Here is a 72,089-nt window from a genome sequence, read left to right as displayed (position 1 = left end):
AACCTAGTAACTCTACTAAATTCGGAACTTGCAACCCCGGGTCTAGTTAGAGATGCACGCATAGCAAGTACAGTTGCCGGGCCCATCAGCAGCATGATTATGTATTTTCATCTATTTATGATAAATAGCTTTCAAAAATTCACAATATAGTTTATGTGAATACAGAGCAGCTTAGCATCAGTTAGCAGTAGTGTAGCTTGGCTTTTATCTCAGTTTAGTCTTATGAATTCATATGATGGTTTTATGCTTAGCTATGATTCCCATGTATTGTATGTGATTATGCCATGCTTTAGAATCCATGTTGTAGCATGTTCAGCACATATTTCAAATAGCATGTTTTAAAAAGCATGAATTGCATCGTATGCATGTTTTGTGAGGTAGATGGTTTCTTACTAAGCGTAAGCTTACAGATACTTCTTTTCCTTATACTGCAGATAAAGGTAAAGGAAAGATGGACTAGCGGAGGCTGGAGGACAATGCTACAAAGATGTGTGTGGGCAGGAACTTGGAATAAAGATGCTTGGGAACTAGCAAATTTAAAGAATTAGAACCTTTTGTTCTTTTTAATGTTTATGCACTTTTAGAATGTTTAAGAATTCTGAATTGTGAAACCATGCTTATGCCATACCTAGGACACTAGCTAGCTTATTGATGAGTAGTAAATCATGCATAATGTTAGTGAAGACTAATTACAATGTTCTCTAGGCATTTTAGGTTTATTATATTGAGTTGTGTATGATCGAGCTCTGAAATCAGAGTTCTGCAGCGAAATCAGAAACTCCAATCGATCGACCGATCGATTGGAGGGACCTCAATCGATCGGTTGATCGATTGAGAGCTGATTTCCACGAACAGTAAGCTCTGGAATCAATCACTGGATCGACTGAGGAATTAGCCTCGCGAATAGAGAGCTTCTGAATCGATCACTGGATCGATTGGCAAGTCTGGATCGATCAGTCGATCGATCCAGAATCTTACCCCGCGCACAGTAGCGCGCTGAATCGATCAATGGATCGATTAGTCAGGATGGATCGATCAGCCGATCGATCCAGAATCTTGTCCGTGCACAGTAGCACGCTGAATCGATCAGCGGATCAATCAGATGACTCCAATCGATCAGCTGATTGATTGGAGTGTCAGATTTCAGCTGGAAGGGTCTCATTTCAGTCTTTCGATCAAATCGAAAGTTCGGGTTCCTTCCCTAGTGTATGCATGTCAATGGAAAGGTCTTTGAATCTAGTCCTACAAACTGTAATAGTCATTAGCAGAGTAAGATTTTAATTAGTACGGTTTTCTGCACCGTTTAGCTTAGCACAGCATAATGTGACGGTCCGGTCTCGCAGCCTAGTTTAGTAGGAGGCGGGACGTTACAGAGTGGTATCAGAGCAAGTTCCATACTTCCCTCACACACATCAGCATTGAACCTGCAGCTTCCAAGTAAGAACATCTCTCACTTTATTTATGTTTCATGTTTTCATGTTTGAGATAACTAAAGTATGTTTATTTATGATAGTATCTAACATGATAACAATAGTTATGCAAATATGATTGTCTTAGTTATGTATGTCCTTTATGTCTCTAGAAATGGCACGAGGACGCCCAGCTAGAAGGGCACCAGTTACTGAGCCCCAGCATGAGGCGGGCAGTTCAGTGCCTCCCCCAGACCTTACGGCAGTAGTGGCTCAGTTACAGAAGCAACTAGCTGAACAGCAACAAGAGATAGCCACCCTCAGGGCTAATCAGCAGAACACTCCCACTGTCACCCCAGAACCCAATTTAGCGACCCCAGTGGTGATAGAGGTTCCACCAGTCCAACCAGCAGCACCAGTAGCCCCAGTAGTAGGGGCAAGGGGAGAAGCCTATCTGATCCAGTGGCAGAGAGTTAAGCCAGAGAACTTCTCAGGCACCAGTAAACCATGGGATGCTCAGGCCTGGTTCAAAACACTGGAGAGTACGATGGAGCTACTAGACTGGCCAGAACACAAGAAGGTGAAATGTGCCTCTTTCTGCTTGGCAGGAGACGCACGTATGTGGTGGGAGAAAGTTAAAGCGAAACGCCCAGTGAACCAGATGACATGGGTTGACTTCGAAAGGGAATTCTTCTACATGCGAGTCACAAACCGCCACTATGACGAGTTTACTGAATTTCGTCAAGGCAACCTTTCAGTTGAGGAGGCCGTGAGGAAATTCAACAGATTGGCTCGTCTATGCCCTGAACTAGTCAGCATTGAAAGGGAACGAGTCCGGTTGATGCTCAAGATGTTAAGGCCGGAAATAGCAATGAATGTGGCCAGCGGTGTCTGTAGGCCGCAAACTACAGAAGAACTAGTGAGCAGTGCTCTGACCACTGAGCATTATCAGAACAGTATCAAGCAGCAGAAGCAAGTTCTCTCAGAGTCGAAAGGCCAAGGAGGCTCAGGTACTCAGAAACACCAGGGCCACAGCTCCCACGGCTCTAACTGGAAAGGGAACTCCAGCAACAAGCGCAAACCAGGGAGTTACCCAAAAGGAGGACCGGCTAGTAAACAACCCAGTTATCCCAAGTGTGCTACTTGTGGGAAATTTCACCCAGGAATTTGTCGTAAGGACACATGAGGATGCTTTGAATGCGGACAAGAAGGGCACATGGCCAAGCAGTATCCAAACAAGACTAGCTTTCCTCCACCACAGCCGATTCAGTACGAAATCAAGCCAGCACAATTGCATTAGATGCAGGCCGCCTTAGATGGTCCATACATCAGCCAGGGCAGACTAAAAGCCCCCTCAGCCACGACAAAAGCACGGATCTACTCCCTGACCAGAGAGGAAGTAGCAAATGCCTCGACAGTTGTTTCAGGTCAGATTAGTATTTTACAGCAAAGTGCAACTGTCTTATTCGATACTGGGGCAACCCATTCTTATATATCCAGGATGTTTTCCAAAAAGTTAGGGATACCCCCAGAGGTACTCAGTAGTAAGTTTTTGATGACGTTACCTTCGGGAGAAATTATGGCGTCCACGCACTGGCTTCGGGCAGTGCCAGTTATTATAGCAGACAGAGAACTCTTTTGTGATCTGATAGTGCTAGATATGACTGATTATGATGTCATCTTTGGAATGGACTTCCTGATCAGATACGGTGCCTCTATAGAGTATCATAAACAGAAAGTCATATTCCAACCTGAAGCAGAGGTACAGTTTGAGTACATCGGAGAACCAAAGAGAAAGGCCAAGAAGTTTCTCTCAGCTCTGAAAGCACAGAAATTAATGGATTCAGGATGTACGGGATTCCTAGCACATGTAGTCAATACCAGTCAGAACAAGGACCAACAGCTAGAAGAGGTCCGAGTTGTATGTGACTACCCAGCAGTCTTCCCTGAAGAGTTACCAGGCCTAGCACCAGACAGGGAGATTGAATTCGAGATAGAACTTATTCCCGGTACAAATCCTATCTCCAAAGCGCCTTACCGCATGGCTCCAGCAGAACTGAAGGAACTTCATGAGCAACTACAGGAGCTGCTTGACAAGGGCTTCATACGTCCTAGTCTCTCACCATGGGGAGCGCCTGTATTGTTCGTGAAGAAGAAGGACGGGAGCATGCGCCTGTGTATAGATTACAGAATAGATGACCTGTTTGATCAGCTAAAGGGAGCAGCAGTGTTCTCTAAGATAGATCTCAGATCGGGATATCACCAAGTTAAAGTCAAAGAGGGTGATATACCAAAGACGGCTTTCAGGACCAGATACGGACACTATGAGTTCGTAGTCATGCCCTTTGGCGTGACAAATGCTCCAGCTACTTTCATGGACCTTATGAATAGGGTATTCAGAGAATACTTAGATAAGTTCATTATCGTATTCATCGATGACATCCTTATCTATTCCAGAACTCAAGAAGAACACGCAGAGTACCTGAAAATAGTACTGCAGACCCTTCAACAGAAGAAGTTGTATGCCAAGTTCACGAAATGTGAATTCTGGCTAAATCAAGTAGCCTTCCTGGGTCACATCATCTCCAAGGATGGTATTATGGTAGACCCCAGCAAAATAGAAGCTGTGAGTAACTGGAAAAGACCCAAGAACACCATCGAGATCAAAAGCTTTTTGGGACTAGCAGGTTATTACAGTAAATTCGTAGAAGACTTCTCCAGGATAGCCTCCCCACTGACTGCTCTTACCAGAAAGAACAGAAAATTTCAGTGGACAGAGGACTGTGAGAACAGCTTCAGCGAGTTAAAAAGGAGATTGACCAGTGCACCTATTCTGACTCTACCAGAAAACACAGATAGCTTTGATATTTACAGTGACGCCTCTAAATTGGGACTAGGAGCAGTACTGATGCAAAATGGCAAGGTGATCGCCTATGCCTCTAGACAACTCAAGGATTATGAGAGAAACTACTCTACTCATGACCTTGAGCTTGCAGCAGTGGTGTTCGCCCATAAAATTTAGAGACACTACTTGTATGGAGCTCAGTGTAGAGTGTATACAGATCATCAGAGTCTGAAGTACTTCTTTACTCAGAAGGATCTGAATATGCGACAGCGTAGATGGCTTGAACTGGTCAAAGATTATGATGTAGACATCCTCTACCATCCAGGAAAAGCTAATAAGGTGGCAGACGCACTTAGCAGGAAGTCCAGCGCCACCTTACTATCACTAGTAGCCATGTCACCGCCTCTACAGAAGGAGATCATAGATTTCAGTCTCGAACTTATAGTGGGATAACTCTCTACTATGACATTAGAATCCACCTTGCTTGGTGACATCCAGATAGCTCAGGGACAGGATCCTGAAATTCAGAAAATCAAGCAAGGACTAGCAGGATCAGAAAGTGGAGAGTTCAGAGTATCAGATAGTGGGGCATTATATTTTGGTGACAGACTATGCGTTCCGGATCAAGAGGAACTAAAGAGAAAGATTTTAGATGAGGCTCACAGGACTCCCTATGCGATGCATCCGGGTCCACCAAGATGTACCAAGACCTAAAGAGACGTTTTTGGTGGCCTGGGATGAAAAGAGACATCGCTAGATATGTTAGCACCTGTTTGACCTGTCAGAGGGTCAAGGCAGAACATCAGAGACCAGGAGGAGTTCTGCAGCCTATTCAGATCCCAGAATGGAAGTAGGAGGATATTTCCATGGATTTTATAGTGGGACTACCCAGGACCACGAATGGCTTTGATGCCATCTGGGTAATAGTCGACAGATTGACTAAATCAGCCCACTTCTTAGCTATCAGGATATCCTACTCCATGGAGCAGCTAGCTCAGTTGTATCTCAAGGAGATTGTCAGACTACATAGAGTCCCACGGACCATCATTTCAGACAGAGACAGTAGGTTCACCTCACACTTTTGGGAGTGTGTACAATCAGCATTGGGCACCAAGTTAAAATTTAGCACAGCCTTCCATCCTCAGACAGATGGTCAGACGGAGCGAGTAAATCAAGTACTCGAAGATATGCTCCAAGCATGTGCCCTAGACTTCAAAGGAAGTTGATGCAAATATCTGAGTTTAGCAGAATTTGCATACAACAACAGTTATCAGGCCACTATCGGTATGGCACCTTACGAGGCTCTCTACGGGAGGAGGTGTAGATCTCCAATCTGCTGGTATGAGAGTGGTGAACAGAAGGAACTAGAACTTCAGACAGATCTAGTAGTAGATACCACAGTAGCTATACAGCAGATCCACCAGAGGATAGAGACAGCTCAGAGCCGCCAGAAAAGCTATGCTGATACACGGCGCAGACCCTTAGAGTTTTCAGTTGGGAATTCAGTGTTCCTCAGAGTAGCTTCCATGAAGGGAGTAATACGTTTTGGAAAGAAGGGAAAATTAATTCCCAGATATGTGGGACCATACCTTATCACTAGGAGAGTTGGCAAGGTAGCATATGAGCTAGAGCTACCCCAGGAGATGTCAGCTATCCATAACGTATTTCATGTCTCTATACTGAAGAAGCATATCCCAGGTGCCACCCAGGTGATTGAGCCCCAGTCGGTACAAGTCTGTGAAGACCTCAGCTATGACAGTCGGCCTACTCAGATAGTAAATCGAGCAGTTAAGAAATTGCAGAACAAGGAAGTACCATTAGTAAAAGTTATTTGGCAAAGTCACACAGCAGAAGAGGCAACATGTGAGACAGAAGCCAGTATGAGACAGAAGTACCCAGAGTTATTCTAAGTTCGAGGATGAACTTTTTATAAGGTATGGGGGATTGTAACGCCCGAAAATTCTCAAAATAATAATTAGAAATATTCTATGATTTTTCTGGAATTTTAGAATATTTTTATGGAATTTTTAGAGTAGCGGAAGTAGTAAAAACAAATAGAAATGTAAAATGGCCAAGGCGGGAATTGAACCCGAGACCTATGGGCCCTACGCCTTATAGAGTACTCTAGTAACCAAGTGAACCCAGCAGGGTCATGCTGAAAGAAGAGGGAAACAATTATATTTATATTTAAGTTGGCCGAAGTAACCACTTAATATAAATAGGAAAAATAATTAAGTGAGGAGTTATTTTTGGATCGTGAATTTTCCTTTCCCTTAAACCCTCACCGCCGAACCCTCTTCTCTCCCTCATCCTCTCGGCGCCCAAGCCAAGGAAGACCTAGGGTTCCATCCCAAGGGTCGTAGGAACGTCTTCCGGCGACAACTCCGGCACGAGGACGCTCCTCTCCGCGAGAAGAACACATAGACGCGAGAAGATCGTCGAGAAGATCGTCTTTCCGAAAAACCTAGCGACTAGAATCGTAATAAATCTAGCGCAGGAGGTAAGAAACCCCTCACCTGTAGTATAAGTAGCTCCTTCGCGGTTTTACGCATTAGTTTAGTTGTATGCAGAATTTTAGTATGTAGGGTGTGAACTAGTGCACACCATATGTTTGATAAAATATGTGGCTCAGTTAAATGCCACCATGAGCATTTTAATAGCTCAGTAAATGCAATAGAAGCATTCTTACAGCATGTTCAATTTTATTACAACTTTTATGGGACTACGGTCCAATGGGTGGGCTCCCACAGTCGCCTCTAGGTTCAGACAACCTAGCTCTAGGTTCAGATAACCTAGAAATAGCAAGATAAGAAAAATTCAGCTATAGCCAGTATTTTATTTTTAGCAGTGGCACTGTACTGGACAAGATGTCCTTTGGGTTGGGCTCCCATAGTCGTCCCTAGGTTTAGATAACCTAGTAACTCTACTAAATTCGGAACTTGCAACCCCGGGTCTAGTTAGATATGCACGCATAACAAGTACAGTTGCCAGGCCCATCAGCAGCATGATTATGTATTTTCATCTATTTATGATAAATAGCTTTCAAAACTTCACAATATAGTTTATGTGAATACAGAGCAGCTTAGCATCAGTTAGCAGTAGTGTAGCTTGGCTTTTATCTCAGTTTAGTCTTATGAATTCACATGATGGTTTTATGCTTAGCTATGATTCCCATGTATCGTATGTGATTATGCCATGCTTTAGAATCCATGTTGTAGCATGTTCAGCACATATTTCAAATAGCATGTTTTAAAAGCATGAATTGCATCGTATGCATGTTTTGTGAGGTAGATGGTTTCTTACTAAGCGTAAACTTACAGATACTTCTTTTCCTTATACTGCAGATAAAGGTAAAGGAAAGATGGACTAGCGGAGGCTGGAGGACAATGCTACAAAGATGTGTGTGGGCAGGAACTTGGAATAAAGATGCTTGGGAACTAGCAAATTTAAAGAATTAGAACCTTTTGTTCTTTTCAATGTTTATGCACTTTTAAAATGTTTAAGAATTCTGAATTGTGAAACCATGCTTATGTCATACCTAGGACACTAACTAGCTTATTGATGAGTAGTAAATCATGCATAATGTAAGTGAAGACTAATTACATTGTTCTCTAGGCATTTTAGGTTTATTATATTGAGTTGTGTATGATCGAGCTCTGAAATCAGAGTTCTGCAGCGAAATCAGAAACTCCAATCAATTGACCGATCGATTGGTGGGACCTCAATCGATCGGTTGATCGATTGAGAGCTGATTTCCATGAACAGTAAGCTCTGGAATCGATCACTGGATCGACCGGGGAATTAGCCTCGCGAATAGAGAGCTTCTGAATCGATCACTGGATCGATTGGCAAGTCTGGATCGATCAGTCGATCGATCCAGAATATTACCCCGTGCACAGTAGCGCGCTGAATCGATCAATGGATCGATTAGTCAGAACGGATCGATCAGCCGATCGATCCAGAATCTTGCCCGTGCACAGTAGCACGCTGAATCATCAGCGGATCGATCAGATGACTCCAATCGATCAGCTGATCGATTGGAGTGCCAGATTTCAGCTGGAAGGGTCTCATTTCAGTCTTTCGATCAAATCGAAAGTTCAGTTTCCTTCCCTAGTGTATGCTTGTTAATGGAAAGGTCTTTGAATCTAGTCCTACAGACTGTAATAGTCATTAGCAGAGTAAGATTTTAATTAGTACGATTTTTCGCACCGTTTAGCTTAGCACAGCATAATGTGACGATCCGGTCTGGTAGCCTAGTTTAGTAGGAGGCGGGACGTTACATGCAACCTCCGGCTGAACCAAGCCTTAAGAAAATTTGGCTGACCAAGTGGTCAAGCAGGCGGTTCTGTTTAGAAAAGGTAGCAAAATTTATTTAAGATAGTTAACAGAATATTGGATTATAAAAGGGATAAGTTGATGTTGGATTTGTCTGTTTAGAAAAGGTAGCGAATTTATTTAAGATAGTTAACAGAATATTGGATTATAAAAGGGATAAGTTGATGTTGGATTTGTCTGTTTAGAAAAGGTAGCGAATTTATTTAAGATAGTTAACAGAAATATTAAGTTATAAAAAGGGAGAACTTAGGGATTATTTTCCAAAACCTAAACCTCTCCTCTCCTTTTCTTTCCCGACGGCACAACGTCTCCTGTTTGGGCGAAGGAAGAAAAAGGGGGAGGATCTAGGGTTCCTCTCCGGCGGCCGGCCAAGGGAGATTTTCGGGAGATCTTCACATGGTTGTGATCCTCTCGTCAAGGGGAAACTGTGAGCACGAAGGAGGGGTCGAAGCTTGCAATTCCCGCAAACCCTAGAAGTTTACTTTCCGGTTGTAAGCCCAAGAACGCAAAGGTAAGTGTTTCTCACCTGGAGTAGCAGTAGTTTCAGACCTTTGTTCTTCTTGAATTCGAAGCATGAGAAGCGCTTATAGTACAGATCTTTAATTAAGCCTATAGTGCAGATTTTAATTAAGCTTATAGTGCAGATTTTTATGTAGGCTTATGGTGCAGATTTTTAATTAAGCTTGTAATGCAGATTTTTAATTAAGTCTATAGTGCATATTTTAATTAAGCTTATAGTGCAGATTTTTATATAGGCTTATAGTGCAGATTTTAATTAGGCTTATAATGCAGATTTTTATGTGAGCGTATAGTGCAGATTTTAATTAAGCTTATAATGCAAATTTTAATTAAGCTTATATTGCAGAATTTAATTAAACCTATAGTGCAGATTTTAATTAAGCTTATAATGCAGATTTTTAATTAAGCTTATAGTGCAGATTTTTATCTAAGCTTATAGTGCAGATTTTAATTAAGCCTATAGTGCAGATTTTTAATTAAGCGTATAGTGCAGATTTTTATGTAAGCTTATAGTGCATATTTTAATTAAGCTTGTAGTGCAGATTTCTTAGAGCTTAAAATGCAGATTTCTTTAAAGCAGATTTCTTTAGAGCTTGTAGTGCAGATTTCTTAAGAGCTTATGGTGCAGATTTTTTTAAAGTTTATAATGCAGATTTTTTGTGGAACTTGTAGTGGAGATTTTTGGTGAAATTTATAGTGCATATTTTTGGTGGAACTTGAAGTGCTGATTTTTGATGAAACTTATAGTGCAGTTTTTAAAGAAAAAGATTATAGTGCAGTTTGGTTAAGTATTATAGTACAGAATTTATGTTTGCATAGTATGCAGAAATAGTGTAGCATAGAATGCAGAATCTTAATTAGTATAGTATGCAGAATTTTGATTAGCATAGTATGCAGATTTTTGTTTATGCATTTCAAAGTTAGAATTTGTTTAAGCATTTCAGTTTTTCAAGAAGCGTTCTTTTATTAGAGGTATTAACAAGTATAAGAAAGATAAAGAAAAGAAAGAAAAAGGCCAAGGCCTTAAGTAGATCTCAAAGTCAAGACTTTAGAGATTTTGGCACACAAGGTGCTCGTTAAAATGCCAAGGCATTTAAAGAAGAAGTATTTAAGATAAATCAACTTATAAATCAGTATTTTACTTTTATCAGTGGCACTGTGCTGGACTCTTAGTTGTCCTTGGGTTGGGCTCCGATAGTCGTCCCTAGGTTTAGATAACCTAGTAAACCCTACTAGATTCAGGACCAGCTATCTCGGGTCTAGTTAGGGATGCGTGCATAGCAAGTACAGTTGTCGGGCCCATCAGCAGTTTGATTATTATTTTTATCTATTATGAAAATAGTTTTCAAAACTTCACAAATCAGTTTTAGATTTATTTTATTCACATGCATATTCGAGTTTTGTTTGTTAGATAGCGCTTACTAAGCAATTTTGCTTATAGTTGCATTTCTTCTTACTGCAGATAAAGGAAAGGAAAAGTTATAGCAAAGGAAGGCGACAAGGAGGTGCGGATGGATGTGTGATGCCTGGACTATAGAAGCCTTGGGATTTAGCATTAGAATTTATTAACAAAGAGTTGAGTAGAATGTATTAGATGAGTCATTTAGTCTTCCGCTGCTAGTTAATTGTATGTTTTGAGTTTTTTTAAAGTTTATGTATTGATCTTTACATGTGAACAACTCTAATTAAGTAAAGTTAGTAGTCCAGTAGCGTTCCGCCCTCGCAGACTAGTAGTGAGGAGGGTGGGGTGTTACAGTTGGTATCAGAGCAGTTCCAATTCTCCAGCATCACACATCAGCACCAGCCTTGCCGTCTTCAAGTAAGAAAGTACTTAAATTCTTTTTAGTATGGTTTTCTTTTTTGCAGTAAACAGAAATCTTTAGAAGTATTTGTTTATATGTGCTTAAGCTAGATAAAAGTTCTTGTGTGAGGAACAGCATGAGGCAGAAATATCCAGAATTGTTCTAAGTTCGAGGACGAACTTTTTATAAGGTATGGAGAATTGTAACAACCCAAATTTCCTCATTTCGAGTCCTAATAGTACTTCAAAATATTTATAAATGCTTTATAAAAATTCTAGAGATTTTTAGAAATTTTTAGAGTATTTTTATGTAATTTTTGTAGTTCGTTTGGTATTTTTACCAAAAGAAACAAGTTGCAAAAAAATATAAAAAATTAGCAGAGATTCGAAACTATAACCTCCGGCTGAACCAAGCCTTAAGCAAATCCGGCTGACCAAGTGGTCAAGCAGGCGGTTCTGTTTAGAAAAGGTAGCAAAATTTATTTAAGATAATTAACACAATATTGGATTATAAAAGGGATAAGTTGATTTTGGATTTGTCTGTTTAGAAAAGGTAGCGAATTTATTTAAGATAGTTAACAGAATATTGGATTATAAAAGGGATAAGTTGATGTTGGATTTGTCTGTTTAGAAAAGGTAGCGAATTTATTTAAGATAGTTAACAGAAATATTAAGTTATAAAAAGGGAGAACTTAGGGATTATTTTCCAAAACCTAAACCTCTTCTCTCCTTTTCTTTCCCGACGGCACAGCGTCTCCTGTTTGGGCGAAGGAAAAAAAAGGGGGAGGATCTAGGGTTCCTCTCCGGCGGCCGGCCAAGGGAGATTTTCAGGAGATCTTCACATGGTTGTGATCCTCTCGTCAAGGGGAAACTGTGAGCACGAAGGAGGGGTCGAAGCTTGCAATTCCCGTAAACCCTAGAAGTTTTCTTTCCGGTTGTAAGCCCAAGAACGCAAAGGTAAGTGTTTCTCACCTGGAGTAGCAGTAGTTTCGGACCTTTGTTCTTCTTGAATTCGAAGCATGAGAAGCGCTTATAGTACAGATTTTTAATTAAGCCTATAGTGCAGATTTTAATTAAGCTTATAGTGCAGATTTTTATGTAGGCTTATGGTGCAAATTTTTAATTAAGCTTGTAGTGCAGATTTTTAATTAAGTCTATAGTGCAGATTTTGTTAGCTAGAGTGCTAGAGCCAATCATTTGATGATTGTATTTTGGACTTGTTGTATCATATTCTATATAAATAAAGGCATTTAGTTTTTGGTTATTATACTTACTTGTATTGGTGCCAAATAAACTAAGTATAATAACGTCTTTGAGTAGAAGGTTCTCACCTATATCAATCGGTTAGTTGAACCGATAGTGAGATGATATAGGGAACACTACCCTTAATCATTCCTAGTCGAGTATTAACATTCAGGGACAATGTTAATGCAATAAGACTAGCATGTAGGTCAACTCGATGACTTGATCTCACAAGTCATGGATATAGAGATATCAAGTTGACACATGGGTATGCATTAGAGAATGTATATTGAATGACCCGCCATGAGAAAGAATCATGGATCATTATATGAGTGTCATATACTTTCTCATGTGGCTATTAGTATGACTACTAGTCCTTAGACCTGAAGTCACCATGGTTCCCTACATAAGGAGTTATGTACTTTGGTTTCGTCAAACGTCACCCGTAACTTGGTGGACTATAAAGGCGATTACTCGGTATGTAACAAATTATGCGGAGGGATGTGAGTGATGTAGATGGGATTTATCCCTCCTATATGACGGGAGAGACATCGATATTCTTGATAGAGTGAGACCACGAAGTGCATGGCCATGCCCAAATGAGTCAATATGAGATATTGAGCTCATTTGATTGAGTGAGTCTACTTGGAGTTCAAGATTTAGATTGGTCAGAGGATGACACGGTCTATGCCTCACATTGATCAATCTATATGTCTAGGATAGAAGGACACTTGTCATATATTGTGAGGAGTCACAATTAGTAGTCACAAGGTGATGTTGGATCTCAACATTCTTGTAACTTGGGTAGTAATGATGTATTGCTAGATACCGCTCATTACTTATGCTTCTAAATGAGTTTAGGGGTATTGCCAACATTACAAGAACCTATTGGGTCACACACAAAAAACAAGTGGATGGAGATTAGGTTCATATGATGAACCAAGAGGATTAGATTCATTTGATGAATCAAATTGGATTAAGAGTAATCCTAATTGGGCTAATTGAGTTGGACTCAAGTTGATTCAAGTGTTCAATGAGTCTAATTTAAATTATGACTCATTGAATCAATTTAATTAAATGAATTAGATTCATTATATTAAATTGACTTGAATTAAATGGTTGGATTAGATCAACCATGAAAGAGATTAAGTCAAGTTTGACTTGACTTGAGAGGAAGAGGAAGAGTCAAGTTTGACTTGACTTTATGCCACATCATTTGTGACTTGGCATTAGGAGAACTAATGATGATGTGCCACATCATCACATGTGCCACCTCATGGAGGTTACAACTATTCTCTTTAATGGCCTCCACATTAATTGTGATTAATGTGAAGGGGGTTACACCACTAGATGAAAAAAGAGAAGTTTTCTTTTGGTGAGTAACTCTCATTCAAGTGATCTTCCTCCTCCTAAGCTCTCTTCTTGCTCCTTCTCTTCTCTTGGTCGTGGGTTTCAAGCAAGGGAGAAGAAAGGAGAGTGAATCTAATCCAAGAAGAAAGGTTAGTGAAAGTCACATAGAGATTTTAGAGGAGTGTGTTCTCTTCTTTTCCTTTCTTCTTCTTCCAATCCCATCCGAGAGCATCAAGAAGTGCTAGCACACTTGTGGTATTCTCTTCTCCATCCTTGTGTGTTAGAGAACACATCTTGTTCGTGTGGATACTTCTAGAGAGTTGTCTACTTTGAGAACTTCGAGATCCGGCACCGTTTGGACGAGCGGATACGCGAAGGGCGCACATCATGGGTAATACTTCTAAACATGTAGATCTAAGTGTAGATCTAGTTAGTAGAAACTCGTATTTGTAATTTCAAAGTTTTTTCTTCGCACGGATCCGTTGGCTAGGGAGTTTCGGGGTTTCCGCGACACGAAAAAGCGGTTTTCGCGACGCGAAAAAGCGGTTTTCGCGACGCGAAAAAGCGGTTTTCGCGGCCCGAAAAACCCAACAGATTTTAATTAAGCTTATAGTGCAGATTTTTATGTAGGCTTATAGTGCAAATTTTAATTAGGCTTATAATGCAGATTTTTATCTGAGCTTATAGTGCAGATTTTAATTAAGCTTATAATGCAGATTTTAATTAAGTCTATAGTGCAGATTTTAATTAAGCTTATAATGCAGATTTTTAATTAAGCTTATTGTGCAGATTTTTATCTAAGCTTATAGTGCAGATTTTAATTAAGCCTATAGTGCAGATTTTTAATTAAGCTTATAGTGCAGATTTTTATGTAAGCTTATAGTGCAGATTTTAATTAAGCTTCTAGTGCAGAATTCTTAGAGCATAAAATGCATATTTCTTTAAAGCAGATTTCTTTAGAGCTTGTAGTGCAGATTTCTTAAGAGCTTATGGTGCCGATTTCTTTAAAGTTTATAATGCAGATTTTTGGTGAAACTTGTAGTGCAGATTTTTGGTGAAATTTAAAGTGCAGATTTTTTGTGGAACTTGTAGTGCAGATTTTTGGTGGAACTTATAGTGCAGTTTTTAAAGAAAAAGATTATGGTGCAGTTTGGTTAAGTATTATAGTGCAGAATTTATGTTTGCATAGTATGCAGAAATAGTGTAGCATAGAATGCAGAATCTTGATTAGTATAGTATGCAGAATTTTGATTAGCATAGTATGCAGATTTTTGTTTATGCATTTCAAAGTTAGAATTTGTTTAAACATTTCAATTTTTAAAGAAGCGTTCTTTTATTAGAGGTATTAATAAGTATAAGAAAGATAAAGAAAAGAAAGAAAAAGGCCAAGGCCTTAAGTAGATCCCAAAGTCAAGACTTTAGGGATTTTGGCACACAATGTGCTCGTTAAAATGCCAAGGCATTTAAAGAAGAAGTAATTAAGATAAATCAACTTATAAATCAGTATTTTACTTTTATCAGTGGCACTGTGCTGGACTCTTAGTTGTCCTTGGGTTATGCTCTCATAGTCGTCCCTGTAACACCCACTAAGCTTTTAAGATAAACATATGAATATGGGATTTTGCCTTAGAAAAATAATAAGAAGTGAGTTGAAGCAAAAAGAAATAAAATGAAATAAAAAGAAGAGGAAGTCAAGGATTGAACCTTAAACCTCTTATATTATATTTCATAGAATTAATTAGTAGAAACAAATTGGGATAGAGAGAAGATGTTGATAGCAAAGGAGGGAAACTCATGATAAAGGTAAGAGTAAAAGCTAGCCAAAAGAAAACAAGAAAGGAGCAAGAGAAAGGCAACTTGCCTTCCTCCCTTTCTCTCCCTCTTCCTCTTTGCTTTTGCCGAAAATTTAAAGAGGAATTAAGGGGATTCATTCCCCCTTATTTCATCATGAATGGTGAGAATAAATTAGAAAATAAAATAAATGAAAGAAAAATAGAAAATGGGTTAAGGGAGAAGGAAAGCAAAAATCAATTTTGCTACCTCTTCCCCCTTAACATAAAAGGGAGCAAGAAAAGAGAAGTTTATTTTTCTCTCATTTTCTCATCCTCCCTCTCCCTCACCGAGAACACCAACACCCTCTCCTCCACCTTCAGCCCCAAAGCCAAGGTTTTCTCCTAGAAAGCCTAAGATACAAGGAGGACTTAGCAAGGGAATCAAGGGAAAGGAACTAGAAGAAGAGGCTACTTCTTCCATCACCATACCTTAGATCCACAAGCGCAAGGATGTAAGCTTCCCCTCACCTGTGGTACAAGGCTTTTTATGTGATTTTTGGATTTTATAAGGATTAGAAAACCTAGGAAAGAATTTAAGAAAAATTCGGCCAAAGAAAGGGTTTTCAAATCTAGGAAGGTTTAAACAAGTCCTTATTTCATGATATTTTTCTATGCTATGTAGGAAGGATTTTCTTCATGTTTTTATACCTAAATGATGCTTGATCAGAGGAGTACCTAACTCTAGAATTTAGTCCAAAAAAATATTTTAAGGAGGTTAGGGAAAATATTGTGTAACCAAACTAGTACAAGATTCCCTCCATGAACTACTAAGGATCTTTTATTGGTTTTCTTGCTTAAAAGTTACTTGGAACCAAAAGAAATCCACTTATATGTTTCGGCCAAGAAAAGGGCTTAGGGTTAGGAAGACCTTTAAATTTAAGTAACCATGTTTGTATGATAGAATATAGAGTTCTCTTAAAGAATTGCATGTTGAACATTGCTAGAAATTCATGAACTCTTATTTTAGATTTTCGGCCATGATAAGATGGATAGTTTAGAAAAGCTTAAACAAAATTCTAATATGCTCAAGACCTCTGTGATATTATGATATGAAAGTTATTTAATGCTCTCATGTTTAATTGGAGTATAGAAAATTAGTTACATGATATATGACATGTAAGATCACAAGGGTCCTAGCTTGTTTATGAACCAACTTTGTATATGATGTCCTTAGTAATTTTTGCCATAAAACTTACTTAGGTTTTCCATGCTTTAGGCCACTTAAAATCTAGTTTAGAGATTGGTAGGTTTTGGCCATGAGGAAAAATAAAAGGAAAAGGGAAAGAAACCTAGGAAGCCTAAGACACAATTCACATGTATGTTTATTATGCTTGTCTTTATACATGCTATGAAACTTGTATGACTTCTTATGCTTTTAGGATATTTGAAGCAAGTTTATATACTGTTGAGTTTCGGCCAAGTAGGGTTTAAAAGACCTAGAGGCCTTAGAAATGAAACCAAAGGTGTTAAAAATGCTTCTTATGGAAATATGATAATGTGTTGATTGTGTCATATGCTTGTAAAATTTTTCCATGACCTAAATGGACCATTGTATGTTTCGTCCATGAAGGGATAGATGCCCTAGAAACCCTAGAACAAAAATTAAATATGCTTATGTCACTCTACATGAAATATGATAAGTAGAAAGACAAAGTTCCTATGCTATATGTTGTTTAATGACCTAATTGAGGCTAGGGTAAGTTTCGGCCATACATATTGTATAATGTCTTGTTATGAATTTATACATGATGTTAGTTCAAGTTCACATGATTGTATATTTGTTTTTAGCCCTAATGAACACTTGTTAAAAGTTTGACCATGACATATGTTAAGGGCTTGAAGGACTTAGGAACTAGCTCAATATGCTTACTATGTTACTTGAAAAAAATGCTATAAATGTGGTTTAGGGTTTCCATGCTTTCATGACATTTGGGACCTTGTTTCAAACCTGATAGGGTTCGGCCACATGAAGTTTAGGGACTTGGAGAACTTAGAAACCAAGTAAATCATACTTATAATGCTTCCTATGAAATTTATGTAATGATAATTTAGGTTCCACATGCTTGGAGGTTGTTTTTACCTAAATTGAGATCTAAGGGGGTTCGGCCATGATAAGAACCCAAGAGATTAGGAAGCTTAGAACCCAAGCTAACTATGTTACCATGTTCTTATGATAGTATAATTACATGATACACCCTTATGCTTAAACATGTATGCTTGTGATTTCTACTTTTCATGATATGATATGTGCTTATAAATATGCATGCTTTGATGATATGTTATGTGCTTAAAATATGCATGCTTTTATGATATGTTATGTAGATAGAAATATGCATGCTTGGATGATATGCTATGTGCTTAAAATATGCATGCTTTTGTGATATGCCAAGTGGATAGAAATATGCATGCTTTGATGAAGTGATTATGTGCTTAAAATATGCATGCTTTTATGATATGCTATATGGAAGGAAATATGCATACTTTGATGATATGCTATGTGCTTAAAATATGTATGCTTTTATGATATGCATGTTAATATGATGTATGCCTAAGTGATGCATACTTTTATGACATGATGTATGCCTAAGTGATGCATACTTTTATATGATGTATGCCTAAGTGATGCATACTTTTATATGATGTATGCCTAAGTGATGCATACTTTTATGACATGATGTATGCCTAAGTGATGCATACTTTTATATGATGTATGCCTAAGTGATGCATGCTTGTATGATGTATGATATGTATAAGTATGACATGTATTTTACTTTGAATGGCTTGTACCAAAAGGGTGGGCTCCTTATGCGCCCCTAGGTCGAATTACGGGCCTAGTAAAGGGTGGGCTCCTTACGTGCCCCTAGGTCGAGCTACGGGCCTAGTTTCCTAGTAGGTTCAAGACTAGCTACCTTGGATCTACTTAGGATGCGCGCATTATGTATGTATGTGGTACTAAGCCGGGCCCCTTTATGTTGAGATTATGTTCAAGTATATATGTAAGAAGAAATTGTTTTAAAGATCATGAAACATACACATGTTTTTTTTCGAATACATGTTTTCAAAATCATATTGCATATAATTTATGATCATGTTGTGATGATGCTATGATTTATGATATGCCATGATTGAATATGAATATGTTTTAAGAGCTTGATATGTTATGTGATCTTATGATGATAATATGACATGCCATGATTAGATATGATTATGTTAAGTTTCATGCTATGCTTTAAGAACTTGATATGCTATGCTACCTTAAAATGATACTAGGATATGCCATGATTAGATATGATTATGTTATGTTCCATGCTATGCTTTAAGAGATGATATGCCATGACTAGTCATGATGTTGTTATGTTGCATGATATGCTTAAAGAGTATGATATGTTATGTCATGACTAGTTGAGATTATGTTATGTTAAGATATTCTTTGATCATGTGATGATTTTCGATTTTAGTGAGTAGGAAAGGAACTTACTGAGACATGAGTGCTCATAGCTTACTTTCCTTATACCACAGATAAAGGAAAAAGCTGGATGAGCTAAAGGAGCAGCAGGAGAGGCAAGGAGATGTGTGTGGCGGTGGCTAGGCAACCAAATAAGAACCTGCTTTAAGAACTTTTAAGAATTTCACTTTGGTTTAGTAAATTGTAGTACCATATGGTTGACTTGATGTTATGCTTTTATTTATCTTGTTATCATGTTATGGAAACCATATTAGTGTAGTTCGGATTTTATTAAACCAAGAAAAAATTATTTTAAGTCTTCCGCTGTAATATGTACGTAGAGTATCGTAGCCCCGTCCCTTAGGGTTAGCAGGGAGGGAGGGCGTTACAGTCCCTAGGTTTAGATAACCTAGTAAACCCTACTAGATTCGGGACCAGCTATCTCGGGTCTAGTTAGGGATGCGCGCATAGCAAGTACAGTTGTTGGGCCCATCAGCAGTTTGATTATTATTTTTATCTATTATGAAAATAGTTTTCAAAACTTCACAAATCAGTTTTAGATTTATTTTATTCACATGCATATTCGAGTTTTGTGAGTTAGATAGCGCTTACTAAGCAATTTTGCTTATAGTTGGATTTCCTCTTACTGCAGATAAAGGAAAGGTAAAGTTATAGCAAAGGAAGGCGACAAGGAGGTGCGGATGGATGTGTGATGCCTGGACTATAGAAGCCTTGGGATTTAGCATAAGAATTTATTAACAAAGAGTTGAGTAGAATGTATTAGATGAGTCATTTAGTCTTCCGCTGCTAGTTAATTGTATGTTTTGAGTTTTTTTAGAGTGTATGTAATGATCTTTACATGTGAACAACTCTAATTAAGTAAAGTTAGTAGTCCAGTAGCGCTCCGCCCTCGCAGACTAGTAGTGAGGAGGGTGGGGTGTTACAGTTGGTATCAAAGCAGTTCCTAATCTCCAGCATCCCACATCAGCACCAGCCTTGCTGTCTTCAAGTAAGAAAGTACTTAAATTCTTTTTAGTATGCTTTTCTTTTTTGCAGTAAACAGAAATCTTTAGAAGTATTTGTTTATATGTGCTTAAGCTAGATAAAAGTTCTTGTGTGAGGAACAGCATGAGGCAGAAATATCCAGAATTGTTCTATGTTCGAGGACGAACTTTTTATAAGGTATGGGGATTTGTAACAATCCAAATTTCCTCATTTCGAGTCCTAATAGTACTTAAAAATATTTATAAATGCTTTATAAAAATTCTAGAGATTTTTAGAAATTTTTAGAGTTTTTTTATGTAATTTTTGGAGTTCATTTGGTATTTTTACCAAAAAAAATAAGTTGCAAAAAATAAAGAAAATTAGCCAAGATTCGAACCTGCAACCTCCGGCTGAACCAAGCCTTAAGCAAATCCGGCTGACCAAGTGGTCAAGCAGGCGGTTCTGTTTAGAAAATGTAGCAAAATTTATTTAAGATAGTTAACAGAATATTAGATTATAAAAGGGATAAGTTGATGTTGGATTTGTTTGTTTAGAAAAGGTAGCGAATTTATTTAAGATAGTTAACAGAATATTGGGTTATAAAAGGGATAAGTTGATATTGGATTTGTCTGTTTAGAAAAGGTAGCGAATTTATTTAATATAGTTAACAAAAATATTAAGTTATAAAAAGGGAGAACTTAGGGATTATTTTCCAAAACCTAAACCTCTCCTCTCCTTTTCTCTCCTGACGGCACAGCGTCTCCTGTTTGGGCGAAGGAAAAAAAAGGGGGAGGATCTAGGGTTCCTCTCCGGCGGCCGGCCAAGGGAGATTTTCGGGAGATCTTCACATGGTTGTGATCCTCTCGTTAAGGGGAAACTGTGAGCACGAAGGAGGGGTCGAAGCTTGCAATTCCGGCAAACCCTAGAAGTTTTCTTTCTTGTTGTAAGCCCAAGAACGCAATGGTAAGTGTTTCTCACCTACAGTAGGAGTAGTTTCGGATCTTTGTTCTTCTTGAATTCGAAGCATGAGAAGCGCTTATAGTACAGATTTTTAATTAAGCCTATAGTGCAGATTTTAATTAAGCTTATAGTGCAGATTTTTATGTAGGCTTATGGTGCAGACTTTTAATTAAGCTTATAGTGCAGATTTTTAATTAAGTCTATAGTGCAGATTTTAATTAAGCTTATAGTGCAGATTTTTATGTAGGCTTATAGTGCAGATTTTAATTAGGCTTATAATGCAGATTTTTATGTGAGCTTATAGTGCAGATTTTTATTAAGCTTATAATGCAGATTTTAATTAAGCTTATAGTGCAGATTTTATTTAAGTCTATAGTGCAGATTTTAATTAAGCTTATAATGCAGATTTTTAATTAAGCTTATAGTACAGATTTTTACCTAAGCTTATAGTGCAGATTTTAATTAAGCATATAGTGCATATTTTTAATTAAGATTATAGTGCAGATTTTTATATAAGCTTATAGTGCAGATTTTAATTAAGCTTGTAGTGCAGATTTCTTAGAGCTTAAAATGCAGATTTCTTTAGAGCTTGTAGTGCAGATTTCTTAAGAGCTTATGGTACAGATTTCTTTAAAGTTTATAATGCAGATTTTTGGTGGAACTTATAGTGCAGATTTTTGGTGGAATTTATAGTGCAGATTTTTTGTGGAACTTGTAGTGCAGATTTTTGGTGGAACTTATAGTGCAGTTTTTAAAGAAAAAGATTATAGTGCAGTTTGGTTAAGTATTATAGTGCAGAATTTATGTTTGCATAGTATGCAGAAATAGTGTAGCATAGAATGCAATATCTTGATTAGTATAGTATGCAGAATTTTGATTAGCATAGTATGCAGATTTTTGTTTATGCATTTCAAAGTTAGAATTTGTTTAAACATTTCAGTTTTTAAAGAAACATTCTTTTATTAGAGGTATTAACAAGTATAAGAAAGATAAAGAAAAGAAAGAAAAAGGCCAAGGCCTTAAGTAGATCCCAAAGTCAAGACTTTATGAATTTTGGCACACAATGTGCTCGTTAAAATGCCAAGGCATTTAAAGAAGAAGTAATTAAGATAAATCAACTTATAAATCAGTATTTTACTTTTATCAGTGGCACTGTGCTGGACTCTTAGTTGTCCTTGGGTTGGGCTCCCATAGTCATCCCTAGGTTTAGATAACCTAGTAAAACCCTACTAGATTCGGGACCAACTATCTCGGGTCTAGTTTGGGATGCGCGCATAGCAAGTACAGTTGCTGGGCCCATTAGCAGTTTGATTATTATTTTTATCTATTATGAAAATAGTTTTCAAAACTTCACAAATCAATTTTAGATTTATTTTATTCACATGCATATTCGAGTTTTGTGAGTTAAATAGTGCTTACTAAGCAATTTTGCTTATAGTTGCATTTCCTCTTACTGCAGATAAAGGAAAGGAAAAGTTATAGCAAAGGAAGACGACAAGGAGGTGCGGAAGGATGTGTGATGCTTGGACTATAGAAGCCTTGGGACCTAGCATAAGAATTTATTAAGATTGTTATTTATTAAGAATGTATTAGATGAGTCATTTAGTCTTCTGCTGCTAGTTAATTGTATGTTTTGAGTTCTCCGAGAGTTTTAGGAATTTCTATCAATATGTGAACAAGGATAGTTAAGTAAAGTTAGTAGTCCAGTAGCGCTCCGCCCTCACAGTCCAGTAGTGAGGAGGGTGGGGTGTTACAAAAAGACTTTAACTTAGAATATAAAAATATAAAAATCCATATTGATAATATAAGTTCAATCAACTTACAAAAAAGCCAGTGCATCATTCAAGAACCAAACATATTGAAATAAAACATCACTTTATTAGAGATCACGTCACCAAAGGAGACATTGAACTCAACTATGTTGAGTCCAACTCAAATTTGGCTGACATTTTCATCAAACCACTACTAGAATCTTAATTTAGTAATTTAGGAAGATGACTAGGAATGTACGCAATAGACTAGGACATTTATTATCAAACAAATTTTCAAGAAATTTTTAAATTCTAGGAAAATTATTTACTTATACTTTCAAAAAAAATTTCCATTTCTCTAGTGTTACAAACAATTATTTTAGCCTTAGCCTAGATCAAACCTATAGAAAGCATGATCCTATAGATCTAGGAATTGAGTATCTCATAAATACACTAGGTCTACTTTGATTGTGTATTTGTATACATAAAATGGTGTGAGATGCGTAGGCATTTTACCTTAAATTTAGATGCTTATATCAGTATATCAACATAAGTCTGGGTGAAAAATACCACAATACAGTGAACAAGTTAAGTGACCCTCCTTAATAAACAAGAAGTTGAATCAAATCTTGCATAACTTGGCTAACCAGGTGAACACTACTATCTTCTGGTAAATAGTTAGTAACTAACGGTTAGACATGCACTAATGATAATGGTAATCAAATGTTTATTTTTTGAATAATTATATCAGATTAAGAGGGAGGATTTGTCTAAACAATATATAAATATTTATTTTTTTAAAAAAATCTTTCTTAATCTTTCTTTATTTCTTTTAGTACTTTAAAAACATTAATCTTATAATGTTATGTCTTTAAAATACTTTTAAAATCTTTCTTAGAAAAGTACTTTAAAATTAATTTTAGAAATATTTTTATAACTTTACAAATATTTATTTCCAGAAAAATAAATATTAGAAAAGTAGCTTTAAATTGTTTTGAAAATTCATTACTTTTGACATTTTTTTAAAAAAAAAAACTTTATTTTTGAAAAAGACTACTTTGCAAGTACTTTCCTAAAAATCCTTATAATTTCCCTTAGTAAAGTTTTCTGAAATAACTTTGAAATTCTTACTTAGGAAATTTTTGTTGAAAATTTGTTTCAAACTTAAAGTAGTTTCCTTAGAATTTTTTTTTTAAATCTTATTTCAAATATACTCTTAAAAATAATTCCTTAAGTTGATTTGTTCTAAAAATCAATTTGTAAACCACATAGAAATTCTCTTGTATTAATTTTTAAAAATCTATTTTACTTAAAAAATTTTAAAGTCTCCTCAGAACATTACTTACATATTTTTGGAAATATTTCAATTTTCCTTATAAATTTTGTTTGAAGTATTGATTTCAAACTAAGTCTGAGATATACAAAGCATTAAGTTTTTTCCATTACTATCTACATTATTTGTATATTTACATTTTCTTTACCCTAGTTTTTTTTATCAATGCCAAAGGGGGAGGGTAAGGGTTAATATAGAAAAATAACAAACAAAATTAATAATGTAAAACAAATTTAATCATTTGTTTATCTTTGTATCAATATTAGTTTTTTCTAACTTCAACCCAAATTGTCATTGCATCAAAAAGGGAGAGATTGTTGGTGTAATTTGTACTAATGATCTAACTCATGTTTTGATGAATGACAAAGGGTCTAAAGTTAAAGTGTTTTGTTGTCTAACTTTTCTACCAAGTGTGCGGGAGTTGACTGGTCTAAAAGATCTGACACCAGGCTGAAATCCAGTTAGGTCTACGAGACCTAATAGCTGGTGCGATGTCTAGATAGGTCTACGAGACTCAATATCTAGCGGGAAGTCTGGTTGAGTTCACGGGACCTAACAATCGATCGAAGTCTAGTTAGGTCTATGGGCCTGACAACTAGCAAGAAGACCTGGTGGGTCAGAGGCTAGTTAAGTGACTGCAAGTAGTAAGTAAAGGTAAGTAATTGGAGGAGAAATCTAGTGAAGATGCATTCACCGTTGAGGGAATTGTATGTGTCGATCCAATATAGGTCCATTTGGGAAACCTAAGTTGAGATCTTGACAAGGTCTTAGTCTCATGAAGAAAGGATCTAATTAATACTCACATTTTATTATGTTATGCTAACTCTATTTTGTAAGGTAAAATATATTTTTCTATTGCCTAAACTAATCTTTTCTTGCAGGAGGAGAGGCCAAAGAAAAGGGGTCTGGGCACCTAGAAGGAGTCTGGGCACCTAAACTTTAGGCGCCCGGAGCTAGTCCAGGTGCCCGGACTAGGCTCGCTCATGCAAGGCCAAGGGCGCCCAGGCAGTCCAGGCACCCGGACTCGGTCCAGACCCTCGAAATCGAAGACTTATCCCTAAGCTGACATGGAGCGCGTTGATTGGTCGAGCCACATGGTCCAAGCGCCCAGAGGGGTTCCAGGCGCCCAGAATGGACCTATTTAAAGGCCTTCAACCCAGAGCTTCAAAACAACAACTACTACAAGTTTCCTTCTTGCTCAGTGCTCCAAAAGGGTCCTACAATGCTACTACGCTCCACCGACAACCGGACTTCAGTTTTACTTAGTTTCTTATTGTTAGTAATTTTTATATATAGTTCCTATACTTAATTTATAACCTTTCAAACTATTAGTGGAATGTTCAATGAAAGTACTCGATGAGTGTGGGCCTTAGAGTAGGAGTTGTCGAAGGCTCTGAACCAACTAAAACCAACTTGTGTTAGCAATGCTTTCTTTTACATCCATTTTCCTCTGCGTAACTTAAAGTTTAAATCGAGTTTTTCGACGATCGCTATTCACCCCCCCCCCTCTAGTGAATTTCGGATCTAACACTTTACTCTTGATCCAACCTTTATTTCTAAAATTTAAGAAGATCAGTTTGGTGGGATGGATACAAAAAGTCTGTACTCATACTTGATAGAGTTTCGTAAGTATTGTAACACGATGAAGTACAAAGGGATCTCTTCAAATTCAATCCTATTGATGGTTTTCCCTTTTAGCCTCAGAGAAACTGCAAAAATAATGCTTAACATTTTGCAACCCAAAAGTATCAAAACTTGGGATGAACTTAAGAGGAAGTTTTTGTACAAATATTTTCCCCTAAAGAGGACAACTCAACTCAGGAATCAAATCCTGCATTTCAAATTGAAGGAAGGGGAAATGTTATGCCAAGCATGGGATAAATTCTTAAATCTTTTATACCAATGCTCACATCATGGGATCTAGGAATGGTTGGTGATCTATATTTTATATAGCTATATCCTTCCATAACAAGAATCTATTAGATTGGGCTGCTGGTGGTTCTTTGCTTAACAAAAGTTTGCAGGAAGCATGTGAAGTGAATGACTGGTAGTAGAAAATCTCAATGAATGGTCAGGAGAAAATCAAACGACCCTCTTATTCAAAAGTCCGGAGATAAAAAGGGTAGAGATGGAACTACCAGTCAAGGGAGAACCAAGACAAGAGAGCAATAACCCTTCTGAGGAAGACATTCATCTCTATCAAAAGGACCTTACAGAGCTATTACCTTAGTGCAATAGAACATTGGCATAGATGTTGGATAGTATGACTTCAATGGAAATAACTATGGATACGGATCACGAAGATGCTTTAAGCAAAGATGAAAGCAGAAATGATTGTTTACTTCTATTAACATTAGAAGACCCCCTAGAGAAAAGTTTGAGTTATGGAGAAGTAGAAGAGGACAAGAAAAGAATTCCTAGACTAGTATCGAAGTATGAACAAATAAAGATAATTAACCAAATTTTGTTGTACCTGAAATTTTACCACCTCAAGTAGAACTGAAACCTCTACCATCTAATCTCAAATATGAATTTCTTTGGCTAAATTCCACATTTTTGTGATAATTAATACAAATCTGACTGAGCTGGAAACCAAGAAACTTATTAGAGAGTTGAGTTTTCATAGGAAAGTAATTGTGTACACCATTGATGATATCAAAGGGATTAGTCCTTCTTTATGCATGCATAGAATCTTGTTAGAAGAAGATTATAAGAGCACAATTGTCACGCCCCTAGAAGAGTCCCTACTGACAAAATTTCGACAGCATCACCCCTGTACCAGTGACAATATGAAGCAATATACATACACAAACAACATAATAACATATTCATCAGCCCACACGGCTAGAACACACATAACCACGCAGTTTATATAATACAGCCTACTCGGCTGGAACAAAATAACAACACCCACACAATTTAAAACACTAACAGCCCACACGGTTGCACTGAAAACACAGTGGAATAACGGAAAGAAAACCCACCAATGCAAAGTCCATAAAACATCACAGATACAAAGTCCACGAAACAAGTATCAAAATATAGTTAGTTCTCATAACACAAAATCCAACAAATACGAAATGCAAGTAAAGAGAAACAAAACCAAAATCATTCCTCGGATATGATACGGGACTGTCAAGCAACATCTCTCCAAGCATCCATGACTCATCTACCTGCTACCTGGCGAAAGAAAAATCAGTTTGTGGGGTGGTGAGTGCTAGGACTCAGCAGGTAAAAGAAATATAGTGCATGAACATAACATATTATATAAATAGAGAGTGAGCCAAAGATATACAGTCTCATAAAAGGATTAGCATATACTAAAATAAAATCATAATAATTGCTCATACCTGAAACTATATCCTAGTCTAGTAATAGAAGGTCAGAAGTAGTACTAATCTGCTACGGTACTGCTTATAATTACAGAGGTAATATGTAAGGTATACAAACATTTCCAATAAATAAACCAATGTATAAACACCTACAATGAGAGCATATCTCAACATAAGTAAGCATATCAACATAAGGGAACCATAGCAGTAAGTAAGCAATAACAGCATATGTAAGCAGCAGCAACCAAAGCAAGTATAAAAATAACAGCGTATGCACGGATGGTCACTCCCACCCACCTCTCTGCACCATGACCCCTGTATGGTCAAGAGGCCTGGTCAGTGATAGACTGTACACCACTCCAGCTACCACTCTCACGAGTGGCCGAGGGGACAGTTGCATAGTAGCTAACTAGCTACGTCTGCGACAGGGGTCCCTGCTGCTCGCAACTCCAGCTATTACTACCTATGAGTCACCAAGTGGAAGCACGACAGGACAAGCGACATCTGCTCCAGCTACCACTCTCTCGAGTGGCCGAGCGTGTGGCCCTGATCAACGACTCTCTCGACCACAAGGGAGAATTTGTCTTTGATATGCATGCAATGATATGATGCATCAAATGCAACAGTTATCATACAAATATAAGTATAAATTAGGTATGCTACATGAAGCCAGCATGCTCAATACATTGCATAAATAAACAACAGTCATCATACCAATAGAAGCAAAAATTAGGTACGCTACATGAAGCCAGCATGCTCAATACGGTACATAAATAAACAATAGTCAAAGCATACAAACATGGTATCTAGTATCTGTTACCTATCATAGACAACAACGAGAGACTGTATAGATATGGAAGTGAATATCTCAAAGATCGCGTGGAAGTATCAAGCGCGGGAAAAATAAAAGTGGAGTCAAGGTAAAAGTAGTTTCTATTCAAAAATAGCTCATGCACTAAGTTCAAAGAACTACAGAATCAAGGTAAGAAGTACCCTCCTTTATACGTAGACCGTGTCCAAATAAACCTCGAGTCAAAATGCCCATCTCAAATCAGAATCCTGCAAATCACATACTAAATAATTTAACTATTCACATATGCATTAACTAGCTAAACCAAATCTCAAACTAATTAGGGGAAACCTTAATCGAACATAATCTTCGATTAACCTCCCCTACTCAATGTTTAGGTCTTACTAATATGATTCACCACTTAAACTAGAGTTAAATCAGCTCAACACCAATCGATCCATCATCCTTTGATAACAATTCCTATTTCTAGAACTAGAATTAATCCACTGCAACCAAACTAAATTCTTCTCTGCATTAAACCAATATTCACTAGATCTTACCCCTTACTATGAGGTCTCCCCTGTTAGTCCACTACCAGGAAGAGTGGTGGTTGAAAAACACTCGCTAATCGACTGAGGTAGCTGTTGCCGAAGATCTGGGGTTGGTGCTGCCGTGAAGTTACTGCCAAAACAACCAGCAGTTAGCACAATATTCCTTACTAGAATATAAACCCCAAATCACTACCAACCTAGAACCCCAAAACTGAAATGCCTTACCAAGTCTTTGTCCACATCTTCCTCTCCGCCAGGAACTGGGTCTAGCGGCTGTGGAGACCAGCAACGGCTATGGAGACCAGCAAAGACGGGATCGACGGTGGTGTTTTGATATCAAGGTGTGAGGGGGAAGGAGCAACCGGCTGGAGAGTCATTCACCCCCAACCTAGTGTTCGATTGACACTGGGATGAGCAACACCGGCGCAATCGGGTGCTGAGATGGCTATGGTGCTCGCATGTTAGCAAGGAGAGTCGGCGGTGGAAGTAGAGAAACTAGGGCATGGAAGAGAGATCGCCGCCATGGATGCCAGCGTCGGGGGAAGGCGGAGCTTCGAATCTCGACTCCCCGCACCACTGCGGGGAATTGCATAGCACTTAGGGCATGAAACATAGCAACTCAAGAGAAGAGGGGATGTGCGGCGATGAGAGGAGGACATGCTACGCCGATAATGGAGCTTAGCGGCAGCTGACATTGGTGACAGATCATGCGACCATCACCTGGTGGCAGTCGGTGATAGTGATGAATCGCGCGAGACCGCGTCGTACGGGAGAGGTGAAAGGGGTCGGGTGGTGTTCGGCGCATAAGAGGGAGAGGAGAGGAATAAAAATAAAAAGAAAATGAACCTAGGTTTTGCTTAATCAAACCCTAAGTACACTTTTCAATCAACTCTCATTTTTGGGTATTTCCAAATAGGTTTTTCTCGAGCACATAAGTGCATCCCCTCTAAATACGCCGCACGAGCTCCGATTAATTCCAGAAAAATTCCTGAAAATTCCATTAAGACTATTTTCCTATTAAACCTTATTATTTAATTACTATTTTGTACAATATTTTACAATAATTGAATATCAAAGGAGATTAAACCTTAATATGAAGGAGATGGTTCGAGAAGAGGTATAGAAGTTATTGGATACAGGGATCATATACCCAATTTCTAACAGTGAGTGGGTAAGCCCAGTACCCACTCACTATCAGAAAGGTGGAATGATAGTAATAAAAAATGAAAGTAATGAATTGATCCTAACTAGAATAATTATTGGATGGTGAATGTGTATTGATTATCGAAAGTTAAATAAAGAAACAAAAAAGGATCACTTTTCCCTTCCCTTTATTGACCAGCTGCTTTAGAGGCTTGCTAAACATTCTTACTTTTGTTACTTGGATAGGTATTCTGGGTTCTATCAGATTTTAATTCATCCCCATGATTTGGAGAAGACAACTTTTACTTACCCTTATGGAACTTTCACTTATTGACGAATGCCTTTTGGATTACGTAATGCCCCCGCCATTTTCCAACAATATATGATGACTATCTTTTCATATTTGATAGAGGATATCATAGAAGTATTTATGAATGATTTCTTAGTGTATGGAACTAACTCATGTTTAGCTAATCTTTCCAGAGCCTCTAGAGATGTGAAGAAGTGAATTTGGTTCTCAATTGAGAGAAGTGTCACTTCATGGTAAAAGAGGAGAATGTTGGGACATAAAATTTCAGAACGTGGAATAGAAGTTGATCAGGCAAAGGTAAAATCTATTGAAAAACTTCTCCCACCAATTAATGTGAAGGGTTCAAAGCTTCTTGTGGCACACAGTATTTTATCGAAGATTTATAAAGGACTTCTCAAAAATCTCCAAGCCATGATTAAGGATGCAAAATTATATTTTGATAAGAACTGCATGGAAGCCTTCAAGAAAATCAAAAGCACCCATATTGTCACCCCAGTGATAAGCATCGAATTGGGAACTTCCATTTGAAATAATGTGCGATGCTAGCAATTTTGTAATAGGAGTAGTATTGGGGCAGAGGAAAGATAAAAAGTTTCATGCTATCCACTATGCCAACAAGACTCTTGATGAAGCCTAAGTGAACTATGCTACTATAGAAAAGGAACTATTGGCAGTGGTTTTTTACATTTGACAAATTTAGATCATATTTGGTGGGATCGAAAGTTATAGTCTATATGGACCAAGCAGCCATATGATATCTACTCAATAAAAAAGATGTCAAACCACGGCTGATGAGATGGATATTGCTTCTTCAAGAGTTTAACTTAGAAATCAGAGATAAGAAGGGAGCAAAGAATGTGCTATCTGATCATCTATCTAAAATATGGAAAGATGGATGAAGGGAACTGGAGAATGATTTGCCTATTAATAATTTTTTTCAGATGAACATCTTTTATCTATATCTAGTGTAAAGGCACTGTGGTATACAAATTTTGCAAATTTCCTTGCTAGCAAGGTTATTCCACCAAGTCTTTCTTATCAACAAAAGAAGAAATTTTTCTTTGATGCTAAGTACCATGTTTGGGATGAACCATTCATTTATAAGAAATGTAGAGATGAAATCTACCAAAGATGCATTCACGAAGAGGAAATTAAAGAAATTATGTTTCATTGTCACTCATCATTTTATGGTGGACATTTGGGGATTGTTAAAATAGCCATAAAAATCTTGCAAGCTGGATTCTTTTGGCCGCACTTATTCAAAGATGTAAGAGAGTATGTTCAATCTTGTGATCGGTGTAAAAAAATGGAAAGCATCACTAAACGGCATGAGATGCCTTTGAATGGCATTCTTGAAGTTGAACTATTTAATGTTTGGGGAGTAGACTTTATGGGACATTTTCTTTCGTCATATGGAAATAATTACATTCTTGTTGCGGTTGATTATATGTCTAAATGGGTAGAAGCTATTGTCTCCCCTACATGTGATGCCAGAACTATAATCAAACTATTTAAAAAGATAATCTTCTCCTGATTCGGAGTCCCAAGAGCAGTTATAAGTGATGAAGGATCTTGTTTTATTGAAAAGTAGTTTGAAAACTTGCTCAAGAAATATGGAGTTAGTCACAAGATTGCAATACCATATCATTCACAAACTGCGGGCAAGTTGAAATTTCTAATACATAGGTCAACGCAATATTAGAAAAGATGGTAGGATTAGTCCCTAAAATTAGATGATGCTTTGTGGACATATCGAATCTCTTACAAAACCCCAATCAGAATAACCTTATTTCAACTAGTTTATGGGAAGTCATGTCATCTACCAATGGAATTGGAATACAAGGCTTATTAGGAAATATAATGCCTTAACTTTGACTTGAAAGTAGCTGGTGAAAAAAGAAAACTCCAACTTAATGAACTAAATGAATTACGGATGGACGCATATGAACACACTAGGTCTTATAAGGAAAGAACAAAGAAATAACATCATCAACATAACGTACGATGGGAATTCAAAGGAGACCTAGTGTTGTTGTTCAACTCTAGATTAAAACTATTCCTCAGAAATGTAAAATCATGGTGGACGGGACCGTTCAAAATTCAAAAAGTATATCTATATGGAGCGATCGATATATGGAATGAGTTTGGACTTTGCAAAGTAAATGGGCAGTGACTTAAGAGGTATTTCCTTGGAGTACCAATTAATGTAGATGAAAGGCTATATTTTTCTGAGTCATGCCCTTAGAGTGAATCAAACAGGGGTTGAGCTAAAGACCAAAAATAAGCACTGCTTGGGAGGCAACCCAAAGGTTTCTTTCTCATTAGATCATTTTACCATTATGTCTAATGCATTTTTTGTTTTGTTTCCAAGTCTATTTTGCCCTCCATGAGCTAGCTATGATCCTCCCATGTGCATGGAGGCATCGGTAAAGATGGAAAGGAGGAAAGCCATGGAAGAATTCAGCAACTCACACACCTTAAGCCTCAAACGTGTCTAATAAACACGGTTGTGTTCACCCTCCAGAGGAGAAGAAGAGCAAGACCGTGCCATTTGACTCGGTCATGTGAAGTCAACCAAGGGCAATCAAGGTTGTGCCATGTCGTTGGACATAGCCGATGTGCGTAGATTATATATGTTATTTCGTACTATTTGATGCACATATACTTATATTTTATGTTTATGATCTATGTGTTTTTCTCCCTTTTCTATCATATTTCAGCATAATTACTACTTTACATCCAGAAATCTGCTCGGTGTCCATTTCCATTTTTAAGAGCAGTTTGGAGCATCCAAGCAACAGCAAGCAAGGGGTGGCCATGCCTAGAGGCATGGTCATGCCTATTGTTCCAGCCCATTTTTGAAGGAGGCTATGCCTTGAGGCATGGCCAGGAGGAGCCCCATAAGGTGGTTGTGCCTTGAGGCACGACCAAGGAAGCAGTGAAGGTAAGGTCATGCTAAATGGCATGGCTAAGAAGAAGAGCTAGAGAAGAAATGGGCATGGTTATGCCAAATGGCATGGCCAAGAATCTGCCCATGACTTTTTCTAGAGTAGAATTGAACTTGGCCATGCCTTAAGGCACGACCATGCCTCTGGAAATGCAGGTTTGAATATCAGGTCATACCAAATGACATGGCCCAAAAGGGCTAAACAGAGAAGACTCTGTTTTGGCTGTGCTATTTGGCACGGCCAGAAGCCAGAGAAAGCATTAGTCGTGCCAAATGGCACGGCCAGGTGCCCAGAGCCATGTTCAGGTCGTGCCTAGAGGCACGGCCTGTTAGTTAGAGCCCTAGAGCCAATCATATGATGATTATTGTATGGACTCAATGTATCATATTCCTATATACTTATAAAGGTATTAATTTTGGTTATTATACTTACTTGTATTAGTGCCAAATAACTAAGTATAACAGCGTCCTTAAGTAGAAGGTTCTTATCTATATCAATCGATTGGTTGAATCGATAGTGAGATGATATAGAGAACACTACTCTTAATCATTTCTAGTCAAGTATTAACATTTAGAGACAATGTTAATGCGACGAGACTAGCATGCAGGTCAACTCGATGACTTGATCTCACAAGTCATGGATATAGAGATATCAAGTTGACACATGGGTATGCATTAGAGAATGTATACTGAATGACCCACCATGAGAAAGTATCATGGATCATTATATAAGTGTCATATACTTTCTCATGTGACTATTAGTATGACTACTAGTCCTTAGACCTGAAGTCACCATGGTTCCCTACATAAGGAGTTATGTACTTTGGTTTCGTCAAACGTCACCCGTAACTGGGTGGACTATAAAGGCAATTACTGGGTATGTAACAAATTATGCGGAGGGATGTGAGCAATATAGATGGGATCTATCCCTCCTATATGACGAGAGTGACATTATCATTCTTGATAGAGTGAGACCACTAAGTGCATGACCATGCCCAAATGAGTCAATATGAGATATTGAGCTCATTTGATTAGAGTGAGTCTACTTAAAGTTCAAGATATAGATTGATTAGAGGATGACATGGTCTATGCCTCATTTGATCAATCTAGATGTCAAGGATAGAAGGACATTATCATATATTGTGAGGGTCACAATTAGTAGTCACAAGGTGATGTTGGATCTCAACATTCTTGTAACTTCGGTAGTAATGATGTGTTGCTAGATACCGCTCATTACTTATACTTCCAAATGGGTTTAGGAGCATTGACAACGTTACAAGAACCTATAGGGTCACACACAAAGGGCAATTAGATGGAGATTAGGTTCATATGATGAACAAGAGGATTAGGTTCATGTGATGAACCAAATTGGATTAAGAGTAATCCAAGTTAAACTAATTGAGTTGGACTCAATTAGATTCATGTGTCCAATGAGTCTAATTTAAATTATGACTCATTAAATCAATTTAGTTTAATGAATAGAGATTCATTAAATCAAATTGGCTTGAATCAATGGTTAGATTTGATCAACCATGGGAGAATTTAAGTTAAGTTTGACTTGACTTGAGAGGGAAGATGAAGAGTCAAGTTTGACTTGACCTTGACTTGACCAAATGCCATGTCATTGTGACTTGGCATAGAGCCGGCCAATGATGATGTGCCACATCATCAAGATTACTTCATGGTATGCCACCTCATGAGGAATACCAAGAGTCTTGACTCTTGGTATTAAATGGAGGTTTAAAAACTTCCATGTGTGGTCGGCCACATTAAGGAATCACATTAGTGTGCATTCAAGCCATCTTCTTCTTCCTTCTCTTCTTTCTTGCTCTCCCTCTCTTCCTCCATTTCCAAGATTCCTTGGAGTGCTATCACACTCTAAGGTTTCCTCTCCATCTCTTGTTCGTGTGGATACTTCTAGAGGTGTGTACACTTGAACATACTTGAGATCCGACGGACCTTGGACGAGCGGGATTTGCGAAGGGCTTCGCTTCAAAGGTATACTCACTTTCTTGTAGATCTAGTGTAGATCTAGGATAGGAAACATGTACAAGTAAATTTTTATATATCTTCGCACGGATCGGTTGCAAGACTTCGGGATTTCCGCAATGCAAAAAGCGATTTTTGCTGACCAAAAGTCCCAACAGTGGTATCAAAGCCACGTGCGAAGCATGTACATGTTTCATTCGTATTTTTATGAAAAATATCATATCTGTAAGTTTCTGTAACTTTACTATTTTTATAGATTTTATGGGTATTTTTCTCGTAGAGGCGAAGCAACAAGTGCTAGGATGCTTGTAGGCTTCGACTACCGAGAAAAACTTTCCGAAACGGCTAGGTCCCGCCCAAATTGTTTTGGGGCAGTGGATTAAGGAATTGTAAGATCATATTAGGACACTCATGAGACTCATTTCATGAGAAGGGGCGCTGCCCCTAACCCCGCAAGGGGCATTGTCCCGCGATGGCGCCCGAAAATCGCTAAACGGGACCGCTGGGAAATTGTAACTCATAAAATTATAAAAATAGTAGTAAAATTAAAGAAATTTATATATAATACATAATTTAGAATTATGTATGATTTTGTGATGGTCATGTCCCAAAAGACCCAATATGATTGGCAATTATGTGTTGTAATTCATAATATGGCATGCGCGTCATTTTGTGTGATGTGCGTGTTGTATATATTATGCGACCTGCGTGTCGTACCTCCCTCATTTTTATTTCCTGTTGTAAATAGATTTTTAGACTTGAATGTAACTTGAGTTCCATATCTGTATTATACAAAAAAAAATGGAGCGGTGGAAGGTCCACTCGAGAAGGAACGATGAGGAGGGTGCGAGCAACACATGGTGGTCAAAGGGAGGAGCTTGAAGAAGCTGTCGACCCTAGGTTGACTGTCCGATCTTCTCATTGGCTTGAGAAGATATACCTATATTGTTCTCTTCCTACGAGGATAGCCCGCCTACAAATGTCCAAACTGCTTGCAAATGAAGCACTTGCCTTTCGGCTTCTTCATTCCTTATTTTAGTCCAGTACCTAGAGATCATACAATCTTGCCTGTCAGCCCAATTCTAGTGTCCGAAGAGTTCCTTGAGATTGTACATCATGTCATGGCCAGTAGGCATGGTCTGATGCTGATGTTGCATCACATTTGATATAAAAGACAAATGTAACTCGGCGCCATCTCATCTGCCTTGACTCATTTCCTATGATACTCAATCTCCTCTTCACTAGAATCACCATTAGACACATTAGGGCAGACCTCTAACAGTACAAACTTATAGCCTTCAGCAGTTAGGATAATGTCCAGGTTTCTTTTCCAATCTATGTAGTTGGGACTAGTAAGTTTGTTCTCTTTCAGTATAATAGTCAGTGGATTGAAAGTCATCCTAAGAATCACAAAATAAATTTTTGGTCAAGACTCAAAATTTAGAATAATATTAATTCCTCAAACAATATTATTTAAATTTTCGAACACCTCAAAACACCATGAATTTTGCATGTCACATTAGTGTGGGCGTATACAAAATCAAACATTTGTAAGAGGAGGGTCTTACCCATTAATTTTATTATCTTGTCATCCTAACTTTATGACAAATAAAATTAATAGTTGGTATTCCTTTGGTCACACAAATAATAGCAGTGACTCCGTTGGGGAGGATACTATTAAATGTGCCTAAGTGTATACCATTACTTGATACTTAGTCTATTAAATAGGATTGTGCCCCTTCAGTTGGAGAATATCACACGCTCCTAAATAATTTCTTATAACCATCCATAAAGGAAGTTTGATCTAGTGATCTGCAAACAAATTCATCCGTTGTGGAGGGAGGCACTCAGAGCCAACACGCAAGTTTGTTGCATCACTTACAAACCAGTAATAGAGACTGTGAAATTTATTTACTAATCCCTCTCCCACTTAGTTATTTAAGGTGAGGAATTTTAACCATGCACACACACATCACAGCAAATAAAGCAATAAATATGGAAAAATAATTTTCCAACTATTATGGCCTTTTCCTTCACTATCCTCCGTGTGCTGTCAACCCTAGCTGCTGCCATCTTTAGCCACCGCAATTGGGTCTAGTCGCCGCATCTATCTTGCTTCTTTTTCTGCTGCACCTCTGGTGCATAAATAATACCACGCCTCGCAAGGATACGATCCACAACCAAAATAGAATTTTACATATATTGATCATATATTCCACAAAAGAATGTACATGCAATCTAGATCGAAATAAAAATGTAAAATCCTAATATTTAATACATACAATCATGCACACACATAAAATGCCCCCGACATGTCCGAGGGTCCAATCACACACAATCACATTAGGGTCATAATATTTGGATCTAGGAGTCTGCAACCACAGAGTTAAATCTATTTGCACATCCTACTATTATGCTGCCTAAAATATGTATGACATGTGCATAATTAAACTGAAAACCAAACGCACAGAGGCAAACCCTAGTCTGATACCAATTATTGGTTGCTACCCGGAATATCATACCGGTTCCCCTGTACACAAATTTTGTACAAGTCCTAAACCTTTCCTAACAACCTATTGTGTTCTTTAGAAATTAAATTAGGAATCACAAACAGAACTTAACATTATTGATTCCAAATTCAATTTATCTGTTCTTAAAGGTTTAGACTTGGATCACAAACGATGCTTAACATTCTTAATCCAAATTCACCTATGTTACAAATTTGATTAAATATTTAGAGATCAGCTTCCAGGTTAAACATGGCGAGGCACTAGGCCTTCTTGGGTATGGGATCATCCACCACTTCCTAGACAAAGCCTTTCAACGAAATTCAATATTTAATCTCCTTATAGTAACCCTAGGTTTACTAATAAGAATAATCAAATCACAAGATCGAAAAACAAAAGAAACATAAATCGAATCATAAATCCGAAAACCTAGAATCACTAGCCTCTTGTGTTTGGTATTTCAAGATCTAAATAAAAGGATTAACTAGTTATGATGCGGAAACTAATAACTAGTTATACCTTTTGTAGCTTATAGATCTCACGATCTTCTGTCGTATTCCTCTTCTTATCTCCAAGCAAGTTTCAGCCACCAACAATCCTCAAGAGATGAAGAACTTTTGGTCACTAACCAAGCTCTAAGGGATGCTAAGAAACAAAGCCTCCTATCTCTCCTTCTTCCTCTAACAAGATCCGGCCACCACCAAGCTCCTTGAGATGAAGATGTCGCCGGCCACACAAGGAAGAAGAATAGGAGAAAAGGAGGAAGAGAGGGCCGGCCACCACCAAGGAAGAGAAGAGAGGAATACTAGATCATATGTTGTAAGGTGAGACACCTCTACCCTCTCTTTTATATTCCTTGGTCTTGGCAAATAAGGAAGGTTTTATAAATAAAACTTCCTTATATTCCTTGTTAATGTTTAAGAAGGAAAATTTAATTAAAAATTTCCTTATAAACCCTTTCAATGGTCGGCCATATCAAATCCTTCAAACAAGGAAAGTTTTAAACACAAAATTAAAACTTCCTAATTTGTTTCTGAAAATTTTAAAATAAAAATTTCTCTTTTAAAAATTCCCTTCATGGTTGATTATAAAAGGAAACTTTTATAAATTAAAATCTCTCTATTAAAACATGTGGATGATTACAAAAAGAAAAGTTTTCTCCAAAATTAAAATCTTCCTTTAACTACAAATAAGGAAAGATATCAAATCTTTCTCTTAATCTTTAGTAGAAAGCTATAAAAGGAAAATTTTAAATTTTAAAACTCTCTTTTAAAACCATGAGGATGGTTAAAAAAAGGAAAGTTTTATCAAAAATTAAAATCTTCCTTTAAACTACAAATAAGGAAAGATATCAAACCTTTCTCTTAATCTTTTATAGAAAGCTATAAAAGGAAAGATTTAAATTTTAAACTCTCTTTTAAAACCATGGCTTCCACATAAGGAAAGATTTTAAAATAAACTCCTTTTATTTTTTTATGTGGTCGACCACCTAAGCTTGGGCTCCAAGCTAGGGTCGGCCACCACTTGGTCCATCCAAGGCTTATCTTGGTCGGCCCTTGCTTGGGCTCCAAGCTTGGCTTGGCCGACCACCTAAGGATGGGTAAGAAGGTGGGTATAGGTGGGTATAAGACTTTATAAATAAGAAGCTACGACAGGGACCGAGAGGAGGAATTGGTTTTGATCTCCCGATGAACTTGAGCTTCCCGTGTTTGTCCTGAACACCCAACTCGAGTTCATCAATAATATCTCGTTCCACTAAAGAGTTATTATTGCACTACCGCACCAATCCCATATTACTATATGGGCTCCTTCTTATCATGAGTGTGTTCTTCTCCCTGTGTTTAAGATATTGAATGCTCACTAATTAAATGAGTTACTGACAACTCACTTAATTAATATCTAGCTCCAAGAGTAGTATCACTCAACTTTATCGTCATGTCGGACTTAAGTCCACCTACATGGTTTACATGACAATCCTTATGAGCTCCTCTTGGGGACATCATCAACCTAGATTCCTAGGACATAGTTTCATTATGTAATCAACAACACACCATATAAATAATATCATTTCCTAACTTATCGGGTCTATTGATTTAACGAGCTAAATCGCACCCTTTGAAAAATTAAAGAAATAAGTATTAAGTATATGTGTTTGTTATTATATCATGATTAAGAGTACACACTTCCATAATAACAGAGGTATTGTTCTTTTATATAGTCAGTATAAAAAGAAACTACCTCAAATGGCCCTGCTCAATACACTAAGAGTGTACTAGTGTAATTTTATAGTTAAGATAAACTCCAAATTACACTACGACTATTCCAATGGTTTGTTCCTTTCCATCTTAGTCGTGAGCAACTTTTTATAACTTATAAGGAATTGATAACATGATCTTCTGTGTGTGACACCACACACCATGTTATCTACAATATAAATTAATTGAACAACTACAGTTAGCATATAAATGTAGATATTTGACCAATATGATTCTTTATTTCAAAATAAATGTTTATAAAAAACTAGGCTTTTAGTATACACTCTAACAAAAGGTATCCCTTGGACTGGACTTCATAGGAATCACTTCTATTAGGTAGAATTGGATGTTAATAGAGATGACCCTCTGACATTACTGTTGGTGCGGTTAGCACTAACGGTCTAACTCAGGTTTTGATGAATGACAAATCAGGTTAAGTTAGGTTTGTCGTTGTCTGACACTTTTATCAAGTGTGCAGGAAAAGTCCAGCTAGGTCGACGGGCTGACCGGATAGCTGGCGAGAAGTCCAAGCGAGTCGACGGGCTGACCGGACGCTTGGCGAGAAGTCCAGCTAGGTCGACGGGCTGACCGGATAGCTGGCGAGAAGTCCAAGCGGGTCGACGGGCTGACCGGACGCTTGGCGAGAAGTCCAGACGGGTCGACGGGCTGACCGGACATCTGGCAGGTAAGTGAGGTAAGTCACTGGAGGGGAGTGACTGTGAGGACGCGTTCCCGGGAAGGGGACATTAGGCGTCAATCTGGCTTAGATCCATTTCGGATATCTAAGTCGAGATCGTGACTAGATTCCGGTCTCGGAAAGACGGAATCTAAGTCATACTCTTTCTTATCCATCTATTGAACTTTAACTGTGCTAACAATCTGTTTTACAGGATACATATTTGCCTCGGACTAACCCTGTTTTGCAGGAAAAAGGAGCTTTCTGAAACAAGGTGGTCCGGGCGCCCGGAAGGCAAATTTCATCCAGCCGAGTCGTCGCCACGTGGAGCATCATGGTTCGTGCAGCTACGTCACGTTCCAGGCGCCCGGAAGGGATCCAGGCGCCCGGGACAGCATATAAAAGAAGCCCCAGGTAGGAGCTTCAAATACATCAAGTCTGCACTGAAAACTTACTGCTTGCTCTGCTGCTCTACGCTCCTGCGACGCCACGAGGCTATTCCGACAAAGCGCTTTCTTAAAGTCTAACTCTTCTTCTCTTGTCGGTATTTTATTTCTGTCAATTCTTGTACTTATTTGTAATCTTCATTCGAATTGATAGTGATTGCCCAACGAAAGTACTCACGGAGTACGGGCCTTCGAGTAGGAGTCGTCACAGGCTCCGAACGAAGTAAAAAACACCTGTGTCTATTTTAGTTTTCCGCTGCGTTTATACTCATCTTTATCGAATCGATATTCACCCCCCCTCTATCGAATCCAACGGTCTTACAAGTGGTATCAGAGCAGGTACCGCTCTGATTTGGTGCAACCACCAATCAGACAGGGGGTGGAAAATTTTTTTTAATTCCAAACTAATATTATTATCTTTTTGGAAGATTTTTTTTCCCGTTGCACTTAAAATCTAAATTGGTACAACACCAACTTAGAGTTTCTATTTTTCCCCGCACTGCTAATCCAAGACGAAGTCTTGGGATTTTCTTTTTCCAGTTAATTTAGTGTGTGCAGGATAAGATGTCTCAACAAGAAGGCTTCAGCACAGTACGTCCTCCCCTATTCAACGGGGATGATTTTTCGTACTGGAAGAGGAGAATGGAGGTCTACATGAAGACAGACTACGACCAATGGATGAGCGTTACAAAGGCTTACAAAATTCCAGTAGACAACTCCGGGAAAATAGTAGACCCTGAAGAATGGACAAATGATTTAAAGAAAAAGGCATCAATTGAAAACAAAGCCATCAATACTCTACACTGCGGACTAACACGAGAAGAACTGAACCGGGTCGGACCGCATGAAAACGCTAAGGAGCTTTGGGATAAACTGATTGAGCTGCACGAAGGAACAAGCGACGCAAAGGTAACAAAAAGAGATTTGCTGTTAAACAAAATTTTTAATATAAAAATGCAGGAAGGAGAAACGGCAAGTCAGCTCCACGCGAGGGTCAAAGATATCCTCAACGGTCTCCACGCGATAGGCCACCAAATGGAGAACCGAGACTTAATAAGGTACGCGTTAAATGCTTTTCCGCGAAATAATTTGTGGGCATCAATTGTAGATGCCTACAAAATTTCAAAAAATTTATCTAAATTAAAATTGGATGAACTCTTCTGTGAATTAGAACTTCATGAGCAAACTAACGCCGGGGTCGAGAAAGGTGTAGCTTTATTTGCAGGTTCCTCTAAAGAAAAGAAGAACAAACCCGAATCTGAAGAAGATTCCGATCAAGACTCTGAAGACGAAGAACACCTGGTGAACCTGGTAAGGAAAATGTTCACCAGGAAAAAGAGAAGCTTCAGCAAACAGGATCTTCAGAAGATCAGTTCGCCAGCCGACTCAAGAAATGTCACATGTTTCGGATGTAACAAAAAGGGGCACTACAAGAATGAATGCCCAAGATTGAAACTTGACAAACCAAAGTCAACAAAGAAGAAAGCCCTCAAAGCAACATGGGACGATTCCTCCTCGGACGAATCGGAAGGAGAAAGGCAAAAGCACCAAAGTCACCTCGCGCTGATGGCTCGCGAAGCTGAAACGGAAGACGAATCAGAGGAATCGGAAGACGGGTCCGAACCCGAATCAAGCCACGAGTCCGCACTTGTTTCCGAAGGTTCCGAAGAGGTATACCTAAACTTAAATCGTAAATTCTTTAGAATTATCTCGTGTTTAAATAAAAAAGTAGTTAAGTTGGAAAATGAAAATAAATCGCTTCTTGAGGAAAATCAAAACCTCAAGGAACAATTAAAAAATTCGAATCCAACTCAAGATCGAACACTTGAGGAGGAGAATTTATCATTAAAAAATGAAATTAATAAGTTAAAAGAATTGTTGGAAAAATTCACAACAAGATCTAAAAATTTAGATTTAATTCTAAATAACCAAAAGGCATGCTATAATAAAACCGGACTTGGATATAAGTCAAACTCAAACAAAACCTTTAAATCATTATTAACCCAACACAAAGCAACTAAACAAGCTTGGGTCCCGAAAGCGTGCTTAACCATGCAAGTAGGACTTAATCAATTCTATATACCTAAAGATAAAATACATTATATAAACTTGAATAAATCATATCAAAAACTAAAATATAAATTTAACTTAAAATCAAAATTCAAAACTCAACAAAATTTAGATTATCACCAAGTTGATTATAACTATAAAAAGAATCGACACAAACTCAAAATCTAAATTAAGGGCCAATAATTCAGGGGGAGGCTCCAGAATAGCTGGCACCTCCAAAACTAACATACCCGACAGGGTAACCCAAAACAAACTAACCCGACAGGGTAATTAGGATTAGTAAAAAGAGACCAAGTTTAACTTGACTCATGGTACTGGTGAAGTTTTTGGATGATAGTACGTTAGGGAAGCTTGGGCATCGCATGTCTAGAAAGATATGGCTTCGATCTGGTGCATTTGGCCAAGTGGAACTGACTGAAGCTACCCTTAAACGAATCCTAACCAGTTAGATCAAGATTTAGTACTAAGTTCCGTGGATAGGACTATTCGGAAAACTTTGAAAGGTTGGTTACTTCTAATGATGTCCATGAGACTCACCAAGCTTAGAAGTTTATCCAAAGAATGCCTATTTGTGGAAACCAAAGCTAAGTCTGAATCTAACACTAGTTAAACCAAAACTCTATAATCAAACCAATTTCATCTCACAAAACCATAGGTTTCCCTGATTGATAATATAGTTCGGGTGAGATGAATAAGGCTCTAAAAATTAGTTTCAAAAATTTTAAACTTAAAAATTATTTTCAAAATTTTAAACTCAAAAATCATTTTCAAAATTTTAACTTAAAAATTTCAATTTTAAACTTAAAAATTAATTTCAAAACTTTAATTTTAAACATAAAAATTAATTTCAAAACTTTAATTTTAAACTTAAAAATTAATTTCAAAATTTTAATTTTAAACTTAAAAATTAATTTCAAAATTTTAATTTTAAACTTAAAAATTAATTTCAAAACTTTAATTTTAAACTTAAAAATTATTTTCAAAATTTTAAACTTAAAAATTAATTTCAAAACATTAATTTTAAACTTAAAAAATTAATTTCAAAACTTTAATTTTAAACTTAAAAATTATTTTCAAAATTGTAAACTTAAAAATCATTTTCAAAATTTTAACTTAAAAATTTCAATTTTAAACTTAAAAATTAATTTCAAAATTTTAATTTTAAACTTAAAAATTAATTTCAAAACTTTAATTTTAAACTTAAAAATTATTTTCAAAATTTTAAACTTAAAAATTAATTTCAAAACTTTAATTTTAAACTTAAAAATTATTTTCAAAATTTTAAACTTAAAATTAATTTCAAAATTTTAAACTTAAAAATTAATTTCAAAACTTTAATTTTAAACTTAAAAAATTAATTTCAAAACTTTAATTTTAAACTTAAAAATTAATTTCAAAACTTTAGTTTTAAACTTAAAAATTATTTTCAAAACTTTAAACTTAAAAATCATTTTCAAAATTTTAACTTAAAAATTTCAATTTTTAACTTAAAAATTTCAATTTTAAACTTAAAAATTAATTTCAAAATTTTAATTTTAAACTTAAAAATTAATTTCAAAATTTTAATTTTAAACTTAAAAATTAATTTCAAAATTTTAATTTTAAACTTAAAAATTAATTTCAAAACTTTAATTTTAAACTTAAAAATTATTTTCAAAATTTTAAACTTAAAAACTAATTTCAAAATTTTAATTTTAAACTTTTTAAAATTTAATTTTAAACTTAAAAAATTAATTTCAAAACTTTTATTTTAAACTTAAAAATTATTTTCAAAATTTTTAACTTAAAAATTTCAAAATTTTAAACTTAAAAATTAATTTCAAAACTTTAATTTTAAACTTAAAAAATTAATTTCAAAACTTTAAGTTTAAACTTAAAAAATTAATTTCAAAACTTTAATTTTTAAACTTAAAAATTATTTTCAAAATTTTAAACTTAAAAATTAATTTAAAAATTTTAATTTTAAACTTAAAAATTAATTTCAAAATTTTAATTTTAAACTTAAAAATTTCTTTCAAAATTTTAATTGTAAACTAAAAAACTATTTTCAAAACTTTAATCTCAATTTAAAAAAAAATAAAAAAAAATAGATTTTTTCAAACTTAGTTTTGGAATTTTGGTGTTGAAAACTTATGTTTATATAGCATTTCAAACTTATGTTGAAACTTGTTTTGAAAATTTTTTTTGAAATTTAATCCTTATACACTTATGTTTGAAAATTAACCTATCTACACTTAGCATTTTTTCTAAAAACTAAAAGCTAATGCTTTAAACAAGTTTTCAAACTTTAGACTCCCCCAAGTTAATTTGATCTTTTCTTGGATTTAAAAACTCAGTTATTTTTCAAAGTCTTATTATTTTCAGTAATTCTCACTATGTTTGTTTACCCTCGTTTTTTGATGTATGCCAAAGGGGGAGGGTTAGGTTGGTTAAGTTAGAGCAACTTAATGCAAACTTGAAAAACTAACTTAAACCTTAAAAATCATGCTTGATTCTTGCATATTTTTTTATCACTAACTTAACCAGGTTGTCATTCCATCAAAAAGGGGGAGATTGTTGGTGCGGTTAGCACTAACGGTCTAACTCAGGTTTTGATGAATGACAAATAGGTTAAGTTAGGTTTTGTCTAACACTTTTATCAAGTGTGCAGGAAAAGTCCAGACAGGTCGACGGGCTGACCGAGTCTGGCACGAAGTCCAGCTAGGTCGACGGGCTGACCGGATAGCTGGCGAGAAGTCCAACTAGGTCGACGGGCTGACCGGATAGCTGGCGAGAAGTCCAAGCGGGTCGACGGGCTGACCGGACGGCTGGCGAGAAGTCCAGACGGGTCGACGGGCTGACCGGACGTCTGGCAGGTAAGTGAGGTAAGTCACTGGAGGGGAGTGACTGTGAGGACGCGTTCCCGGGAAGGGGACATTAGGCGTCGATCCGGCTTAGATCCATTTCGGATATCTAAGTCGAGATCGTGACTAGATTCCGGTCTCGGAAAGACGGAATCTAAGTCATACTCTTTCTTATCCATCTATTGAACTTTAACTGTGCTAACAATCTGTTTTACAGGATACATATTTGCCTCGGACTAACCCTGTTTTGCAGGAAAAAGGAGCTTTCTGAAACAAGGTGGTCCGGGCGCCCGGAGGTCCGGGCGCCCGGAAGGCAAATTTCATCCAGCCGAGTCGTCGCCACGTGGAGCATCATGGTTCGTGCAGCTACGTCACGTTCCAGGCGCCCGGGACAGCATATAAAAGAAGCCCCAGGTAGGAGCTTCAAATACATCAAGTCTGCACTGAAAACTTACTGCTTGCTCTGCTGCTCTACGCTCCTGCGACGCCACGAGGCTATTCCGACAAAGCGCTTTCTTAAAGTCTAACTCTTCTTCTCTTGTCGGTATTTTATTTCTGTCAATTCTTGTACTTATTTGTAATCTTCATTCGAATTGATAGTGATTGCCCAACGAAAGTACTCACGGAGTACGGGCCTTCGAGTAGGAGTCGTCACAGGCTCCGAACGAAGTAAAAAAACACCTGTGTCTATTTTAGTTTTCCGCTGTGTTTATACTCATCTTTATCGAATCGATATTCAGTAATGAATCAACGGTCTTACAATTACCACCACAAAGAAGTGTCAGTAATGAATCAAACTTCCTATATAGTGGCAAAAGGTGAATACGCTCACCCCCAACGCCCCCGCCAACCTGTCCTAGGGCTAACACGAAGGAGGTAAATCACGGGCGGCTACTAGCCTTTGGAATAGTGACTAGTACGTAAGGGAGACAGTTACCTCGGCTTTGCCGAGATTCGAACCCCAAACCTCATGATGGCAACACCTCATGCACTAGCCACTAGACCCATCTATGGTGGTAAAAGGCGAATACGCTCACCCCTAGCGCCCCCCGCCACTAGACCCATCCAACACATAGGGATAGAGGATGCGTAATTGGTAATCTTTAGTACATTGATTAGCATCATAATGAAATTGAACTCCTAGAACGTCTCACTCGACCAAAGTCCTCAATCAATCCTCAACTCTCTCAAACTCTCTCTCTCTCTCTCTCTCTCTCTCTCTTTCTTCCTCTTTCTCCTAATCTTACTTCTCTTTAAAGTGCATAAATTCTCAACCATGGATAGTTTAGCTAATTTATTGTGATTGATCTCTAGTGCTTATATCCAGTCCTTGTAGGTTCGATATCTTTTATTGCTTGACAATAATCGTGCACTTACAGATTGTACACATTAGTCTACTAAACTGAAAACATCTTCATACTTATTGGCACAAACTTTGGGTAGTTTAAAGATTATTATGCTTTTATTAGATTGCATGGATCTATTCTTTGCGTTTAGGCATGATCGCCTTTCACCTTTGACTAGTGATTTGAATACGGAACAAAAGGTGACCTATGATAAGTGCAAGTGATCAAATTGCATGAGTTTAATGATTATGAAGATTTCCAATCTAGAATCACTTTCAATAACTAAGGATGAGGATGTAAAAACCTTCATTTGGGAGTTATTAGATGATTTGTTTTAAATGATAGGGTCAAGACTACTTCACTTCTTATGAAGTTAGTGTCTATATGGTATAATGGGAAGGGTAGCATTAGGGAGTAAATCATGGAGATGTCAAACTTGGTTAAAAGGCTTAAGACACCAAAGCTACACATGTTTGAAAGCGTCCTTATGAATCTCATCTTAATTTCTCTGCCTACATAGTTCACAACCTTTAAGATAAGTTACAACACTCAAATAGAGAAGTGGACACTAAATGAGCTCATATCTCAACGTGTACAAGAAGAAAAGAGATTGAGACATAACACATCTCATAGGGCTCACTTTGCATCCTCATCATAGTATTCAAGCAAAAAAAGAGAAAGGATACAAGTAAGAGTAAGGGTAAATAACTTGTAGTTATTAGGGCTTCAGGGCATAAGATGCAAAAGTAACAAGATCCAGACTCAACATGTTTCTTTTTAAAAAAAAAAGACATCTAAAGAAAGATTGCCCTAGATACGTCAACTGGCATGTCTAGTAAGGAACACTTCTCAACTTTATCAGTTTAAAAGTCAACCTAGGTATTGTGTCTAATAACACTTGGTGGATAGATACAAGTGCAACTACTTATATAAGTATAACTATGTAGGGTTGCCTTAGGAGTCAAATGTCAATTGATGCTGAAAGATTTATTTATACGGAAACTAGTAAGAAGGCAAAAGTAGAGGCAATATGTGTCTTTAGAGTTTGTTTAGGGAACAATGTACATTTAAATTTAAAAAATACATTTGTAGTGTCATCTTTTAGATGGAACTTAATTTCTATTCCATGTTTGGATAAATCTGGATACACATGTGCATTTGAAAATAAAAAGTTTAGTTTTTTTAAAATTTTATCTTGTGTGGTACTAGTTCCTTAATTAACAAACTTTGCAGATTGCACATTGGACTCATAAAGATAATATTGTAATGAATAATATAGGTTGAAGCATGGTGTGATAAATGAGAATTCATTTATATTGTGGTATAAACATTAAGGTATATCTCTAAACTATGCCTAGAAAGGTTAATGTCACTAGGAATTCTCGATTCCCTTGATATATCAAATTTTGGAAACTACATTGAGTGTATCAAGGAAAAATGACTAACAAGAGTAATGAGGGTTCAAGGAGGATTAATGGAGTCTTAGAGCTTATACATACAGATATATATAAACTGACCCCTAAGGTTTCTTAGAATGATCAAGCATATTTTATAAACTTTATAGATGACTATTCTCAATATGGATACTTATACCTTATTCATGAGAAGTCACAATTCCTATATATATTCAAAACCTTCAAAGACTGAAGTTGAAAATTAACTTAGTAAGAAGATTAAAATCGTAAGATCAAACTATGATGGTGAATAATATGGTAGATCTGATAGATAAGGTGAACAACATTCTAGGTCATTTGTAGATTACCTTGTAGAGTGTAGAATCATTGCGCAATACACCATGCCAAGGACCCTCAGTAGAATGGTATAGTAGAGTAATGAAATTTTAAAAGACACAATGAGAAGTATGATTGCATTTTCTTCTCTTCTGAGTATTTATGGGGTGAGACATTCAAGACTATGGTTTACTTACTCAATAGAATTTCTAGTAAGGTGGTAACGGAACCCCCATAAGATTTGTGGATATGTAGAGTGCCTAGTCTTAGGCATCTACGTGTCGAGGGTTGCCCAACAGAGGCTAGGCCTTATAGGCATAACAAAAGGAAATTGGACTCAAGAACTGTAACGCCAACATTTTGTAAAATACTCTAAAAACTTTAGAAGTTTCAAGTTTTACAACCCCTTGAGGAACTCTTTTTTTGAGATGGAAAATTCCAAACTTATTGAGGATGGTAGGAATGAAAAAATTAGATAAATAACATTTGAAGAGAACATTGATGATCCTAATCTGGTAACTACTGATATAGATGATAGCAAATTGATTACCATTCCAAATATAGTTGAAACTTCACAAGTTTAATGGGTAGTTGACCATGATATTTCCATGTCCCCACAAATTTAATTGGAAGGTACGTTGACTCAAATAGAGGTATTCCCTCCTACAGTTGAGCATGACTCCCAACCATTTCAAAATCAAGTGTCAATAAGGAGATCTATTAGAGAAAAGAGAACTATGATGTCTCGTGATTATATATAACTCCAAGAGCATGAGTTTAACATAGAGTTGAAATATGATTACACATCTTTCCAAGAAGTCAAACAATGTCCTCATCTGAAAAAAAATGGTTCAAAGTCATGAGGGAAGAGATGAAGTCCATGGTGGACAAGTAGAGTGCTTAGTCTTAGGCATTTACATATCTTGGGTTGTCCAACTGAGTCAAGGCCTTATAGGCAAAATGAAAAAAAAAATGGACTTGAGAACTGCTAGCTAACATTTAGCAGAATACTCTAAAAACTTAAGAGCTTTCAAGTTTTACAGCCCCATGAGAAAATACCATTTCGAGATGGAAAATGTCAAATTTATTGAGGAAGGTGGGAGCGATAAAGTTAGAGAAATATCATTTTAAGAGAATATTAGTGATCCTAATTTGGTAACTATTGATATAGATGATAGTAAATTGGTTACCATTCCAAAGATAGTCGAAGCTTCACAACTCAAAGGGTAGTTGATCATGATATTTCCATGTCCCCTCAAATTTAATTGGAAGGTACGTTGACTCAAATAGAGGTATTCCCTCCTATGGTTGAGCATGACTCCCCACCAATTCAAGATCAAGTGTCACTAAGGATATCGATTATAGAAAAGAGATCTATGATGTCTCAGGATTATATATAACTCCAAGAGCATAAGTTTCACATAGGGTTGAAAGATGATTCCACATCTTTCTAAGAAGTCAAATAATGCTCTCATCCAAAAAAATGGATCGAAGACATGAAGTCCATGGTGGACATGATGTTTTGGAACATGTCAAATTGATTGAAGGTGTGAAACCTGTTGGTTCTAATTGGATATTTATAACCAAATGAGATTCACATGACAATATCAAAAAGTATAATACACGTCTAGTCACTAAGGGATTCACTCGAGGAAAACATTGATTACAAAGAGACTTTTTTGTCGATTTTGATGAAAGACTCTTTTAGGATAAACATAGCACATGTAGCTCATTATGACCTAGAGCTACACCAAATGGACATTAAGAATGCATTTCTGAATGGAAACATTGAGGAAACTATATATATGGTGCAACCAGAGAAATTTTAATTGGAAGATTCAAAACACCTAGTACGTAAATTAAGTCCATTTATGGGGTGAAACAAATATCTCATCAATGGTACCGGAAGTTTGATCAAGTGGTTCCTTCATATAATTTTAAGAAAAATCCAATTGATCAATATTTGAATATCAAGTTCAATGCGAGAAAGTTTATTATACTTGTTCTGTATGTAGATGATATATTGCTTGCAATCAATGATAAGAGTTTGTTGCTAGAAACCAAGTCATTTATATCCGGTGAATTTTAATTGAAGGATCTTAGTGATTATTCATCTGTCTTAGGCATATAAATCATTCATGGTCATTTAAGTTGCACACTTGGACTATCACAAAAGGCCTACTATATTGAAAAAGGTATTAATTCAGTATGGCATATAGAATTGTGCTCCTAGTGACACTCCTGTGTCAAAGGGTGATAGACTTAGCTTACAACAATGCCCACTACATGAACTTGATATTAAGGAAATGCAACAATACCCCTATACATTGGCAGTATTGAATTTGATGTATGATCAGATATGTACGTGTTCAGATCTTGTGTATATTGTCAGGATGTTGGGTAGATATTTGAATAACCTTAGACTAGAGCATTAGAAAGTTATAAGAGGGTTATGCGACATTTGTAAAGAATGAAGAATTCATGCTCATGCTCATATATCAGAGATTAGGTCATCTAGAGATCATTGGATATTCAAACTCCAATTTTATTGGATGTTTAGATAGTAGGAAGTCCACCTCAAGTTATATCTTCATGTTGACAGGAGGGGATGTATCATGAAAAAGTGTTAAATCGATGCTAATAACAACTTCCACTATAGATGAAGAGTTTATAGCCTACTATGAAGTTTCTAAATATGGGATATGGATGCAGAACCTTATCACAAGATTATAGATCATTGGGGCATTAACAGACTATTGATGATCAATTTGTAGGATCGTTGCACTAGAGAGAGGGGGTGAATAACGCTTATTTTAAAACTAAACTTGGATATAGGCGGCGGAATAAAGACACAACAAAACAATCGTAAACACCAAGAGTTACTTGGTTAGGAGCCTGTGGAGACTCCTACTCGAAGGCCCGCACGTGAGAGTGCTTTCAATGGGAAATCACTAATCAATCAAAAGAAGTACAAGTACAATGATTGATTACAAGTAATTATAAGACTTAAAGAATACCAATGACTCAGAAATAAAGATCTTCAGCACGGTGGTCATCGGGACAACTTTTGAGTGTCAAGGAAGTGTTTTCATAACAGAACGAAGAAGGGAAAGTTACTTGGAATGTTATTCTTGTGCATCTAGTCGAGACAGCCTTATATAGCCTGCTGAAGGCACCATCAGCCTCCATGGAAGGCGCCTCCAACAGGGTTGGAGACGATAGCTTCTATGGCCTTAGCTATTTATCCATCCGAAGGCGCTTTCAAGCTTCATGGAAGGCGTCTTCCATCCAACATCTAAGGCGCCTTCAAGCTCCTTGAGGGTGCCTTCGCACCTTGCTACGTGGAGCCTTCGCCTAAAGCACCCGAGGTGCCTTTAACATCCCCGGAGGTGCATCAGACACTGTTCATCCAAGCTTTTTAAGTCCTTTTCACTCTCTACAAGATACATTAGTCCAAAATACCAAACATACCCTGCAAAATAAAGTTTGCACAATAAAATATGAAATAATAAATTATTTTGACAGTCTTCAGACTGTCCGGTTCTGACTTTGAGTTTCGTTAAAACTCAAGGTCAAACTGATGTCTACTATTCCCTCTTCGAGGAACGCATCCTCATCTACTACTCTCAGTATAGTTTACTTTTTGCCAAACCGGTCTTCTAGACCAACTAAGAAGTCAAATAATGCTCTCATCCAAAAAAATGGATCGAAGACATGAAGTCCATGGTGGACACGATGTTTTCGAACATGTCAAATTGATTGAAGGTGTGAAACCTATTGGTTCTAATTGGATATTTATAACCAAATGAGATTCACATGGCAATATCAAAAAGTATAATACACGTCTAGTCACTAAGGGTTTCACTCAAGGAAAACATTGATTACAAAGAGACTTTTTTGTCAATTTTGATGAAAGACTCTTTTAGGATAAACATAGAACTTGTAACTCATTATGACCTAGAGCAACACCAAATGGATATTAAGAATGCATTTCTGAATGGAAATATTGAGGAAACTATATACATGGTGCAACCAAAGAAATTTTAATTGGAAGATTCAAAACACCTAGTACGTAAACTAAGTCCATTTATGGGGTGAAACAAATATCTCATCAATGGTACCAGAAGTTTGATCAAGTGGTTCCTTCATATAATTTTAAGTAAAATCCAATTGATCAATATTTGAATATCAAGTTTAGTGCGAGAAAGTTTATTATACTTGTTCTGTATGTGGATGATATATTGCTTGCAAGCAATAATAAGAGTTTGTTTCTAGAAACCAAGTCATTTATATCCGGTGAATTTTAATTGAAGGATCTTAGTGATGATTCATCTGTCTTAGGCATATAAATCATTCATGATCATTTAAGTTGCACACTTGGACTATCACAAAAGGCCTACTATATTGAAAAAGGTATTAATTCAGTATGGCATATAGAATTGTGCTCCTAGTGACACTCCTGTGTCAAAGAGTGATAGACTTAGCTTACAACAATACCCACTACATAAACTTGATACTAAGGAAATGCAACAATACCCCTATACATTGGCAGTATAGAATTTGATGTATGATCAGATATGTACGTGTTCAGATCTTGCGTATATTGTCAAGATGTTGGGTAGATATTTGAATAACCTTAGACTAGAGCATTAGAAAGTTATAAGAGGCTTATGCGACATTTATAAAGAATGAAGAATTCATGCTCATGCTCATATATCAGAGATTAGGTCATCTAGAGATCATTGGATATTCAAACTCCAATTTTATTGGATGTTTAGATAGTAGGAAGTCCACCTCAGATTATATCTTCATGTTGACAGGAGGGGATGTATCATGAAAAAGTGTTAAATCGATGCTAATAACAACTCCCACAAGAGATGAAGAGTTTATAGCCTACTATGAAGTTTCTAAATATGGGATATGGATGCAGAACTTTATCACAAGATTATAGATCATTGGGGCATTAACAGACTATTGATGATCAATTTGTCGGATCGTTGCACTAGAGAGAGGGGGTGAATAACGCTCGTTTTAAAACTAAACTTGGATATAGGTGGCGGAATAAAGACACAACAAAACAATCGTAAACACCAAGAGTTACTTGGTTAGGAGCCTGTGGCGACTCCTACTCCAAGGCCCGCACGTGAGAGTGCTTTCGATGGGAAATCACTAATCAATCAAAAGAAGTACAAGTACAATGATTGATTACAAGTAATTATAAGACTTAAAGAATACCAATGACTCAGAAATAAAGATCTTCAGCACGGTGGTCATCGGGACAACTTTTGAGTGTCAAGGAAGTGTTTTCACAGCAGAACGAAGAAGGGAAAGTTGCTTGGAATGTTATTCTTGTGCATCTGGTCGAGACAGCCTTATATAACCTGCTGAAGCCACCATCAGCCTCCATGGAAGGCGCCTCCAACAGGGTTGGAGACGATAGCTTCTATGGCCTGAGCTATTTATCCATCCGAAGGCGCTTTCAAGCTCCATGGAAGGCACCTTCCATCCAGCATCTAAGGCGCCTTCAAGCTCCTTGAGGGTGCCTTCGCACCTTGCTACGTGGAGCCTTCGCCTAAAGCACCCGAGGTGCCTCTAACATCCCCGGAGGTGCATCAGACACTGTTCATCCAAGCTTTTTAAGTCCTTTTCACTCTCTACAAGATACATTAGTCCAAAATACCAAACATACCCTGCAAAATAAAGTTTGCACAATAAAATATGAAATAATAAATTATTTTGATAATCTTCGGACTGTCTGGTTCTGACTTTGAGTTTCGTTGAAACTCTAGGTTGAACTGATGTCTACTATTCCCTCTTTGAGGAACGCGTCCTCATCTACTCCTCTCAGTATAGTTTACTTTTTGCCAGAGCGGTCTTCTAGACCAACTAAGAAGTCAAATAATGCTCTCATCCAAAAAAATGGACCGAAGACATGAAGTCCATGGTGGACACGATGTTTTGGAACATGTCAAATTGATTGAAGGTGTGAAACCTGTTGGTTCTAATTGGATATTTTTAACCAAATGAGATTCACATGGCAATATCAAAAAGTATAATACACGTCTAGTCACTAAGGGATTCACTCGTGGAAAACATTGATTACAAAGAGACTTTTTTGTCGATTTTGATGAAAGACTCTTTTAGGATTAACATAGCACTTGTAGCTCATTATGACCTAGAGCTACACCAAATGGACATTATGAATGCATTTCTGAATGGAAATATTGAGGAAACTATATACATGGTGCAACCAGAGAAATTTTAATTGGAAGATTCAAAACACCTAGTACGTAAACTATGTCCACTTATGGGGTGAAACAAATATCTCGTCAATGGTACCAAAAGTTTGACCAAGTGGTTCCTTCATATAATTTTAAGTAAAATCCAATTGATCAATATTTGAATATCAAGTTGAGTGTGAAAAAGTTTATTATACTTGTTCTGTATGTGGATGATATATTGCTTGCAAGCAATGATAAGAGTTTGTTGCTAGAAACCAAGTCATTTATATCCGGTGAATTTTAATTGAAGGATCTTAGTGATGATTCATCTATCTTAGGCATATAAATTATTCATGATCATTTAAGTTGCACACTTGGACTATCACAAAAGGCCTACTATATTGAAAAAGGTATTAATTCAGTATGGCATATAGAATTGTGTTCCTAGTGACACTCCTGTGTCAAAGAGTGATAGACTTAGCTTACAACAATGCCCACTACATGAACTTGATATTAAGGAAATGCAACAATACCCCTATACATTGGCAGTAGAGAATTTGATGTATGATCAAATATGTACGTGTTCGGATATTGCATATATTGTCAGGATGTTGGGTAGATATTTGAATAACCTTAGACTAGAGCATTAGAAAGTTATAAGAGGGTTATGCGACATTTATAAAGAATGAAGAATTCATGCTCATGCTCATATATCAGAGATTAGGTCATCTAGAGATCATTAGATATTCAAACTCCAATTTTATTGGATGTTTAGATAGTAGGAAGTCCACCTCAGGTTATATCTTCATGTTGGCAGGAGGGGATGTATCATGAAAAAGTGTTAAATCGATGCTAATAACAACTTCCACTATAGATGAAGAGTTTATAGCCTACTATGAAGTTTCTAAATATGGGATATGGATGCAAAACCTTATTACAAGATTACAGATCATTGGGGCATTAACAGACTATTGATGATCAATTTGTAGGATCGTTGCACTAGAGAGAGGGGGTGAATAACGCTCGTTTTAAAACTAAACTTGGATATAGGCGGCGGAATAAAGACACAACAAAACAATCGTAAACACCAAGAGTTACTTGGTTAGGAGCCTGTGGCGACTCCTACTCCAAGGCCCGCACGTGAGAATGCTTTCGATGGGAAATCACTAATCAATCAAAAGAAGTACAAGTATAATGATTGATTACAAGTAATTATAAGACTTAAAGAATACAAATGACTCAGAAATAAAGATTTTCAGCACGGTGGTCATCGGGACAACTTTTGAGTGTCAAGGAAGTGTTTTCACATCAGAACGAAGAAGGGAAAGTTGCTTGGAATGTTATTCTTGTGCATCTGGTCAAGACAGCCTTATATAGCCTGCTGAAGGCACCATCAGCCTCCATGGAAGGCGCCTCCAGCAGGGTTGGAGACGATAGCTTCTATGGCTTGAGCTATTTATCCATCCGAAGGCGCTTTCAAGCTCCATGGAAGGCGCCTTCCATCCAGCATCTAAGGTGCCTTCAAGCTCCTTGAGGGCTCCTTCGTACCTTACTACGTGGAGTCTTCGCCTAAAGCACCCGAGGTGCCTCTAACATCCCCGGAGGTGCATCAGACACTGTTCATCCAAGCTTTTTAAGTCCTTTTCGCTCCCTACAAGATACATTAGTTCAAAATACCAAACATACCCTGGAAAATAATGTTTTCACAATAAAATATGAAATAATAAATTATTTTGACAGTCTTCGGACTATCCGATTCTGACTTTGAGTTTCGTTGAAACTTTAGGTCGAACTGATGTCTACTATTCCCTCTTCGAGGAACGCGTCATCATCTACTCCTCTCAGTAGAGTTTACATTTTGCTAGACCAGTCTTCTAGACCAACTAGACTTTTGCCTAACGTCAGAGTCTTCAGGACTTTTCCAATGGATGTCTAATCCCCGACCTGTCTAGGCTTCCACCTAGTTCATGACCACTAGGATTTTTACCTGGAGTCCCCGACTCTAGGGTTTTGCCCAAAGTGCTTGACCCGCCAAGATTTTCCACCAAGGGTTACCACCCCCTAGGATTTTCACCTACCTAATCGTAGCTAAGACTTTTGCCTAAGAACACTTAGGACTTTCTTGCAAGCTCATTCAAACTTATTAGACAATAAGTAACCTTAACTTTGAACCCTTTGTCATTATCAAAATATATGTTTGATCATCTGATGCATCTCACACCAACAATCTCCCTTTTTTTATTATGACAACATAATTCAAAGTTAAGTAAAACATATAGTAATAAATATAAGAGAAGATGCAATAATTAAGACATGTAAAATATAGAACAAGTTAAGAACAATTAATTTGATTTGTTAATTCCCCCTTAAGTTTCTTCTTAATTTGCTCTTAACTCCCCCTTAAGTTTCTTCTTAATTTGCTCTTAGCTCCCCCTTAATTTTCTTCTTTTTTTTTAACTTTAGCTTCTCTCCCCTTTGATATATATCAAAAACATTTTCAAGAGAGTTGAAAATACTTTTAAACATACTAAGGTTTGGAAAAACACTGAATTTGGAAGAATAAAACACTTAGTCTATATGAGTTTTGATGAAAACACTTAGTCTATATTAAGCTTTATAACACTAAGCTTAAAAAGATTTTGAGTATTTAGCTTTAAAAAATTGAGAATCTTAGTTTGAACTTTTCAAAGAAAAGAGAAATAATTTTGAAATTTAAAACACTATAACTTTTCAAAAAGGAGTTTAAACTTTTAAAAAACTTTATCTTTTTTTTTAAAACATTAAACTTTGAAAAATAACTTTAACTTTTCAAAAAAAAATAGTTTAACTTTGAAAATTAAAAAAACTTTAACTTTTCAAAGTAAATGTTTAAACTTTAAAAATAACTTTAAATTTAAAAAATCATTTTAAATTTTCATTCCCGCTTATTAATGCCAAAAAAAATATTTTTGTGTCCTAAAGTCCAAGCATGAGTGTTTAAAGGAAAATAGCTTCAACATAAACATCTTCCTTTCTTAACAAAATGTCTAACCTTTAGCTACTAGCTGTTTACCATGAGATAGTAATTTTCACTTGGTTAGTCAAGTTAAGTAGGTGTTCCAGTTAGTTTGACTAAGCATGGATAAGTTAACTTGATTAATTTGATTTTGGTGTTTATTACCCAGACTTATGTCGATGCACAGACATAAGTATTCTGATGCCCAAGTAATACCCTATTCATCTCACACTATTCTAAGTATTTTTCATACACAAACAAGGTAATTCTAGTGTGCTTGTGAGATGCTCTGGCTAAAATCTCGGGGTACATATTTTCTAGGGGGAAAGTCCTAAACTATTTCCAAACTTTAAAAATACTAGTAAAACTAGGAGTTTTGAAAATAATTTTCCTAGAATTTTAAAACATGATTTTGAAAAAACTTAATAAAAGGAGTAATTTTGAAAAACTTTAAAATGTATTCTATTGTGCACATACCTAATTGTCTTGTAAGTGTGTTGAACTCAAGTTCAAGTAAGGATTTTGTGAAAATGTCTACTAGGTTTGATTTAGACTCAACATAGTCAAGTACAATATCACCCCTAGCTACATGATTCCTTACAAAGTGATGCTTAACTTCTATGTGTTTAGTCCTTGAGTGGTGTATTGGATTTTTGGTTAAGTTTATTGAACTTATGTTATCAATTGAGATTTTTGTATTTTTTATATTTTAGTTGATAATCTCTTAAGTTATGCATCATCCATAATTGTTGAGATGCACATTCACTCATGGTTATGTATTCTGCTTCAGTGGTAGATAAGGTAATATAGTGTTACTTTCTGCTGGACCAACTTACTAGGCACTGACCTAGAAGTTGATAGCTACCACTTGTACTTTTTCTATCAAGTTTACACCCAGCATAGTCTGAGTTAGAATACCCAACTAGGTCAAACTTGCTAGTCCTAGAGTACCAAAGTCCTACATTTAGAGTTCCCTTAATGTATCTTAGTATTCTTTTTATATTGGTTAAGTGTGATTCTTTTGCACATGATTGGTACCTAGCACATATACCTACTGCAAATAAAATATCAGGTTGACTTGTAGTTAGGTATAATAGACTTCCTATTGCACTCTTATAATATTTCAAATCTACAGGTTTTCCTTCTAAATCAGAGTCAATTTTAATATTAGTTATCATTGGGGTATTTATATTTTTAGAATTTTCCATTCTAAACTTTTTAATTAATTCCTTAGCATATTTGATTTGAAAAATATGAATTCCTTCTTTTGTTTGTTTTACTTGTAAACTTAAGAAAAAATTAAGTTCTTCTACTAGGCTCATTTCAAATTCATTTTTCATTACTTTAGTAAATTCTTTTAGGAATTTAGTATTTGTTGAGCTAAAGATGATGTCATCTACATAAATTTTAGCTATAAAGATATCTTTTTCTAAGGTTTTAACAAAAAGGGTTTGGTCTATTTGGTCGTGGTTAAATCCCTTAGATATTAGGTATGTTGAAAGTAATTCATACCATGCCCTAAGTGTTTGTTTTAGTCCATATAAAGCTTTCTTTAGCCTAAGGACATGGTTTGGGAGATCTAAATCTTCAAATCCTAGGGGTTGATTTACATAAACTTCTTCTTTAATGAACCCGTTTAGGAATGTAGATTTTACATCCATTTGGTATAACTTGAATCCCTTATGTGTTGCATAGGCTAGCAGCATTCGTATGAATTCAAGTTTGGCTACGGATACATAGGTTTCGTCATAATCTAACCCTTCTACTTGGTTGAACCCCTTTGCTACTAGTATAGCCTTATTTTTTACTATTTCATCTTTATCATCTAGTTTCTTTCTGAATACCCACTTAGTATCAATTATAGATTTATTTGTGGGTTTAGGTACAAGTTCCCAAACCTAGTTCTTTCAAATTGGGCTAATTCCTCTTGTATTGTGATTATCCAATCTGGGCCAAGTAAGGCTTCTTCTGTTGTCTTGGGCTCAATTTTAGAAATAAGAGCTATTTGACTTAGGTTTCTATAGGATGATCTAGTTCGTACTCCTAGGATTCGGTCGCCCAAAATTTGATCAAATGGGTGGTTGGATCTTATCCTAGATTGTCTTATTATAGGGTCAAGACTTGGTTCTTCTAATTGTCTAGTTTTAGGCCTAAGTTGGTTATCTTCTTCATCATCTATTTTTCTGGTAATTTGAATATTATTTTCACTGATTTCATTAGGTGAGTTATTTTCTTCACCAAAAATTACATTAGTTGTCCCTACCAGCCGTGGAGGACCCTAAAAATATGCCAGTTGTAAATTTTGATGTAAATTTACCTAAATAGTCTTTAGTGTTTAATATGTGTACTTTGCATCCAAAAACATTTAGGTAATTTAGATTGGGTATTTTATTATAATACATTTCATAAGGGGTTTTGTTGTAAAATTTATTTATTAATATTCTATTTTGAATATAACTTGTTGTATTTATTGCTTCAGCCCAAAATTGATTATTGAGATTATATTCATTTAACATTGTTCTCGCAGCTTCTTGTAATGTCCTATTCTTTTGTTCTACTAGACCATTTTGTTGGAGAGTTCTAGGGCATGAAAATTCATGATTATTATATCCATTAATTTTACAAATTTTAGTAAATTTATGGTTTTCAAATTCTCCTCCAACTTCTAATTCTTTTAATTTTAGTATCTTTTTTATTTTCTATTAATTTACAAAAATTCTTAAAGATTTCAAAAGTTTCATCTTTGGTTTTTAGAAATTTCACCCAAGTAAATCTTGAGTAATCATCAATTATAACTAAGCAGTATTGGTTTCTGCTTAGTGACTTGGCTCCATGTGAATCAAATAGGTCTAAATATAGGAGCTCAAGCATTGAGTTGGTTCGATTTAGGTTTGTTAATTTGTGTGTTGACTTAGTTTGTTTACCTTGTTGGCTTGCATTACAGATTGTATTTTATAAATTTTTTAATTTGGGTAAACCTCTAACTAGACCATTTTGACTCATTTTTTAAATGAGTCTTATGTGAGTGTGACCCAGTCTTCTGTGCCACAACTTAGTTTTCTCTTATTGTGCCAGAAGATACTTTAGTGAGGAGGTTTGTAGGTCAATAGTGTAAACATTATTTTTCCTAATTCCCTTAAGTGTAATTTCAAGATTTTCAACATTTCTAATTATACACTCAGAGTTGGAAAAAGTAACTAAATAACCAGAGTCACATAGTTGACTTATGCTAAGTAAGTTAAAGTTGAATTTATTAACTAATAGTACTTTTCGAATAATAAAATCGGAACTCAGTTCGATACTACCTGTTCTGATTACCTTAAGTTTTCCATCGTTGCCAAACGCAACTAACCCTAAGTTCTTGAGTTTCAGCTTAATGAACTTCAATCTGTCTCTAATCATTTGTCTGGAGCATCCACTATCTAACATTCATTCGTCCAAATCATTATGTTCCTATACATAAAGTATTTGATTTGGATCCAATTTGATGAATTAAAAGATAGTTTGATTGAGTTCAATCCCTTAATTTTCCATCTCACCCAGTCTAGATTGTAAAACATGTTATATCTACGGTTGATTGTGAGATGATTTTTTTTAAGTTGATTTGATTTGAATTTAAGTTTAATTTTAAATTGAGTTTAAGTAAGTTTAATTTAGTAAGAGTTTTGTAATTTAATTAAGTTTAATTTAGTTTAAGTTTGTTTAATTTAATTAAATTTAAGTAAGTTTAATTTAGTAAGAGTTTTAATTTAATTAAGTTTAAAGTAGTTTAAGTTTAGGTAAGTTAATTAAGTAATTTAATTAAGTTTAATTTAGTTTAAGTTTGTTTAATTTAATTAAATTTAAGTAAGTTTAATTTAGTAAGAGTTTTAATTTAATTAAGTTTAATTTAGTTTAAGTTTGTTTAATTTAATTAAATTTAAGTAAGTTTAATTTAGTAAGAGTCTTAATTTAATTAAGTTTAAAGTAGTTTAAGTTTAGGTAAGTTTAATTTAGTTTAAGTTAAGGTAAGTTTAATTTAGTAAGAGTTTTAATTTAATTAAGTTTAATATTTAATTGATTGAGTTAGAGTTTATTGGACTAATTTAAACCTAAATCCATCTCACCCTTCTTCTAGATTGTTAATCAAGGAACCTTATATGTTTTGTGAGATGATTAACTTTTTATCTTCAATTTAGATTATCATCTAAGGGTTGACTTACATTTGAGTTAGGCTTAGGTTTAACAGTTAGTTAATTAAATATTTATTTCAATAATTGACTTCCAGACTGTGGCGAGACACTAGGCCTTCTTGGGTATGAGATCATCACATTTCTAGATAAAACAATTTAAAGAAATTAAATATTTAATATTCTTTCTGAAAATCCTAGGTCTAACTAGTCAAGTGTGAATCAAGCATAGGCCCTTATCTACTCTAGTTTAAGTATGTATATTGAAAGCAATAAAGCAAGCATTAAAAAAATCTATCTAATGGTAAAAATGATCTTTCTATTAGCTCCCCCTAAATCATAGCCTCGTCTATCAAGGTAATGGATTTGATCCTTGAGGATCCAATATTGACCAAGTCCAACTTGATTAATCAAGTTCGACTTGGGGACCCATGCTTGGACTGTTCTTCTATTGGTACAATTAACAAGAGATAAGTATGATTCAAATTTGTGTTTAGTCTTGTATCCGAGTCAAGATCGATTGTATACGGCTCTTTGTTTTCCAAGAATCATATCAAGATTCTTAGAACCCAAGGTAAATCGTTCTAATGTATCCTTTAGTTCTTTGACTTGACTTTTCAAGCTGAAATTTTCTTCCTCAAGCTCTTGGACATGAGTTGAAGTTCCAGTCTGAACTGATTCTGTCAAGGAGCTTGGGATGGTCACTTCCTTAAGGGCTTTGACCTCCTCTTAGAGTAACTTAACCCGGAAGTTGGACTTGGCTAATTTTCTTGACAAGTAAGAAATCAAACTATGTGATCTAATTAAAGAAATATTTACATTGGTTTGGGAACCTTCTGAACTGGATACGGATCTGTGGCATCACTCAGACTCAGCTTCCAATTCTGTCTCGGACTCAGATTCGATGACTTTCTCTTGGGTCGAAAGTGCGAGGAAACTTGTTTGTTTGAGATCTTCATCGGAGTCTTCCGATGATGATTCATCCCATATTGCTTGTAGCGCCTTCTTTCTTCATTGCTTCTTTGCTTCCTTCTAATTTGGACAATTAGCCTTAATGTGTCCCTTTTTGTTACAGCCATAGCAGGTGACTTCACCCTTTGTTTTAGAGCTTGGGCTCGGTTGCATTGTCTTTGACTGGATCATCTTTTTGATCTCTTATTTTGTGAAATCCTTCTTTTTCTTGCATAGCATTCACACAAGATTGATGAGCTCGGCGGTGATCTCCTCGTCATCTTCTAAGTCTGATTCATCTTCGGGCTCAAGTTCAGTTCGGCGCTTGACTTTTGGTTCCTTTGTCTTATTTGTTCCTACGACAAAAGCAATACTTTTTTCGACTGAGGGTGTATTAGTCTATTCATATAATTCGAATTCTGAAAATAATGTATCACGCCTAATTGAGGAAAGGTTCTTGGAGACTTTGTAAGCATCTGCAATGGATGTCCACAAAGTGTTTCTTGGAAATGCATTTAGTGCATACCTGATGACATCACGATTCTCCACCTTTTGACCAATTGCGTGGAGATCATTGAGAAGCTTCTGGATCCGAGTATGAAGTTGGTTTGTCGATTCTCCATCCTGCATTTTTATGTTATATAGTCTATTTAAAATTAAATCCCTTTTGCTTACCTTAGTATCGAAGGTCCCTTCATGCAGCTCGATTAGCTTTTCCCATAGATCTTTGGCGCTTGAGAATAGGCTGACTCGGTTTAATTCTTCTTTGATTAAACCACATTGAAGAGTGCATGTTACTTTAGCGTCGGCTTCGATCTTCTTCATCAAGCTTGCGTCCTAGTTCTCGAATGACATATTTGTTAGCTAGAGCCCTAGAGCCAATCATTTGATGATTGTATTTTGGACTTGTTGTATCATATTCTATATAAATAAAGGCATTTGGTTTTTGGTTATTATACTTACTTGTATTGGTGCCAAATAAACTAAGTATAATAACGTCCTTGAGTAGACGGTTCTCACCTATATCAATCGGTTAGTTGAACCGATAGTGAGATGATATAGGGAACACTACTTTTAATCATTCATAGTCGAGTATTAACATTCAGGGACAATGTTAATGTAATAAGACTAGCATGTAAGTCAACTCGATGACTTGATCTCACAAGTCATGGATATAGAGATATCAAGTTGACACATGGGTATGCATTGGAGAATGTATACTGAATGACCTGCCATGAGAAAGTATCATGGAACGTTATATGAGTGTCATATACTTTCTCATGTGGCTATTAGTATGACTACTAGTCCATAGACCTGAAGTCACCATGGATCCCTACATAAGGAGTTATGTACTTTGGTTTCGTCAAACGTCACCCGTAACTGGGTGGACTATAAAGGCGATTACTGGGTATGTAACGAATTATACAGAGGAATGTGAGTGATGTAGATGGGATCTATCCCTCCTATATGACAGGAGCGACATCGATATTCTTGATAGAGTCAGACCACGAAGTGCATGGTCATGCCCAAATGAGTCAATATAGGATATTGAGCTCATTTGATTGAGTGAGTCTACTTGGAGTTCAAGATTTAGATTGATTAGAGGATGACATATTCTATGCCTCACATTGATCAATCTAGATGTCTAGGATAGAAGGACACTTGTCATATTTTGTGAGGAGTCACAATTAGTAGTCACAAGGTGATGTTGGATCTCAACATTCTTGTAACTTGGGTAGTAATGATGTGTTGCTAGATACCGCTCATTACTTATGCTCCTAAATAGGTTTAGGGGCATTGCCAACGTTACAAGAACCTATAGAGTCACACACTAAGGGCAATTAGACGGAGATTAGGTTCATTAGATGAACCTAAATGATTACGTTCATATGATGAACCAAATTGGATTAAGAGTAATCCAAAGTAGGCTAATTGAGTTGGACTCAATTTGGTTCATGTGTTAAGTGAGTCTAATTTGGACTTAGACTCATTTAATTAATTTAATTCAATGAATAGAGATTCATTAAATTAAAATTGACTTGAACCAATGGTTAGATTAGATCAACCAAGGGAGAGAAGTGGTCAAGTTTGACTTGACTTAAGTAGGAAGATGAAGAGTCAAGTTTTGACTTGACTTTGACTTGACCAATGCCACATCATCAAGGCTTCTTCATTTGGTCAAGTTTGACTTGACCAAATGCCGCCTCATGGAGGAGATCAAGAGACTTGACTCTTGATATTCCATGGGGGTTACATGCCTTGAAGTGGCCGGCCACTTTTAGTGGGAATGAAAAATTGATTTTTGATTCAAGTGGTTGTAACTCCATCTTCTTCTTCCTCTTGAGTTTTCTTCTTGCTCTCCCTCTCCTCCCTACTGATCTCTAAGGTTGCTAGCACATCCTTAGAGATTTTTCTCCATCTCTTGCTTGTGTGGATACACATAAAGAAGTGTCTACTTTGACACTTTCGAGATCCGGTGAACCGAGGACAAGCGGGATTGCGAAGGGCTTCACATCAAGGGTATATTCTTTCTTCATGTAGATCTAGGAGTAGATCTAAGTTGTAAACTCGTATTCGTAAATTTTTTTCTATATTCTTCGCACGAGATCCGTTGGCTAGGGTGATTCGGGGTTTCCGCGACGCGAAAAAGCGGTTTTCGCGGCCCGAAAAACCCAACAGTGGTATCAGAGCCACATGCGAAGCGAGTACGAGTTTAGATTCATATTTTTATGAAAAATATAGATCTGTAAACTTTCTGTAAATTCATGTTTTTATAGTTTTAATGGGTATTTTTCTAGTAGAAGCGAAGCACAAGTGTTTAGACACTTGTAGGCTTCGACTACCGAGAAGAATTTTCCGAAACGGCAATGTTTCGCCCCAAAATTTTTTGGGACAGCAGGCTAAGGCGTTGTTAGATCGCAAAGGAACCCTCGCGATGGTTAGATCGCGGGTAGGGGCGCTGCCCCTGGCCCCGCAAGGGGATTCGTTCCGCGATTGCGCCCGAAAACGCTAAACGGGACCGCCGGGAAAAATTTACTCATAAAATTGTAAAAATTATGAAAATTACAGAAAAAATTATGAAAAATATATAATTTAGAATTATATATTAATTTTGTGATAGTCATGGCCCAAAGAGACCCAATAAGATTGGAATTGTGTTGTAATTCATATTACGGCCTGTGCGCCGTTATTTGTGATGCGTGTGCTATATTTATTTTTATTTTTATTTTCACGACCTGCGTGTCGTGCCTTTCTCTTATATTCTATTTGTAAATTAGATTTAGACTCGAATGTAACTCGAGTTTCAAAATTGTAATGTAAATTTTGAAGCGGTGGAAGGTCCACACGAGACGGAGTTACGAGGAGGGCACGAGCAACACGAGGTGGTCAACGGAAGGAGCTTGAGAAGCTGTTGACCTAAGGTTGACCATCCGATCTTCTCATTGGCTTGAGAAGATCGTAGTAGGGCCATGACTAAATCACAAATTAATTTAATTAATTGCTTTTATGTGTATGTGATGCATGCTAGTTAATTAAGTAATTAATTAGTGCCTAACGATTAGATTAGATCTAAGTCGTGCACATGATGCACCCTTCGATTAGATTAGATCTATCGAGTATATGATACGCATCATCGTTTAGATTAGATCTAAATCACGTCAACTCGTAATGCCTACCATGTCGTGATACCTACCACTACCTCGATCGCATGTAGTTGTTGAATCTGCCAAAGCAGAGCAACACATACTATCTTGGTAGGGTACGGAGAGACAATCTTGGTCCTGCCTATCAACGCATGGGTGAGTACAACTCAATTAGATTGAGTATTCCTAGTTAACTCGGTTGGATCGAGTATAACTATAGGCATTCTTCCAATGGTTGGAAAGTTAGGTCAAAATCACATATATATTAACTCTCGGGCGTATTAGCCAAAGCTAACTCGAGTTTTAATATAAATGCGGATTTTGATTCTATAAACAAGAGTTGCATAGAGATGTAATTGGTAATCATTACCTACCGATCATATTAAGTCTTGGGCATATTAGCCAAAGCTAACTCAAGGGTTAGTATGATGTGGATCTTGTCCCACATGAATTATAGAATTCAGTGGGAGCATCATTTAGTTAAAGGCCTAATTAAATGATTAAGAATATGATATTTATTTCTGCTTTTATTTCTGTTATAGATTACCATGACGTCAAATACGAACACCTTCTCCCTACGATCTGTCCTCGAGAAGGACAAGCTCAACGGAGCAAACTTCCTGGACTGGTACAGGAACCTGAGAATAGTTCTCACCCAAGAATGTAAACTGTACGTTCTGGAGCAGCCCATTCCGGAGGCTCCTCCTGCCATTGCCCCGCGAGCTGACCGAGATGCTTTCAAGAAGCATCAAGATGATCCATTAGATGTGTCTTGTCTAATGCTCGCGACCATGAACTCTGAGCTTCAGAAGCAACACGAGTTAATGGGCACTTATGATATGGTTGAACATCTTCGTCAACTGTATCAAGGACAAGCGAGGCATGAGAGATTTGAGATCTCAAGGGCACTGTTTCAGTGCAAGATGTCAGACGGGGCTCCTGTAGGCCCATATGTACTCAAAATGATTGAGTACATAGAGAACCTACAAAGGTTGGGGTTCCCACTTGGCCAAGAGCTGGCCACTGACCTGATCTTGTAATCCTTGCCGGATAGCTTCAGTCAATTCATTCTAAACTACAATATGAACGAGATTGACAAGCCACTGCCCTGCTTAGTATGTTGCGAACTGCTGAGCTGAACCTTAAGAAGGCTAAGCCCAACATAAGGGCAAGGGCAAGCCCAAAGGCAAGGGAAAGTCCCAAGCTAAGGGCAAAGGCAAGGCACTGAAGCCGAAAGGAGGGGTCGTCAAGGATGCTACCTGCTTCCACTGCGGTCAGACCGGGCACTAGAAGAGGAACTGCAAGGTATACTTGGAGGATCTTAAGAAGAAGCGAAGTGAGACTTCCACTTCAGGTATATATGTTATAGAAGTCAATCTATCTATTTCTACATCATGGGTATTAGATACTGGATGTGCTTCTCACATTTGTACTGAAATAGCAGGGCATTGACAAAGGGCGAGGTGGACCTACGAGTAGGCAATGGAGCACGGGTTGCTGCTGTTGCTGTAGGGACTTACTTTCTATCTCTGCCCTCTGGGCTTGTACTAGAGTTAGTCGATTGTTGTTATGTGCCTGCATTAACTAAGAACATTATATCAGTTTCTTGTTTGGACAAGAAAGGTTTCTCGTTTACTATAAAGAATAAATGTTATTCCGTCTATTTAAACGATATGTTCTATTGTAGTGCACCTCTGATAAACGGACTCTATATTCTAGACCTTGAGAGCCCTATCTATAACATAAATACCAAGTGGTTCAAGTCAAATGACATGAACCAAACCTACCTCTGGCACTGTCGCTTAGGTCATATAAATGACAAGCGCTTATCCCAGCTCCATAAGGATGGTTTGCTGGACTCATTTGATTTTGAATCATATGAGATATGCGAGTCATGCCTACGAGGCAAGATGACCAAGACTCCCTTTAGTGGGCATAGCGAGAGAGCGACTGATTTGTTTGGACTTATACATAGTGATGTATGTGGCCCTTTCAATGTCGCTGCCAGAGGTGGTTATAGGTACTTCATCACATTTACTGATGACTTCAGTAGATATGGTTATGTGTACTTGATGACACATAAGTCTGAATTCTTTGAAAAGTCCAAAGAATTAAAGAATGAAGTACAGAACCAGCTTGGCAAGAGTATTAAGATACTTCGATCCGATCGAGGTGGAGAATACCTTAGCCATGAGTTCCGTGACTATCTAGCTGAGTGTGGGATTCTATCCTAACTCACTCCTCCTGGAACACCACAGTGGAATGGTGTATCCGAAAGGAGGAATCGTACCTTATTAGATATGGTACGATCTATGATGAATCACATAGATCTTCCGACATACCTTTGGGGCTATGCTTTTGACACGGCAGCTTTTATACTCAACCGAGTTCCATCCAAGGCCGTGATAAAGACACCATATAGGATATGGACTGGGAGAGATGCCCAGGTGTCTTTCATGAGGATTTGGGGTTATGAGGCTTACGTTCGACGTCAAGTCTCAGACAAATTAGGACTCAAATCCGACAAGTGCTATTTTATTGGATATCCCAAGGAAACTAAGGGATATTACTTCTACATTCCCAGTCAGCACAAGGTAGTTGTGGCAAAGACTAGAGTCTTTCTAGAAAGGGACTTTGTTCCTAGAAAGACTAGTGGGAGTACATTCGATCTTGAAGAAGTTCAAGATGCGGATCCTAGCACTGAAGCCTCGATGAAAGTTGAACTGGAACCACAAAGTGTTGTGGATGATGTTGTTCCACAAGGAGTTGAGGAACAACAACCAGTTCAAGTAAACATACATCTTCGCAGGTCTGATAGGGTACGTCGTCAGCCTGAGAGATACTCATTTCTCTTGTCTGACCATGATGACGTTATGCTCATAGAGGATGAGCCTACCACCTATCAGGAAGCTATGATGAGACCAGATTCCGAGAAATGGCTAGAGGCCATGAGATCCAAAATGAAATCCATGTACACCAACCAAGTATGGACTTTCGTTGATCCACCTGAAGGGGTAAAACCCAGGGTGTAAGTGGGTCTTTAAGAGAAAGACTGACATGGATGGACTTATCTATAAGGGTCGCTTGGTAGCTAAAGGTTTCAAGCAGATTCATGGTATTGACTATGATGAAACCTTTTCTCCAGTAGCGATGTTTAAGTCCATTCGGATCATGCTTGCTCTTGCAGCCTACCATGACTATGAGATATGGCAGATGGATGTCAAAACCGCGTTTCTGAATGGAAACCTACTCGAGGATATGTACATGACACAACCTGAGGGTTTTGTAGATCCATAGCATACTAGCAGAGTATGCAAACTGCATAGGTCCATTTATGGACTAAAGCAAGCTTCTCGGAGCTGGAATCTTCGATTCGATGATGCAATCAAACAGTTTGGTTTCATCAAGAACGAAGATGAACCTTGTGTCTACAAGAAAGTTGTAGGGGACATAGTTGTCTTCCTCATATTGTATGTGGATGACATACTACTCATTGGGAAGGACATCCCTTTGCTTCAGTCTGTCAAGACCTGGCTAGGGAGTTGCTTCCCAATGAAGGACTTAGGTGAAGCATCCCGGATTTTAGGGATTTAGATCTATAGAGATAGATCTAAGAGATTGCTTGACCTAAGTCAGAGTACATACATTGACAAGGTACTCCTACGGTTTACCATGCAGAACTCCAAGAAGGGATATCTGCCGTGTCACATGGCGTGAGTTTTTCGAAGACTCAAGGTCCCTCTTCTTGAGAGGAGAGAGACCGCATGGATCAGATCCCTTATGCCTCAGCCATAGGATCGATCATGTACGCCATGCTATGTACTCGACCTGATGTCTCGTATGCTTTGAGCATGACGAGCAGATACCAGTCAGATCCAGGTGAAAGTCACTGGATAGCGGTCAAGAATATTCTTAAGTACTTAAGAAGGACTAAAGAATATTTCTTGATATATGGAGGTGATGATGAGCTAGCTGTAAAGGGTTACAGTGATGCTAGCTTCCAGACCGACCAGGATGACTATAGATCGTAGTCGGGGTTCGTATTTTGCATTAATGGTGGTGCTGTCAGCTGGAAGAGTTCGAAGCAGGATACAGTAGCTGATTCTACAATAGAAGCTGAGTACATTGCTGCATCAGAGGCAGCAAAGGAGGCAGTTTGGATCCGCAAGTTCATCACTGAACTTGGGGTGGTTCCTATCATTGCTGACCCCATTGAGCTCTATTGTGACAACAATGGAGCTATAGCACAGGCGAAGGAACCTCGCTCACACCAGCGGACGAAACACATACTACGGCGCTTCCATCTCATTCGAGAGATCATCTAGAGAGGAGATATGAAGATTTGCAGAGTACCTATAGAGGCTAACATCGCAGATCCCTTGACCAAGGCTTTGGCACAGAGGAAGCATGATGGTCACACTAGGTCATTGGGGCTTAGAGCCTACACTGATTGGTACTAGTGCTAGTGGGAGATTGTTAGCTAGAGCCCTAGAGCCAATCATTTGATGATTGTATTTTGGACTTGTTGTATCATATTCTATATAAATAAAGGTATTTGGTTTTTGGTTATTATACTTACTTGTATTGGTGCCAAATAAACTAAGTATAACAACGTCCTTGAGTAGACGGTTCTCACCTATATCAATCGGTTAGTTGAACCGATAGTGAGATGATATAGGGAACACTACTCTTAATCATTTCTAGTCGAGTATTAACATTCAGGGATAATGTTAATGCAATAAGACTAGCATGTAGGTCAACTCGATGACTTAATCTCACAAGTCATGGATATAGAGATATCAAGTTGACACATGGGTATGCATTGGAGAATGTATACTGAATGACCCACCATGAGAAAGTATCATGGATCGTTATATGAGTGTCATATACTTTCTCATGTGGCTATTAGTATGACTACTAGTCCTTAGACCTGAAGTCACCATGGATCCCTACATAAGGTGTTATGTACTTTGGTTTCGTCAAACGTCACCCGTAACTGGGTGGACTATAAAGGCGATTACTGGGTATGTAACGAATTATACAGAGGAATGTGAGTGATGTAGATGGGATCTATCCCTCCTATATGACAGGAGCGACATCGATATTCTTGATAGAGTCAGACCACGAAGTGCATGGTCATGCCCAAATGAGTCAATATAGGATATTGAGCTCATTTGATTGAGTGAGTCTACTTGGAGTTCAAGATTTAGATTGATTAGAGGATGACATATTCTATGCCTCACATTGATCAATCTAGATGTCTAGGATAGAAGGACACTTGTCATATTTTGTGAGGAGTCACAATTAGTAGTCACAAGGTGATGTTGGATCTCAACATTCTTGTAACTTGGGTAGTAATGATGTGTTG

General features: G+C 37.0%; 1 non-coding gene across 1 annotated transcript; it reads right to left on the bottom strand.

Annotated features, from left to right (window-relative positions):
- Nucleotides 1–25,620: 25,620 nt before the first annotated feature.
- On the bottom strand, nt 25,621–25,726 carry LOC122044735. The gene has a single exon (XR_006129750.1). It is a non-coding gene; the product is annotated as a small nucleolar RNA R71 (small nucleolar RNA).
- Nucleotides 25,727–72,089: the final 46,363 nt, after the last annotated feature.

This window comes from Zingiber officinale, chromosome 2A (assembly GCF_018446385.1).
Source record: "Zingiber officinale cultivar Zhangliang chromosome 2A, Zo_v1.1, whole genome shotgun sequence".
Lineage (NCBI taxonomy): Eukaryota > Viridiplantae > Streptophyta > Magnoliopsida > Zingiberales > Zingiberaceae > Zingiber > Zingiber officinale.
Note: the sequence above shows the minus strand (reverse complement) of the source record. Positions and strands in the feature narration are given on the sequence as shown.